This window comes from Hetaerina americana, unplaced genomic scaffold (genome assembly GCF_022747635.1).
Source record: "Hetaerina americana unplaced genomic scaffold, ioHetAmer1.1.p SCAF_2, whole genome shotgun sequence".
Taxonomy (NCBI): domain Eukaryota; kingdom Metazoa; phylum Arthropoda; class Insecta; order Odonata; family Calopterygidae; genus Hetaerina; species Hetaerina americana.
In genome coordinates, this window is record NW_027286763.1 from 13,858,359 (window position 1) to 13,930,447 (window position 72,089).

The window sequence follows — 72,089 nt, forward strand, 5'->3', positions numbered from 1 at the left end:
TAAGGATTTCCTGAGATGAGGTGAGGTAAAACCTCTCCACCTTACCAGAAATTCTTTCGCCAAACCTAAATTCTTTCCTGGGCAAATTGGGCGTCCTCGGAAAATTACGGCGTCAATGATTACGTAATAAGTCAGTAGGGGATTCAACATCCCTGAAAAAAGAGGGGTGAAAAAGGTCGAAAATAATCTCATCTTGGAATTTTAGGGTGCCCCCCTAAAAATAACGGGAGCATATTCTCTTTCGAAGGTGATCAAGGCATGTACGTGTATAGATAAAAAGAAATTTCTCGGATTTTGCCCATCCAATATTAGCAGTGGGCACAATTATTTGATAATGCTCTCCGAGCAAGCTGCAATTACGAGGTGGCGTGAAGCACGCAGTCCCCGTAGGAGTGGAATATGAGCGGCCGTCCGGATGGGGGCGTGCGGGCCAATCACGGCCTCGACAGGCCACTCACGCAGGTTCATATCACTTAATTTAATTTTTCTCCATGGACACCTCTCCCATCAAAACGTATCTCTCTGCTCGGTTATGATAAGACGAATGGAGCGTATTAAACCATTCGGGCGAATGAGGGCATAAGGGTAAACCAAGGTTAGAGCTATGTCTTACTGTGATTATTTTGTATCCATTTCCAGAAATATCTTTTCGTTTCACAACAGGGTTTCACCAAAACAATGTCATTGTCAGAATATCATGCAGATGTGCACCTGACGATAGGACTATTTTGTTGAAACCGAATTCAGAAACGAAAAGATATTAATGGAATTAGATATGAAGTCATTTTTATCCAATGCACGTAATTTACACCAAGTGATGGCTAATTCTGTTGCGGAAAAGTTGCCTATCCATCCAATTTACTTCTAGTTTCGGTAATAAATTCATTAGTTTTACGCATTTTCCTCTATCGGACGTTTTATTAATATCCACTAAAAAAACAAAATCATCCTAATTGTTATCTCGGTCTATTCAACTAAGTTAACATTGGTCATTAACATGGCAACACGAGTGACTCTCACCTTTCTGAATACCTTGACCCAAGGATTGATCTTGGACATTTGGTTTGGTGCCTTTTGGACGGCATAAATCATAGGTTGCGTCATTTCTGCAGGGATATCGGTGCCTCCTTTGTTGACCTTCAGCTGGCGATCCAATCATGTAGAAACCCTCTGAACCGTTCTTGTATTCACAACGCATCTGAGGTCGCCAGGTGTGTAGCGGGTAGGATATTCGATCGCTGCAGGGCTTTTTAGGTTAAAGTGTAGGTCAAAAAGTAGGTCTCTAAAGCCCTCATTGCCAAACAATATAGATGCAAACGAAGGGAGGGTTAGTGCAAGAGGTGAATGCAATAGGTAAATGGACATGACAAGGAAAGTATCGGGGAAAATTTTATAAGGAATTCGATAACAATGAGGGAACTATGTAATAGTTGTTCAATATTCAAGCAACGGAAATATCATGGAAAACTATCTGTATCAGTGGTACATTGTGGAAGCTCAAAATATAAAGTCGCTGAATATCATCACCTTAATCAAAGCACAGGTGCAGATATAATTATTTGAACAGAAAGCTGGTTATCCACTGACATTCCCAAAAGTGAAATTTACCAAATTCCTTAGCAGTTTTCAGGAAAAGAATTGGGGTCAGTGTCTTCATTTCATTTAATGATTCTTTTTCCAGCAGGACTGAGGTAATTCTAGCTGGCAGCGTAGAGGAACTAGCTTTGTTAAACGTTGTTTTGACTAACTAGTTAGCGCATCAAAATTTTAGAAGAGCTAGGCTGGGGATCACTTAATAAAGCGAAGGTTAAATTACAGATTAAATCTATTGCATGAAGAATGCATCTTTAGCAATGATGTTGCAAATGTATTATTAGCCCCATAGTACTATGATATGAGAGAGATTTAAAAACGTTGTTATAAACTTAAAAGCTTATCCAAAATATTAGAGCAGCCAGGCTGAGAATCACTCACGGAGCGTAGGTTAAATTGCAGATTGAAGCTCTTGCATATATTGAAAGGACTCTTACTTAGTGATGTTGAAAATGTATTATTAACCCCATCGTACTACGGAAAGAGATATCATGCTAGTAAAATTAGAGAGATTAAGTGTAGAACAGATAGATTAAAGATGTCAATTATCCCACGATCGATAAGGGATCATAATAACATTGTCCGACCGCGCTAGAGGGGGAAGTGTTTTCTGTCAAAAGTAGTCTGGTATATATTCATCCCCTGCCACACGCCCTAGCGATGGCTTATAGGTCACTATATAATGTATCTCAGAGAAATAAAATCAGGTTGTGGAAATGTTGAATTATTAATCCCTCGAAGCAATGATAGGCACATATTTGGTCATGATTCCTAGCCCTGCGGGCCGAGTGACGATTCCGGCAGCTGGCAAGGAGAGGCTTCCGCGGCCGACTGGACACGAAATCCTTGCAGATAGGAAATGACAGTACCATCAGGGGAGGATACAAACTAGGACTGCAACAGCAAATAATTGAAATCTCAGGACGATGTTGAGGACAGTAAAATTAGAAAATATCAAACTGGATATGGAAAGAGGTAGTTCAGATAATTTAGGGTTGTGCAAGTTAAGAGATAAGGATATCGATGATTACTGGAACGATTATTAAAGAGTAATAAATGTATATTGGAGAGGAAGAGCGCCAGCAAGAGGTGACAATAATGCTGAATGAAGAAATAGGAAGAATCAAAATAAACATAATGTAGGTGAGTGATAAAGAGCTATCAGATGAGATAAAGGTTCAGCCACAAACAGTTACCACTGTAGTCTACATGCTTAAATGTAACTATAAACTGTACATAAGATCAACTAGAGGAAGTAATTGACTGGAAGTAAACACTTAACTATGACGAGGCATTGGAACGCGGTGGTTGTAGAAGCGAGAGATAAGAGAGAGGTAAAGAATACGATTGAGGAACAAAGAATAACCACGGGGATAAAGTTTAAATTGAGTAGCTTCAGGTTTGATGTGGTAGAAGTCGAACATAATGAATAACTGATCGTAGCACTTTTCCACTTGATAAAAATATTTTTATTTACGACCGGGTTTCGATGTATTACATCATCATCGGGTAACCAACTGAAGTTTCGCAACGCAACTTCAGTTGGTTTGCATCTGGTTTACTTTGACAACGCCAAGAGATTCAGAGGGATAATCGTTTGACTATATTACTACATTTAGAAACAGTGAAACCAAGTGGATGCAATTTCGGATGACTATTTAGACTAATTAAGTGTAACGCGGAGTCCAAGAGATTAAAATAGGGAAGATGGATGAGTGAATGATGAGCCTCCACCGGACCGAAAACAGGGTGCGGCGAGACAGCCGAAAAACTTTGGGAAAGAACAAGAGGACAGATATAGTAGAAGAAAGATGGGAATATTTAAATAAAGGATATTGAAATTCGCCGAAAGTACAATAGGAAAAGAAGGAAGCCATAGATTTCAGAGATAGCCAGGGAAATGACGAGAGAAGAAAATTGATGAATGCAAACACAATAAAGAAAAAAGAAATTACAGTGATGAAAACAATAGATAAAGGCAAAAATCTAACAGGGCGAAAGAAAAGTGTTAGGAAATATAGTGATGGTGTAATAACAATTAACAGAGGAGAAAAGGATGAAATTATGTACTGTTTAGGAAAAGGAAAGGTCCTATCAGGAAGAAAAGAGAGAAATCCGTAGAGATTCTACTATCAATGATAAAGCAGGAAAAATATTAAATGACCCAAAAAATATGGTAAGAATACATAAATGATCTGTAAGGTAAAGCATATAAGGATAAGCTACTATATAGCCAGCAAGTTTAGGCATTAAAAAAACGACTTAGATGAGGATAACTTGGTTCAGGCATACTTGTACTTAATTGCAAGACAGGGGAAATTAATAGAATCAAAATCAAATGAAGTGCAATTTATATCCTCGCAAAACACCTTAAAGATTAGGAAAATTATTTAGTGAAGGGTTTTTACCTATTAATTTCCATTACCAATTCATTAGGGAATCATTTGACCGGAAGATATCGTTCGATCAGTGTTAGTACATATCCCAAAAAAAGGAAAGCCAGCAGTGTGCGAGGACTTTATTGCATGAAGTTTGATTTCTTAGGCGGCTAAATTAGTACTTAATACTCAATTCGATACAAAATACCGCATGGCAAATTACATACAAAGCTAGACATAGCCTGTGGCATAAAAAATAATTTTCTAGGCTGTATGAAAAGCTATATTAATGGTCGCGTACAAAGGGTAGTCATAGGTATTGTTAGTTCTAATGCAGTGAAAGTCACTTCAGGTGTTCCCCAGGGAAGTATTATTGAACATTTTTTATTCCTTCTTTACGTTAACTTAATTAACTCCGTGCTTAATAGTAAGATACACTTATTTGCCGCTGATGGAGCGGCGAACAAGGGTATCCACCATTACAGAAACTAGAGTAGGTGGAACAGTTTACCTATCTTGGAAATGCTTTGGATCAAGATGGTCGAAGTGGCAGCGATACAGGGAGAATAATTGCATAGGGTAAAGAAGCTTTCACAAGAATGAGGGAATTGATACCGGGGACGTTGAGAAAGCTAATTAAGAAAAGGCTCGTTAAAACTTTGATATGGAATGTTGTTTTGTTCGGGGCGGAAATATGGTCATTGAAGCATGATAATAGGCGTTAATCGGAGGTTTTTAAAATGTGGTAGGGGAGATGGAAGAGATGAAGTGGGCTGAAAGGAAAACAAACAAGGAAATGCTAGGTATGGTGGGTGAGGAGAGAAGATTGTTGGGAGAGATTAAAAAGATGCAGGGGAGATAGATTCAGAGCATATTGATTGGAAATGGAGAGTTGAAGACTGTGATATAGGGGAGGACTTCAGGCCAACGAGGAAGGAGCAGAACTAGGAATAGGTTGGACGAAATAGAGGCAAGAACTCTGCGGCTTTGAAGAGGAGTTTACTCTAGTGCCTGATTTCAGGTTGTACTTTTTGTTATGAGAGACAAGTAAATGTACTTTTGTGCAGTTGTATAGGCTGTGTCCATCCAAAGCCTACCCTAAACGGTAGAATACGAATTCCAATAATAATAATTAATAACTCTGGTTCAAAAGTTAACGATACATAGAAAAAGAGGATGCTCTCGACTTCGTTTGACGTTTCAACGAAACGCTAACTTCAGATGCTGAAGATGACGGCCTATCCGTGAAACGTATTTGTGATTATCCTTACTTTGTGTTTCTATGTTTAGTTAAGTTTTGAACCGAAGTTTATACGGATATTTGTATCGTCGATAGATGGAGTTAGTTCGTTGTCGAAGATATAATCTTATATATGTATAAATTATTCAAATAATACGTATCATGACTGCTACTACAGCTGCAAACTCCACGGCATCTAAGTGAGCTGAGCAATTCTACAGATATAACAGGAGATGAAGGGTGACAAGGAGAGTAATAACAAAAGCCGGTTAAGATAGACGTCCTTATCCCTTCGGCAAAGCCGGGCCATTTGGCGTGTGCACATCTGCACTCTCGTGTGAAGTGTGAGGGCAGCCGGGGGTTCGTCGTGGCCGTGACCCATTTCTGCTCGGGGCGGGCCTCCCTTCTTCCTCCCAGTGGAGCGCGACCAGGTGCTCGAGAAAGCCCCGTCTTCACTGCCTCTCGGGGTAAATGTAAACTAGTGTCGTGCGCATGCGCCGCTGACAAGTGTAAACGCACCGGCGCCGACGCTTTCATCGGACGCAGTGCAGCGTGGGCGTACCAGGGGTGGGAGAGAGGGATTGGAAGCGAGGCTAGCCAGCACACCCTATCTAGAGGCCTCCCTAACTACTGTGTTCAGAAAATGTACCTTGACCTTCCTAGCTCTCTTTTTAAATGTCATCTAATTGGGCGTCTTCCCACCGTTTTGATCTGCAATAAAAACCTCAAAGGAATAGAAAGTTTCCAGGATGTTTGTTTGCAATGTGGGCTACTTTAATAAAAATTTCGTGAAAAAGCATTGCAAACCTTCTGAGCCCGATCAAATACCAGTTTGTCAGAGGCTATGTCTCTCTAAGGTGAAAATTTTAAGGGACGATGTCTCTAGCGATAAATGGAATGAGAACACTAGCGATAATGTGAGTTCTAATATAACTAGGACGAACGACTTGAAGGAATCACGTTGAGGGTTAAACGAATTAAGCTGACAATTTTAAAGACAATTCTACAAAAATCTGGTCATGTGAGAGAGGGTCACGCAAACAACCTTCACTATCATAGGTTATCTGCCGTGGTTGGCAGGACCATGGAGGCCTCTCCTCCGCCTGCTTCCCTTCCCTGTGCCCTTCTTTTCAATTCACTCACATCCATTACCTTCTTCCGTTAGAGAGGAATGTGTATTCAGCAGGATAAAGTAGCTTTAGCAGATTACATTAATGCGATACAACGCCTGTGCGACACTTAGAAATTAGAATTAAACTTGAAAAAATTTGGAAGGGGAAGGTATTTTTATTTGTTTATTCCTAGTAATCTTTGTGTTGTGTTATCTCATATAGCTTTAGTTACTGTACTTCTTGTAACCTTTGGCTCCTCTCATGTCCGAAGAGAAATATATCTCACTCAGATGGTGTGGTGTATTTGCCTGTGGTATCATGATCTTCCTTATTTGAAATTTTTTCCTGGAATATATTCTAACTAAAAATTAAAAAAAAATAATTTTTTAACATTTTACATCTGGTGTGGATAACTCCCTGGCAGCAACCCTAGCGATCGCATGTAGGGTACTATGTAGGAATTGAAATACAAAAAAATAGAAATCTACCTGAGTGGGATCGCAATATATTTATTATCTCTTCAATTAAATTCATAATATGTTATTTCTAACAAAAGTTCTATTGATTTTCGAACTCGGAATTCATTTTGTAGTGATAAAGGGGCACAATTCAGTCGTAGCCAATCGCTTCATCCTGGGAAAATTATATCATCAATCTTGAAATGAAGAATTCTCAAAATTAAACATATTTTGCTAACAAGTTGGAAGTAACTCTATTTCAAAATTTGGCCAAGATAATGGACTTTGACAGTCGTGCACAAGAATGAGCAATGGATGACGTAGGGGCTAGAGGATTAGTATTATTGTAATAACCATTGAATTTTAGTTCCCTAGCGGTATGGAAATATTTTACTCAATAACACTATAAAGTTACTGCAATTTCATTTTTGACTGAAGTTAAGGAGGAGGAATGCCGAGGTAAAAAGAATGTTGATAAAAAACACTTGTGAATGTTGAGCTTAAAATTAAACCACTTGGCTTTTCCACATAAAAATATTGATGTGGAAAAGCCAAGTGGTTTAATTTTAAATTCAATGTGAAGAATTTCCGCCAAGTGACGCCAGAAACTGTTTTATTTAACTTGTGAATGTGTTTATTCTAGTTTTTATTCATTTCAAAATACATATAGCATTTGACAAGGTTCCTTCGTGTGCTAATTTGAAATCTGGAAGAGGAAGACTCGTTTCTCTATCTCCCAAGATCGATTTGGAGGGGGCGCAGCTATGCCCAATGGTTTGGACTCTCGTCAGCCAATTAAGAAGTGCCAGATGCCACAATACAACAGTGGCTCATCTGCTGGAATTGACGTAATTATCGACTCAGGGGTTGCTTTTGAGGGTAGATGAGTGCACAGAGCCCTCCTCAAGCATTATGCCCTGGGCGTCGTGTACACGTCAGCCGGGTCTTAATACCGGAGACCGGTTGGTGCCTTTGGGAATCCACATGCGATTAGGGTAGGAACAGGCTTGCACCACCCAACGTTCTTGATAGGTTTTTTAACCGCACCTTGTGGAAAAACTTCGCAAGTATTGGATATGCACTCAGTTTAGTACTTACAATAAATAGAAATATAAAAGGTACATCTACACAATAACCAGAATACCGGCGCAAAGGCGTATGTGGGGGGATGCCAGGGAACCAGTCATATATGCCCAAACATTGGCTCAGAGATGCATTTCATTTTATATTTGCTGATGTAATGAAACAATCGTACGCACGCATTACTGTTTAAGTCATAAAAATTGACATCTTTGAATTAATTGTTAAATTTTGGCCTCTAAGTAAATATATTCGCGTCCTTGGGTTCCATTTTGTTATGAATGCGTCCCCTTGGTGGGAAGAAGAGTACGAGAATCTTTCGGTAACGATGTCTCTCTCTCATGTTTTATCTCGGATTTTGACTCAACTTACTCAGTTTGGGGCCATATTTCATTCCCCACGGTGTCCAATGAAAATTCAGTTCCAGTTCTTTTGGTCTTAGGAGATTGATGACATCACAGTTGCTGACTTTTTTTTTCAAATAATTCACAGACAGATTTATCCTGATGGATATCAAACATCTCAAATATTCATCTGTTGCCATTGGTGACGTGAATGAGGACTATTTATATTTAATGCCTATTTAAATCATATGAAAAAATGAAAAAACGGATTACACCTCATTTATGGAACTTATTGGACGCGAGATAGCTCGCGATACAAGGAGGATGAAGACTGAGCAATTACTACCCAACAAATTCAGCATCGGATCGATGCTGATATCGCTCGAAGGAAGCGCGGACGGAGTTCGGACGTCCTTGAGTCTACCTTAAAGCTTGTGGCGATCGCAAGCTGTTGAAGGAGATGAAATCACTGAGAATGTTCCACGAACGATCTTTGTTTTCATTGTGAAATACGTAGTTCGAAATTGCTCTCACAAGGCAAGTTTCTCCTCAAGGGACTGCATTTAGATACACGATCGTATAATGCAGTCAAACCTAAGGGTACAAATATGCACATGTCAGGCATGATAATTAGGAACGGTCAGTTCAGAACGCTTTCAGTTTGTGTCTTTGACAAAAGTAAAAAAATGCTTCACGGATAAACAACACAGTTTCGGGCGTAACATGGTGGACATATTTCATGATGGAAGAAGACACTTCGCTTTTCCACTCTTTGTGGGAAAGCAAATTGTCTTATTTCGTCATGCTTCACAGAGTAATTTTAGTTCTATAGTCTTTTATATTGTTAGAATTTTCCTTGCTGTATGTGCTTTTATCAGGATAGGTAGATAATTTTATGTGCCATACGTGCGTGTGTGCAGTTGTTCTTCCAGAAATTGTATTTTTTTAAACAACAATAAGAGGAAATTCCACGAAAGAAAGTGTGTGTAACTTCTTTGCTTCTCTTTTAAGCAGAAAACGCACGGATAAATAGGAACCAATTTTTTCCATTTGTTTCTTAAATTCAGTAAAAACTGCCATGATATCACCCACGCTAGTTTAAAAAGGGCAAAAATGAATTTGTGATGAATGGAATGTAGCTATATCGCTAATAACTTAATAATCGGGAGACAAAATGAAATGCAGCGAGGGGAAGTCAAAGTTGGTCTGATATTTCTTTTTGATCTGGCGCATTATTGAAATTAAATCAGAAGGCTTAATATGAAATTGTGCTAAGGAAAATGCGAAGTAAATTTCAATTATAGGAAATTTCTAAAGAATCACGGCCCGTTTATTTTATTAATTTACAAATATGGTAGGAGTTAAAAAACACTTGTAATCTTGGATTTTTATTGCGGTTCATAATGTTTGTAATTCATTTTTTAATACAACTGAATTTGTCATGCAGTTTTTCGGCGCGACGCGTATTTCTGTCTTTTCTGCATCCCCACATAGAAATCCAGGGCATTTGGAAGTGTCCTTACACTGATGGGATGGATGTTGAAACGTTTATGTAAAATTAAATAAATGGTGTGAAATGAAAACATTTGATTTGGCATTCATATATAATGACCATAGAGGAGATAGCTTCAGGCGTCACTTTGTGGAAACGATACATATTGCAAAGGAAACACTTGGTTTTTCCACATAAAATATTTATTCACGACCTAGGTTTCGACGCTCAGCGTCATCTTTTACGAAGAGTCGTATATTTTTTAAATACGAATATTTTATTATCTATTAATGTATAAATATGAATTAAATGTCGGTTAATCAGATTCCTAAGCTTTGATGTCTTAGCTTTCGTGATATTGGCCTTGCGCAGTATTAGTTATCCTTAGCGGTACAAAAAGTTATACGAGTGCTCTGCTCCATTGCGTATAGCGTTCGGCGGCGACTGACCGGAGGACGTGGGTTCATACCCGAGGGATTCCTGCAGACACCGCCGACTAAAGTAAAGATAGTTAGTTTCTGGGGTGTCAGAAATTGTGCACGCAGCACATTTTGAAGGAAGTTGCCTCCAACCCTGATGTTTGAATTTTACTCTTTTTACGTATCTAATGAATACCTGGACTGCAGTCGTTTCGGGTGCTGGCGACACCGCTAAACATTGAGATTTCAATGCATTTAACTTGCTGCACTAAATACACCATAGCTCCTACTATTTTTAAAGATCCAAAGCAATACGTTCACAGGATTAGTTAATAAGATTAAGTCTTTTGCATTCAGGAAAATGGACCTCATTTCTAAAAATAAAAAATCATCAAAGTTCACATTTAAAAAATAATTATTTGGGACTTTGTGAGGGGTTGAATAACTGAATGCTCATAACGCAACTTTTCTGTAGGCGGAAATAGTGCGACACCGCGTCCGTTGCTGTAGCATTCAGCCGTAAACGATGTAATGCTCTTCGATTAGGGGGCAAAAATCTGAAAACAAAGACCAATGTGTCACTCTCCCGGGAAGCTTTGATAGGGACTAGGAACCTATCCCAGGGTTGTCATCATAATATGAGGATTATTAGGGTCCAATGTAGTTGTCACATCATGCATATTTGACACGCTTTAAGAGTTTCTTTTGGTCAAGAGCAACTTATGGAATCATTTATGGGCCTCCTTTACTGCTGTGCTAAATAAAATATGTATTTCAAATCCAAAAGAAAATCTAAAGTTACATGCATATATGCTAGACTTACAGTAATGCACTCATAGCTATTCAACTACGAGCTGTGCCGAGTGACTGCCATCACATTCACAAAACTACGTCTTAGCTAGTGGAAACAAACTACTTCTTGGGTATAAATGTTGTTAACAAGGTCCGTTCTTTCCTCGAGGCACAATCAGTCACTAAATTTAATGCTGAATTTTAAATATACTATTCCTCAAGCAGTATTGCTTTCAACTACATTGCCTTAGGATCAGAGATGAGTTTTAAATTTTTTTAGCCTTTTGTTTAATACCTATTTCAATTTTATGATATTTCTACAGTATATTTGTGATATTTTTGATAAAAACCTATTCTGTTATTATGCATCAATTGAGGAGTAAGTATATATTCGTTTGGGAAACGGCTGGCCTCGTATGTTGAGGCCATATTTTTAATTCACTCCAATTCTGCAAAAAGCCACAAGCACTCAGTGAGCATTCAACCGCGAGAGGTGAAACCAATGCGAAATAACACCTCTCCTCAATTTTTCATTTGATAACTCTTCGTGCGACGAGCCAAAATTTCTTGTACATGCAGCTTTGCAGATTTTTCCCAGCACTACTCTTCCCATGATGTGTGTTGACGGTGCTAAACTGTCATCACAGCCGACAATTGAGTTGCGAGACGCGGGGAGGCCGACTGAATGTACAGTGTCCTCGGCTCTCAGTTCTCCCAGAGTGCGGGCAATGCCGGAGGGTGCAGTGTGTTCGCATTGCGCAGCGATAAAACTTCACGGTCGGTTGAAATGGGTTAGTAAGGTAATGGGCGAATCTTTTGTAAGGACGCTGGCTATAGAGAGAGAGAGAGAGAGCTAACAATGGCTGACTCGCATCGGGAGTAGGAGAAATTAAACGGTTACTACACGAGTGTTGAATCATCATTACGCGTGCGCGTGTGAATGGAGGGTAATGAGCACTCATTATTTTATTTGAGAAAAGTTAAACCCTTGAGAAAGATCTGAACAAATTCCTTTGAAAGGAGTTCTCACGTTTCCAGGCCATATAATTCCAATATTGCGGTTCTGAGCAATTCGTAGAGGTTAGTGCGGCTCAATTGGGTATGATTTTTTTTAAGATACACGTATGTATTCGGTTCATTGTGATTGAAGTACGACAATATCATATCACTATCACTCAAGCATAACTTAACTTACATGTTACCAAGAAAATACACCGCTATTCATTATTGTGATGAAATTGAATATAAGCTGAAAAATTTGTGAAAAAATATTTGAAACATTTTCTCTCTATTTTTTTCGATTTAAGTGAGTATTTACTGAAATGGAGAGATACTTTGGCATGATAAACTGAATTTGATTTGGAGGGCATCCAGTGCAATGAAACATTACTCTTTTTCACGCTGATTATGCATTGATGTATCGTAAATTATGTATCATATAGCTACATACAATCACCGTAATCTTGAATGAGTATTTTATTCCGTCGAGATTCGCACAGAAATAGCGGGGAAAACCCTAGGTGGAAGGACTATTTTATTAGGTAATGAGTGAATCCTCTTCTGAGGATGCTGGCTAGGGAAAGGTATAACAAGGGCCAATTGACATCAGGAGTCGAAGGCATTAAACCAAAGCTGCAGGTGGATGTGAAACTCGCGAAAAATTCCGATTATATTGATACGAATTATTGTCGGAAGCTTCTTTTGAGTAAAAAATATATGCATTTTATTACTTTGCATTTCACGACCACCATTTCTTTTCGTGCATCTATTAGGAGCAAGAATTTAGTAGGTTAATATTGTGACGCCATCACCTTACCAATATTGAGCTCAAAGCATAGTTTTATTTGTGATAAGAGATAGTGTCAGCGTCCTTAACTGTTGTGCCAAAAATACAGTGGCAGTCCCCTTTTGGCAGTGCCGCCGCAAGTCACCAGCAATACACACTTAGAAAAAATCATTTTCAGTTTTTTCCAGTAATCTTTCGGGCTTTGATCTGTGATAATCAATACGCTGCCGTCATATCGAAAGAAGCTTTATCTTCCCGCATTCCGAATTATGACTATGTTATTAATACCGGTGACTTCAATGCCAACTTTCTTTCCTCAACTTATTACTCAAAAGCTGCATCTGTCCGAGGAAAAATATATGTACGACGAAATTCTGTCAAAACCGTAATTATACCGAATTAGATAATACATGATTTAATCTCAAGTAAGTACCTGTCTCTATAAGTCGTAACTTTCAAAATGCGAAACCCATGCCTTTGCATTTTAACCCGATAGCAATGTAAATAAAGTGTCGGACAACTTGATCTGTGAATTGAGTTTTTAACGTTTTCACACGAGCTGTGGTCGTAAACCTTTTTTCCTTTGTACAATACTCCTTGTTATGCCCTGCTATCCAAATTTTTAAATTGAATTTTGAAGTTAACATAGATTTAGCTATATCTTTAATGTTCTTAATTTTCGCAAGTAAGTTAATGTCCATTTCGTTAATCCTGCACATGAAACGAAGCCCGCACAACCCCGATGTACCACGTCATCCCCTCGGATTCTGCGTTTGTTAGACTTTATTTGTATTTAACATGGAATGACAGGGTTTTAAATCAACATTTACCGCTCTGCGTTGAAACAAAACCCCTTCTTTTTTGGCCAAGTGTAATATCTTTCATAAGTTACGCCTAGGAGTGTGTGTAAATTATCAAAAGGAGTTATGGATCCCAAGTATCCCACTTTTAGTTTTGGCGCGGTGGAAGAAATTTATGTTGGAGAATTATATACATAGCTTTTTTGCACAAAATTCTTCCGATTTAACTACGATCTAAACTGTGGATGGTATCATGGGGTGAGGATTACGTGAAATGGAGAAAATCAGGATCGGATTGGTGCGAAGCCAGGAGTCAGTATATTTACTTCTAATTTAGAGGATATAAACACAAATAGTTGTAGAATGTTTCTATGGCAATTTTTCAGCCACAGGGGAGACGAGGTGTGGCAGATGTTGCATCCATACCAGGTTTAATGACTGTGGGAATATTTGTATTCGCATACCATATATGAAAGATAGGTAGTTGCAAACATTTCTATCATGTAGGGAAATTAAATACTGCGCCACATGAATGAAGAATATACCATCATCGTTGGTGGAAAAGTCATCTAAGCTAAGAAAGGAACCAGCAATACTACCAATATAATGTTACTAGTAAGAGGGCGAATCCTTGAAAGTGCGCAAAAATTTCAAGATGGTATCTCATTGTCCTGTCAGTTGGCAATAGTGAGGGCCATGGTTTGTTTAGTTTTCCACAATTATAAGCATGATGCCAGAAAGCAACAATATGGTGGAGCAATAGAGTAAACATCGAAGCAGAATTTTCAGAATCTGCCACAGAGGAGCAGCATACTCTCATTCGTTTGCTGAGTAGTTAAAAGGAGAAACATTGAAATTCATGAATGAATGAAAGTTGGCGATTCATCTCTGTCTCTCAAACAGTTTTTATGTAAGAACTAGGCAGTTCCTAAGCAGCGTTATTTCTCTAAGAGATTCCCCTTGACCAGGACAGTCACACCTAGTATTGACACCATTGGCCTCGGCAGCAGTTAAAGCCATGATAATTTTAGAGTTATGGTAAATTTTCTAAATGCTGGAATATTTCTATGGTACACGATGAAGAGTAAATGTGAAAATAATATAACTGAGAATTTTTTGTATTCAAGAAAAGCCGAGGTTAAAAGTATATGAGTTTCAAGGCTTTCATTTGACTATCTCTTGTATTCTAAGGAACGAAAGAAAAGCATGCACTGCTCGCGGAAAAACAATCCGTCGACTCAACTCGGGAACAGATGGTCAAGTGCAGCACTTACTGCGTAGGATAATCTGCGAGCGACCGCTCGGTGCCTTTTGGTGTTCGAGTGTGTAAGTACAAGCAAGCTCCGGGTCCTCCCCCCAAATTCCACCTCCACCAAATTACGCGCATCCGTCCTCCTCTCCCAATGGCGATAATAACTCCAGCAGTTGGTCACCATTGCCCCACTCCACCCTTCAGCCCCTCTATCCCCTACCCTTTTCCCTACTTCGTAACCTGGCGACGTCATTCGCTGGTCGCGTGCGGCGGTTGAACGGAGAGGGCGGAGGTGGATGGTGGCGGAGAGGGAGGGGACCCTGGGGATCACCACGGGAGGGGGCGGCGGTGGCGGCGGATGGGGGTGGGAGGGGTTAACCCAGTGCGGGAGACGACGACCTTGCAAGGTTGGTGACTCGCGGACGTGGATTTCGGGAAGAGCGGGGGTGTCCGCACTCCGTAGTGCCGACCTGTCGCGCCTCTCCCCCTGGTGCCTCCCCCCTGCTCCCCCTGCAGACACAAAACCGGATAAGAAGCCGAGTCTCTCGCTCGTGGTGGGGGCAGGGGGCTCGCAAGCACGAAAGTGAGGCAGTGGCGGGAGGGAGATTTTAGTGGGGCCAGTTGTGGCATTCCGATCGAAAGGAAACCAAGGAGGAGGGCACTCTGCGACGGGAGGGGGGGGGGAGAGGAAGTGGTCTGTCCTGCCCCCCCCTCCCACCCGGGGACTCTCGGGGAAAAAGAGCATCGGGCCGGGTAATTTGAAGAAGAAGGAATTCGGACGATTAAGATTACTGTTGCGGCATTTGAGAAATGCCTCGTGAGTAAATACACGGAGTGATGGCGGGCCTTATGCCGCTCTCCCGCGCGTCTTTGGTTTCCGCCGTGGTGCGGGGTGAAGCCGGGGCGCCATGAGCTAAAGTTGCGGAGCCCAATGTGCAAACGAGTGGAGCTCACCCAATACTAATGCCAACGGTGCCCAAATCCGAATCCCAAATTCACATCTCAAGGTATTTAGGACGTGGGCAGTTGCTTTCCCTATGCCGCCTGTTTTCACCGGAAGACCTGGTACCCGAAAAATCACACAGCTAGGAGGGTGACTGAGGGTGCCCAAGAGGTATTCCCAGGAATCGAATCCGGGCCCTCTTGCCAGTATGTCCAGCGCTATACCCACTGGACTTTTGCACCTAACAAATTTGATCTCATCTTGCGAAAAAACAAGTTTGCTTAGGCGCATGCTATGTTGTAGGCGCCGTATCCTTCAAGAGTTGAGTGTTAAATGTGCTGGTGGTGTCTTTGTGACTGGCAAATCTAATGTGTTGAGTCCGGCGTTCGGGTGCCCCGACGAGTTTGTCTCTTCAATTGACCCCGATATTTTCCCTTCCCCGCGCGAATTCCGAAACTTTTCGCGGTCCACCGGCGTATCAGAATCCGGGGTATTGAATACACGACCCTACTTTTCTCCCGAGCATAGAAAATCTCAGATATCGCTCGTCCACCTCAAAATTTCATTAAAACTCCAATTAAAAATTAAATAATCCTGAAAACATTATTTCGCCGAGGTATATCAATTAAACCTTGCTTCAAAAATGCGTGAATTCTGTATAACAGTTTATATGCTGCGACTGTGCCGTCACGGATGTAAAAATAACTTGAATGGGTGAGCGTAGTGCGTGCATTGTGGGATACGAACGACCGTCCTCTCCAAGTAGACATTAAAACTCCCTTTAATGGATCACACTAATAGCCGTTTAAGAGTCCTGATTTTATTTGTGTGAGGTTAACAAGCTAATCCGTGCCTTTGATCAAAACCCGCAGTCACTCGTTCACCCCCAGATTGATTTTTAATTGAAGTAATTATTGTAAGTAAAATCATGATCACACATATAAATAATATCACGACGGATGCTAAGAGGTTCATCAATGATAAAGTCGTCCATGTGGGAGAAAAATACAAACCAACATAAACAAAGGATTTTGTCAGGGATGCAAACTCTCGCCAACATTGTTCAATGTATTACCAGAGGAGGGGATAAAATAAGCGCTCAAATTGAGTATCAATAGATTCAGGATTAATGGCGAAAAAAGTAACATGCTCCAGTTTGCAGATGACATCACAGTAGTTGCAGATACGTGGGATGGCCTTCAAGCAGCACTGAATGCTATGGACGAGGTAGACCAAGGGATAAATAAATGTAACTAATTACGGACTTTAAACACAAAAGACATCAGGGGGTGGGGGTACTAACACTGACATTTTGATAAAAATATAGGGATATAGTAAATCAATCGTCTATCTGCCGATTTGCTTCAAACTAGAGATATTTTCCCTGAGATAATCATTTTTTACGTAAAGGTCAATAGCTGCAGGATGAAATGCGCTAATCAACACGTTCGCCCTCTAAGTATCGATCCACGCATGTTGTACATTAGTCGTCGATATTATTGGCTATATATATATATATATATATATATATATATATATATATATATATAAATAATATTATTGGCTTGTCTATATACAAAAATGTCTTATGATATTTGAGACGTGATGGTTATCAAACTAAGATCACTATATTTTCAATTAACAGTGGGCTGCCTTTTGCATTTAAGAGAATATCTTGTGATGAATTAAGCATGTTCTTGGGAAAGTGGAATTGAGGTGCTTAACAGGGGTGGATACCACCAAGAGTGACTGATCGGCACAAATGCTTGCCGGAAACTTTCTAATCTCACAGGAATACAAAGAACCTGCCTGAAATGTCCCTTGCTTGTCCCCTTCAGTTCGACATTTGCGGATCAGCAAAGTGGTGAACATAAGTTTTCATTTCACAGACTTCGGCTCACGTGGAGTTCAATTTGTAATGGATTGATAGACTTTGCATTTACATGCATGTGCTGTGATGATTCTGATGATGTGCAGCGTTCTTTGCAGCGACATTCCATCGCCACGCGTCCTTTGACATTCGGCGAAATGAGCAAAGAATGCTCTCAGCTCGCTAAAATTGCTAACTATTGCCCGTCTGCTGGAGCGGTGAGACTGCTCGGGAGCAAGAGAGACAAAAAGACGTCGCCAAGGAGGGCAAAGTAAATAATGGGGGGGTGGGGGGAAGGTGGTCGTGACTGGCAGAGGGAGGTCGCTGGGCGGATTTGAAAGAATGTATTTGGAGGAATTCGGAGAGGAATGTGGAAGTGAGAGGGAGGGTGGTTGGGGAGAGGGATGGTGAGGAGAGGGTGGCGGATAAAAATTCCTCCGCGGAGAAATTGGAATAAACACCTTCCCCTCGCGGGAAAGTTCCGAGACGAGGAATCATCACGGCCGCCGATCCAAACGAAGCGAATGTTTTGCAATCTCCAAAGTGGCACGAGCAGAAAATACGGGCCTTGACGCGATCCTCCGCGCAATCTCCCTCGTATCATCATCGGCTTCCTACTACACCCCTATTGACTCGATTATTACTCTGAACGTGTTTCATTTAAAAGCCACTTTTCATGAAATTAACTTAACCAATACTTTATCAGCTACAGAAGGCGAAGTTCATTTAGGATCATGTCAGTTGTCAATCTGTCAAACTTAAAGAAAATATCGGTAGGATTTCGTTAGTAAATTTTTATTCCATGCAATTTTAGGAATTTAAGTATTTGCTGTTTATCAAGGTGAAGATATTTCTACAGGAAGGTGTAATTTGATTGCAGGGGCGTTGCACAAGGATGTTAAGAATTGATTTGTGTAAATCTTGTTGTGGAACGTATTAAATAATGACGATGACACATGGTTGTCAAAGCAAGATGATAGACGCTGTTTGGAAGCTTTTGAGATATGATTGTGGTGAAGGGGACGGAAACAACAAACACAAAGATACTTGGCACTGCGAGAGAGGAAAGGGTTGTTGGGATTGATCCAAAGGAGGTAGAAAAGATAAATGGAGAGTATTATGAAAGACGTCGTAGTAATAAAGACTTCGATGGAGGGTAAGGCGAACGAGGAAGGGGAGGAAGAAGCTGTTGGACGGAATAAACGTAGGTAGCATTTTTTTGGAGTTAATGACGGGTTATTGTAGGATCGGTGGTCAGGTTGAATCACGTTAGACAACGCTCATGAAGTGGTGTCAATTTGAGTCCATTCAAAATCTGCCCAAATGATAGACTACCAAAATGAAAACCATGATAAAGAAGGCTAAAAAAATATCTGATTTTGGCCAAATGGAAGTGTTATTTTTGGGGAGATTTCAATGGCCAATGATACGAAAATTGAAAGTAGGCATTCATTATTATCTCCAACTTATCAGTAGTGATCCTCAGGGACATTCGGATAAATATACCAAAGATTGGACGTCTCATTGCTGTAACTGGCTATTCTCATGCTTTAGGACACACTCGCGATTTACTGGACTTAATTTTAATCAAGATAGGCCATATCCTGCAATAATATATATATATATATATATAATAAATGACCTAAGCAGAAAAGGAATATGTCTCATGAAAGCACGTATCCTAAGTATTTGAATTTCATATGTTTTTGAAAGGGCAATCAATGAAAATGAGTCACAGTAATGTCAATATGACCTTAGCCCATCCCAAGATATTCTAAACCATTGCACACCTCTGAGTCCATGGAGAACCAAACAATGAGCACAAAAAGTGAAAGGAGATGGAGTTTGTGTCGATATGTGAGAATGACTTTGGCCTTGAAATGTAGGAATTTGCTTTCCAAGCAAAGAACTCGAGTGATTGGCATAATCCTGAAATGTAGGAATGAATGTTTTGAATCATGAATGCGCATGTCGAGGAGTCCACGTGAATGGGGAAAAGCGCGGCGACCAATCGCCCTTTGTCGGGGTGGGCGGAAGATGCGCGGGACTACGTATGCGAGAATTCGTCACCGCAAGTGATTCGCTTGCGCCGAGGCACAATGGACGTCTTGTTGTTCCTCCAGTAATCCCTCTCCTGCATTTACTATCTTCACCTCCTTCCGTACGCTTCTCTCTATTCGTCAAGCTACGTTTTATTTTCTCCCTTCTCTTTCTCTTCACTCTTCCTTCTACAGTATCTTGTTTTGCATTCTCTCGCATTTCGGCAGTTACTTCTCTGTGTATAAGGAATCCATTTCCCTTCAATTTTATTTATTAGGCTGATCACTCCTCGACTAATCTCCTCAATCCCTCTCTATTCCTCACTTTTTACATCAACTCCACGTTTGGCATTCACCTCCACACACACCACTTCCAAGGATTATATTATCTATCTTTCTTTCTCGCCAAGCAGGATCTACGCTTAAAAACCCAGTAAAGGTTGAAGCAAACTTTTCAGGTTGATTTTGATGCTGCTACTTATTACTCGTAAAAAATTTCCCTCCTCCTTCAATGCTCCCCTATCTATCCCCGCTTTTACTCACGCTTGGCTTTTGTTACCCCATTTAGTTCTTTGTAACCCCCGTATCTAGATACGTGTATACGTGATCCGTGACCTCCTGTCTACTCTTCTCTCATATTTTTCACGAACACCACTATCATTCTAGTCTCTCCAACTCTCATAATTTTTTCCTATTTTTACTTGTTCTGAAACCTCACCTTTTTTGATACTCTCAGGTTTTCCAACGTTTCATGGCAAATTAGGGCGTCATCACTGGAGACATTTTTTTAAATGTCGGAAACCCAGATGAAAAAATAAATGCGTAATTATCAGGTTACCGGAACCAATCGGACTGATCGATTTTATCCGAAATTAATTCATTGAAAAATATTGCCTTGTAATTTAGTGATTTTTAACCAGATAAAATATAAACTAATTCCTAAATCTTCATTACCGGCTGACTTTATTGACAGTTTTTTAGCTGTAATATATGTACATAAGTAAATGTCACTATCTCCGTCGGATTCATTATCCGAAGAGAACTGGAGAAGGTGTTCTGAGCTCAGGAATAAATTTTAAATCCAAAAATATCTCTTGACATAAACTTATGTGTAGGTACCACAGAGTTGATCTTCCACTGCCTCAATGCCTCTCTCCTAAAGTTAAAATTTCCGTTTTCAGGGCTTACAGAATAAATGTTAAAAAGGTAAAGTAAACTAGAGACAAAATGAAAGGTAAGAATAAACATATATTCAGGAAAGAAATGATTATACTCGACTACATCTATTCATTGATGCTACGTATAGTCAATGATTACTTAAATGTGAATACTGTGATTTCATGGTAAAGGGGGACTGGTGAAAAGATTTTAAGAGCGAGTTTTTATCATATTGATAAAAATATGGTTTCCCAATTCCATGCAAGTGTTCATAGGGTCATGGTCAGAACTCCCCAAGGGAGGGCCATGCTCTTCATGGGCTCTCCCTTTGCCGAAGAAGAAGTCACTCCACGAAAAAATGAGAGGAAGATATAAATCGTGTTAGATAACCAAAAAATGGCTTGGAGCCAGTAGCGCATTTCCTTATGAGCAGTTCTCTTTGCTACATATCCAGGTGTTATGCGGTGGAACCGTTCCATAATTACGGAAACATACACATTCCATAATTAGTTTACATTTTAATCGCAACTAGTTTCGATGTACTGTATTATTTTCTAGCAAAGCTTTCACATTGCAAATAAGAATGTATATATGTTGAAAATAGGAGGGTATGGGAAAGGAAAGGGACCACTCCGGGCGGATCAGGTAATTTTAGAAACCCTTCCTGGGGGTTTCTCCGATCCTTAATGCTTCGGTTTTCCCATTGACGAGTTTCTCCCGCATCCCGACCCGTCCGGATCGGTCCGTTTCCTTTCCCCAACCCTCCTATATTTAACATACACACTCGTATTTGTAACTTTAATATCAAAGATTCCCTTTAAAATGATGTGGTTCATCGGCACTAGTCGTGGTTAAAATGTAAATGTACGGGAAAATACATATGTTTCTGCCTCTATTATTGTGTAATACGCATTTCCTTTTCTCCCTGATAGAGTTAAAATTGGTAGCTTCACCATGGAATTTCGAACAATTTCCACTACATTCATCTACATTGTTGAATAATGTCTTTCCAATTTCTCTGTACCTCTCGAATCGTTTAGGATGAAATTTACAGAAAAGACACTCAGGAAAAACTGAGATTTTTGATTAAATATGGAAAGCAAGGTCTTTTCAAGCAATAAAGGAGAGTTTTTATATCTTATTATATGCCTCAACAGTTTATACGTTATAGTTTTAATTTCCTTATATAAAAAATTAGAAAATTAGCTCCCCAATGAAATATTGATCCTGTAGGAGAGTGAGGATGAATTTTCGAGTAATTCCGATTACTTTGAACCTCGAGAGACAATACCAAAACGTGGTGCCGTTGGTTTTGTGCAAGCCGTCGGAATCGTTAGCCGCTGAAATAATCTTCGGCCGAGTCGACCCTAGTTCACGATCACCTCACATCATATGACAAATCGAAACGAGTTTGTTGGAGAGGAGAATAGAGGGATAGAGAGGGAAAGATTTCTCTTAAGGTGGGTGGGGATGGTGGAGAGAGTGAGCTCGGGGAGGCCGTGGGTGCCGTGGGGAGGAAGAGGGTTTCGAGGAGGAGGGGAAAGACATGTGAAGAGTTTAAGGCGTCGGTTATGTAGGTCGTGAAAGTGGGCTGTTTCCAGCTGGAGAGGAGGAATGGGGGGCGGGCTGCTAAGGACAGACTGGTGGGTCGGAGGGGTACGGAGAAGCTCCTCCCTCTTCCCCAGCACTCCCCTTCGTGCGGCGGTGGAAAAGAACGCTCTCCCCCTCCGTCCCAACAGACCTCCCTTTCCCTCTTTCCTCCTCCCTTCTTCCTCTTCCCCCACCCCATCCCTCGAAACGCATGCCGCCCCACACCAGACTGCCACCACTGGCGCTCATTGAGAGTCGAGAGGTGCGGCGGCGAGAGTGGCCGCGCTCCCAGTGCTCACGACGACACCGACGAGCATCGAAGTCTCTGCGTTACGGGCGTTGAAGTTTCCCTCGTGCTTCCACGCACCCTCCGCCGCCCCATCAAAGGAACGGTGAAAGCAAGGTTGCCCGCGCGACGAGCTGCTGCTCCTCCTCTCGCCGAAGAACGTCAGTCTGCATTCAGTCGCAAGCAAGCGAATCACACGCCTCTCCACTGATCATCGGCTGTTTTACGTCCCACTGGATACGACATTGGGCTTTTAGTTGACGCGGAGGTTAGTATTTTAGCTACATCCAATTATTTCCAATTCATTAAATTTTTATGGCGGACCTGGTGATCTAAGCAAGTAATTTTCAAATACTGGTCACAAAATCGTAGCGGAAACCGATTCTGAGCGGAGTAACGTGACCGCATGCCTACGATATTTCATTTATAGTGGTCATTAATGATCGACCATAATCTTGCATTATATTCTGACGTCGTAAATGGAACACCTAACTATTGATATTTATTTTTTAATTGTTAAAAAATATATACAAGTTACTGTGTATTATGATGAACTAGTTGCATTGATTACAATTAAGTAGCGATCATAATTTTGTATCTTTATTGATGACCATTAACGTTATTTTTTAATTGGTTAATAAATATACGGGTCATTCCGGAGATATATGTTCTTTTATACTCTCTCATATTTTTAAGAATGCAGGATATCATTTTTGGCTTTTGTCGAAAAGAATATTAATACCGTGTGAAAAATTGCGAGCAAACATTTTTGTTTGAGTTCCTTTATCCTTCATTTATCATTTATTGTTTATTATTGGCTTTCTTATTTCCAAAATGTACTATTTTTTCTGGTAAGTCATTTACTTACTCATGTTTTGCACTTATATACGATTGACTAAAAACTAAGACAAATATTCATTTGCCATTGGCATTACAAGCATTGAGCAGTAATTCAAATAAATGTGGAATATGCCAAGGCAGGAACTTCAACGGAATCATCCGCTAACATGCATTAAAATGCAACGATTTCCGAGCGTTAAAATCATTCGCCAAGGTCCCGGTCATTCCGGTCAAGGCGAATAATTGTTACACTCTGACTGTCACATTTTTAAGCAGCAATGTATTTCATATAGTAGCTGTGGAAATTATATTTTCACATCTAAATTTCGGCTGTTACTCCCCAAATTCTGTGCCCAGAAAATATAATTTTATTCTTTTATGCTCCTTAATGCCGTACCTCGGTTTTCATTTAAATGCTGTGTGGTGATTGTAATTGCAGAATTTTTCTACCTTTTTAAAATATTTTTTTAGTCTTCAAATAAAACTATCTATTTAGCTTTAGACAAATGGCCAACGGCTGAAGCTCAATAACTTATTTGAAAGTACTCTACTTTCATTTGGCCAAAAATATGCGTCAAATGGGATAAGTAACAGGAAGAAACCTCTCACGATAAAATGTATTCCAGTTAAAGAGTAATTAATCACTACTTTAATAACAGTTAAAAATGGTTCTAATGAAATATTTTTCCAAAAATTTGTAATGAATATTCTCTATGAATTTTCAATGAATAAATGAATAGAAAAAAGTCATTAGCCAAGGTAAAGGTGTGGCATGAGGCAGACCAAGGGCCGTTGACTCGCGGAACTGATAGCTCTGACTAGCGGGGTAACAGTGTGCTGGTTGCCACGGAGCGTGCAACCGACTTCTCGTAACCACTCCCGAGACCACGTGGAAAGAGATCGAGGCGATTCCTAGGGAGCTGAGTTTGTGGGTTTGCCCCCGCACCGTATGACTCCATCCGCATTTGTCCGATATCGAGATCATTGCGGTCATGCCTTCCGGTATCTACTTGAGTCACTCACGTTTTATTGGAGCGTAGAAGCAGCAAATTTGGAACAGCGACTATTATGCATGCCAGTATAACCTAAAAGAAGGTTAAATATCTTTCAATTTTTCACTTGTACTACAAAAACAAATCATAGCTCGTTTTTTGTTTAATAGCTAAATATTTTTAGGAAATCCGAATATTTTACGAATACATTCCCATTGGTTGTTTTTTTAGCGTTCATATAATATTTGAAATTCATTCCCTTCTGTTTACTAAATTTGCAACTATTATCTTGGTCTGTCGACTGTCCGGTTTTACATGAATATATTTACTCTTCAGTTTTGAAAAACTGCCGGTTTCTTTACGATGCTCGTGACCAAAATTTGTCATCTGCAGCATCCGCTATTTTAACTAGAATCCGCAAATTAGAATTTCTACATGATGATTTAATGGATACACGTAAATATACCATGGATCAGTTTTTTCTGAGTTTGAGTACTCCCCGGTACTTGAATGTGCGTTTACTTAATTATTTCTGTGCTGTTACGAATAAACTAAAAATGTACGGTTTGACCCAAAGAGTTGTTTTCCATTATTCATAAGCATATTTCATATTAAGCAAATTAATTCTTATTTGATGACCACTTTAAAAAAATGGAGTGCGATCAGACAGCAATCAAATGAATGGCTCGGCGCACTCTCACGAATCATGTAGGAGGTAATAAAATATTTTCATGCTCTCATTGACAAATCCTAACTTTTGACTTACTTCATTTTGACGAAAATGCACTCATCCTTTTTTTCATGTTGATATAATTATAAAGTCGTCACGTCCTTAAGATACATAGCCAAAATACAAAAGATAATAATTCAAACAGTCATATTAATGATACTCATGTACATTGAATTTTTGCGAAAGTTTGGTGAACTCAATTTTTATGTGATAGATTTAGATATGACTCAATGTTTCTATTTCAATGTAAGTTTTTAATAAGAGGAACAATATCTTATTTGAAATCACCCTTAGGTCAATGTATGTTGAGTAAACGGATCAATTTTATTTATTAAAGATATAATTAATGCAAATAACGGCGGTGAAAGTGGAGGTCATTTTTGGCAAAGCATTTTTTTCAAAAAAGCATATTTCTGTGAAAATACTACTCCATGAAGAATCCTTGCGGTATTAACCGAAGAGAAGTGCGCCGCACTGAGGTGGGTGGAGGTAGAGCGAAGGCGAACGGAAGTGCGCACACACTTCGAAGAACATTCGCTCACTCGATAGTTTCGAAAAGTGTGCCTCCCGAGATCGCGGATGATGACACTATCTATCCGACCCATCGTTGGTGGCGAGACCAATCCTTCCGCCCCCCGTTGCTCTCTCCCTCCCTCTCTCGGAGTGCCGCTTCTTCCGTCGAGGTCTGGCGCGAAAACAGGAAACTGATAGAAATCTCCACTTTGGAGGAAACGGGTGGACTCAGATCAAAATTTCAAGGAGACTCGTATTCTAAAATTCTATCCGAAGGCCCTATTTCGCAATATATTTTTAATCGATCGCCCTGATTCAGGAGTACGGATGTATGCACAAAGCCTCAGAATAGGCAAACCGCAGTGGTCAGTGAGATCATTCAATGAGGAACTCTCACCGGATTCAAAGGAGCTGCAGGGCATATCGGCAAGCAACATCTTTAGAAAATTCACACATTTCCGTGCAGACAAATGTTAAATTTTATTTATGCACTTCGTAAATCGTCCGAACATCCTCTGTCATGAAAGCCCTTAGAAATTTGGTGTAAGAGGGCACTTCTGTAACTATTGTAACTGACTCAGACACTTGGAAGGAAATTGAGTGATCCAGGCTTGAATCCCAGTCTAAGCGGATGATTTCTGCTCTCTACGTTCTTCATATCTCTTCGCTTGTTTTCCGTTATTCAGCTTTGACCGAGAATCATAGTATTCAGGCTATTTCCGTGTTTAGATTTGAGTAAACCACTGTAGTTCGCGTCATTCATGGCCGTGCAACATCAAAATGAGGGTTGAGGCTTTGAGATCACCTTTATCCGTAGTAACTCTGAGAACAATTGAAATGCAAGATATATTACGCACAATGACGTGTAATTTAAACTGGATTGAATTGACATAAGCATTTAGAAAGCAAAATTTTTGTGGAAGAGTAAAAAAAATCGGTCATTTTCGTCTCCAGACTGCTTTTAGACACGTTATTAGAATTGGAGACGTATTTTTTACAACTTAAACTGTTGCCCTGATGTACTGAGGATGGTCGACTACATTTTTGAATAATGTGTATCCACATACCTACACGTAATTGTACCAACAGTGGGGTAACACAATGCAGCCGAAAGTTATCATCATCGTCCATATTCCAGGTCCATATCCATCGTCCGGCTATCCAGAATTTCGATCAACAGCCGCAGTGTATTTTTCCCACTCTCAACGCACTCCGAATCGAAAGAATGACGCACGACTTTGAATTATTGGACGCGCACGGAAGCGTTCCCTTGACTTCATTCATCGCGGTTGTTCCTCACACGTGTACTCATCCATGACGCCACATTTTTCATGCTTGAAAATTTCTCGGTAACCACTCATTAAATAAAGTGATGCTCTTTTTAAAGGTTATGAAGCAAATATATTTTTCAATCTGTAGATTTTATAAAATTCGGTGATCATATATCAGTATTTGGTGGTGAAATTATTTGTCAAAAACGATCTAACTGATTTAGGAATGGTATTGGTCTCATAAATTTTACGTAGTTTGGGCAAAAAACTGTTTTTGATAGCAAAATTTATCATCTACGAAAATGGTCCAAAAAGTTCTCAGCCTTGTCCATAGAAGGTTCACTACCAACATTAATTTTTTCTCTCATTTCGGTACAACTGTGAGCAGACGCCGTGTGAAACTCCAAGCCATTCCATCAAGTACTTCGCTGTAACCAGTTGTTCGAATTAGTTGCGATGCATGTGTTGTTAAACATAGCAAAAATCGAGTATCCTGCGGTCATAAAATTCTTTGTGAAAGAAGTTTTGATATTGACTGATATTCATTCGAGGATTTTACACGTGTAGAGGAGCTCTCCTATGCTTTATTCATACGGTTTCTTTTGCACGTCAGCAGAAATGTGGTACCGCATCTTAACTATGTATAAAGAGGACTTAAGTGGAATTATTACATAAAATGAATAAAATTTGCGAAGATGAATGCTGCGATAAACATTTGATGTTACATAAAATAGTAACTGTTTGTATATATTTTTAATTGATTTTTGGACGGCTAAAATTTATTACAAAAAGCAATAACAGTTAACATGAAGTGAATTCCAAATATAGGTAATGTTTTCTACGATAAATAATAATTTATGACATTGAAAGACGAGGTTAAACGGCAATAGAATGAAGATTGGAAAACGTGACTAAGATGCCGTCCCGCGCGCGTCTCCCCTACTGGCGAAAAGAAAGTCGAAAGGAAGAAAGTGCGGCGGTCAGCGGAGAGGAGTGCCAATTAAGGGATTCGTGCGGTGGAAAGAGGAATGATGAACGGCAATAAAAGGAAACTTCAGAAGGAAATTAACGGTGTCCATTCGAGTGCTGTAAACGTGAGGGTGTCGTGTGGAATGAGAATATGATGATTTTTACGTATCATAGAAAAGGTCGACACGAAGTCTTTTTTTCCCAAAGAGAATGAAATAAGAGCAATAAGAGTCATCGGGATCTCTCCCTAAAAGTCTTACTTACGGTCTCTATAATCTGCAAGGAGCCATGATCGCATAAGGGATGTGAGGTATGTTACGCAGCAGCTGGTATGAGCGCGGATCACCTAACGGAATCTTTGCGTGGGAAAAATGCATCTCGAGGACTCACTTTTCAGCGGTGACGTTTGTGGAAATTTCACGTGCCGCCACGACTCTCTTTGTGCCCGTTACCTGCAGTAAACCTGTATCGGCGTCATCTCGAATACGTCCCGGCTACCAATGACCGTCTTGCCTTTTATTTTTCACAAAAATCCGTTTTCTTCCCACAGTAATTTAACAGTGCCGAAGCTGTGGATCTTTGGTATGTATATATGTCACAACCAGTAAGAAATGGTTACTCTTCTAAAACGAGTATTTGCTTCTAAATTGAGTATTTGCTTCATCAGTGAAATACGAAATATGATCTATTGATCCCCTGCAGTAAGTAATACGGAGAGGGAAGCGTGGACTGCACCCTTTTGGTCGAGATCCCGACTCCTCGCGCGCGAACGCACTTCCTCACTTCGCCCGAATTCCGTTGTTCTCAGTGCCGAAATATTTTCCCTCCGGACATCCATCCACGGGGCCCCAATGACGAACACCCTCTCGGCAATCAGACCAGAAAGCAACCTCCTTCGGCGGGCGCCACGCGGAGATGTGTGGGAAGGAGGGGTGGGGGGAATGAGAGCGCAGCGAGGCGACTTGGAAGGGGGCGCGGAAGAACTCCTTCCCCTGGTCAACGCAACCTCTTGCCCCTCACATTCCCATACCCCGGCGTGTGTTGACAAGAGCAAGTTCGGCGCTCGACATTTGGTTCTGGGTGTATCGTGCTTCTGAGCTTAAAGGCACTACACCGAGAGAAAAAAACTATGTCAACTCAACAGTTTAATATTGCTGATTTTTATTGATATATTACTCTCATATCATCGAGTGCAATTAAAAACTCTTAATGTTCTTCATACACAACATTTTTTTACATTTTCTTGTGATTGCTCCTTGCTCCCTGCCTGGGGACCCATGGTTGATGATTAGGTTCTTTTTGCCATTCCTGGGTTGTGATGAATTTTGAAGAGAGGTTATATGGGAACCGAGTGTGTAAACCGTACTCATCTACATCGCAGTCTATTTCACAGTAACTTGAAAGAGATTTTAAAAGGTTCAAAATATAACAAATTCATTCAAAATCTCATTAAGTGGTTATTTTTGCGAAATGTTAAAATGACGGAATCTATAAATGAAGAATTAAATTACCAAACTTGATCATTGTAGTATTATCATAAACCAAAAGAATGTATAGGATCCAAAATTATGTTGGTGGAATCAATGAAAAATTATGTTCATGTCTGAAATATGAATGTAACTTATTTTTAAACAGTAAATTTAACAATTTATTATAGTAACGTCAAGTATTCAATTTTATGGGAGCTGTTCTGAAGTCTGCTTTCAGTTAATGTGACTAAACATTTTGTTGCCTCAACTAGCGTAGTTTTTTCTACAGTGGTAACTCCATCGTTAATTTAATGAGCTCTTAAACGGCCATTTATTATTCGACAATCTATTATGAAACTGAGTTGTGGCTTAAAATTAAGACTTAAGTTAAACTTCAGAATATTGACATTTTAACTAACTTAAAAAGGTGGAACTAAGGATTGAAACATGAGTTCTTATAATGAAAATATTTTTGTCTGATTTCTGAAGTTTTATCATTCTTTCTTTATGATCATGCGTTTGCCGAATATGATAAATGAACAATGCCGAAAAATAAAATAATAAATACCAAATACAGGAATAGTGCTCTTAGAGTATCCTGGGTGGCTTCACGAGAATTAAAGAGGACATATAGCTTCTTGGGAAGTGTATTAACAATTGACACCAAGTTTTCCGATTAACATTAAGCAAAGCAAAGATCATAAATCTTGAGAATAAGTATTGCCATTTTTCTATAAGCGTGAAGAAATCAGATAAAATTTCTGAGTATTCATAATGCAAGGCACGAATTTTACGGGGAAGGGGACACTTTTCAAGGACTGATATTCCATTCACACTGGGAAGATATTAGATATAAAATTATATAAGTTTGAAGAAGGCAAAGAGGGTTGTAAGGGGATTCTGCCAAGATGAATAATCCATCATTAAGAATTGAGGATAAAATCTAGCATTGAGATGATAGAAAGAACGTTTTTCTTTGTTGCATATTAACCAGTGGCATATTAACTCCAATGCTTTATTTTTAATGCAATATATTTCCAGTGATAAGTAGCTCGCAATATGTTACCCTAAAAGAAATTCATTGGATACTGAATTAGAAATCGCATGAGTTCGAGGATAAAAATTCAAACAGAGGAAATAAATGTTGGAGGAGTTTCTGTAAACTAATACACAATCAGCCAGAAACGATGATGAAGAGGAGTTGGAAATAATATCATTACCATAAAGATGAGAATGGCTAAAGAAATTCCACAACTTCTACATTAAAAAAGTCTTTCAATGAAGCCGAACGACGTGTAATCTTGACGTAGAGCCAAATGACACGTTTTGGAAAATATTTCAGAGACATTTGTCCCGGCCCTAACACCGTCGGCCGGATGCATTTTGAAGAGAAGCTGTGGCGAGCGCGGGAAGGGTGTGTGGGGGACTGCGGTTGGGCCCACGGGTGGGGGGGAAGGGATCGTCGCATCGGGGGCATGGGTGCCAAGCAAAAGCGGTGGGAATCGTTGCCGACTTGCGACACTTCCCTCTCAAACGTTTCGACGCCCTCTCCTTCTTCTTCGGAGGTGACCACTTTGTGGATGGTTGTTTACTTGAATTCAAAGTGAAAGGCCATGAGAATGGATTCGTTGTTTTCCATGGCACCTTTTCAGAGTTTATTATTAAGATCCAATCGGGAGGAATAAGAGTATAACCAATCGTGAAGATTCAGGTGTCAGATGGTGGAATTGGGACGCAACGAATTTCCAAATTGTTTCAATTTTACAATGTAGAAATTAATTTGATACGACCCACTTTTCGATGATGAATATTTTGGTGATGCAAACATTATTTTCTACAATGGAAACGAGTGGAAATTTGCAAACATTTCTGCAGTGGCAAATTGAATATACAATGGCTGTCCAGTAAGTAACTTAAGTTTTGAAATAAAATATGATCCTAGTGATAAGGCAAAGTTTTTTATTATATGTATTTGAAAGGCACATTCTTAAACTAATTTTGCTTTTTTTGCCATTCACATTGAGTCATTTTTCATTACGATATACAAGGTTTTCAATTCTGTCTCTGAAGAAATATAGCGTCTTACATTCACGAGAGAACTTGTGTGTTCTCATTTCATAGACTGCCTTTTTGTCTCACAATTGACATGCTTTATCCATGTCTCATCCCCAGTTACGACACAATCTAAGAGTGCGTTACCATCTTTGTAATGGGCTTCGAAGAAAGTCAGCGATGCAGCAAGACGATGTTTTTTGTGATTCTCCGTCAAGATTTTCGGTACCAATCTGGCACAAAACTTGTGATAGCCAAGCTTTCCGGCAACAATTTTATGCAGCAAACTTTATGAAATTAGGGTAAAATGAAGCGAGAAATTCGTAGTCGTAAATCGGCGGTTTTTACGAATTTTTTCGTTGATTTTACGATCAGTTCATCTGTCACAAGGCAAGGCCAACCCCTGTGGTCCTTGTCGTGAGCATTATTGCGGCCATTTTTAAATTGAATGTACCACTGCTTCACTCCGCCTTCACTCATTATTCCGTCTCCGCACACTTACAAAGCTATGAATTACACTTGGTTATTTGCCCGTAAAAACCTAATCATAGATCGCACTTCACAACTCGCCGGATTTGCTATTGCAGCGTGAATTTCAACAGGTTACAGTGATGAAAGTAGAAGAAACATAGTCCGCACACTACTACAGCAGTATGCGTTAAGAGTGTAGCGACCCTGAGAGCCCAAGATGGTGGCTCTAGCCCTACCCCTCACCTCGCTAGGCCGAACCGTAAGTTACCTTCTGGACAGAACTCGTATTTAGCCTTTCAACTTGACCAAAGCTCTTGATAAGCATATTGATCTTTTATTATTATGGAAAGAATTGACATTAGACTTACTGTCACACCCTTTCAAATTGTATAATCTTCATGTCTTACATTACAAGTATTTCAACGATATTAATATCCACTTCCAAATAAAATGACAGGTTTTTATCGCATAGCAAACGGCAAAAATAATTGATTTCTGGTATAATGTATAGCAGACATAAGATAATATAACAGACAACTACCCCCACGTTTGTACGTGAGGAATAAGAGCATTGAAGTAATGTAATTCTAGAGGAAATTCATCTGTAAGATTATAATTATCTGACGTCTCCATGAAATAGACACAATTTTAACATTTCAACACATATTTATTATACATTTATGGCTACTTAATTAAGGTATCAATTATCTTCGTCACTGGTATTTTCAAGTCGTTGCAACCGTATAAATTAATTTATTTTGGTACTTCATGTGTAATCATTCTTGTAACTACATCAATTTACTTTTTAATAGGCTCATAGTTTGGTGCTTATCATAATTGTCTAGGATAATATTCAGTAAGTAGTTTGTTCAGTCGTAGGTAAATACCTGTTTCGAATACTCACATGTTTTTTTATTCGTAAAAATAATTTTATATTATATTGGGGATTAGACATATTGCACGCTTTCAGTGTAGGCTAATATTTCTGGAAAGAGCTTCATTTTTATTCCCCTCATGCACCGATTTCAGTGTCATAAGTGAGTTTCTTTTACCGTCCTCCACCGTTTCCTTATTGCTATCGAGATGTATAGTCGGTCAAAATTAAATGAATGTACATAAGCTTTGGAAAACTAATTTAGCGAACAGCTAAAAGATCATCACCTCTCATCTTTTCGTTGGCAAATTTCCACGACTCTGCACGGCGTCCCTATCTACATGTAAACTTCGTGGAACCCTACGCATTCCAGATTGATGAGATGGCTCTTTTGTCTTTGTTAGCGGCGGGGGGAAGGGCTTTAGGGGTGCCGGTAGAAAGGAGAAGGGGACTTCCCATTATTGTCACCATATGTCTCCGTGAGGGAAGAAGGGGGAAGGGGTAGGTGGGCTGTGAATCGCTGTCCCTCCTCTCCTAAGAATATTTCGTGCACGCAAGTGACCCCGACTGGAGTGGGTACGCGTGTCGACGGCGGCAATGAACGAGCCGCAATATCTGGATCTGTAATTCCGATTTGCGCATGGGGCACATCTGTGAAATTCTTACGTAGTGCATTTTTATCAATTTTAACTTGTGATACGATTTAACATCAGCAGAAATGGACAGAGGAACTGTTAGCGTAGAAAATAAAGAATCACTAAAGGCTGCACCTCCTCACCTCAGCAATGCTCATCATATGTATTTGAAGGACATTGGAACAAACAAGTAATGGTGATAGTAAAGGAAATAGAATCAAATGCGTGAAAGGCGAATAGATATGCTCTGAAATTAATGTAATCCGGATGTTATTTCGTGAAGAACTTTGATATTCATAATTTAGAAAAGACTAAATTTTCCATGCTATTAGTTATGAGAGGGTCTTGGTAGTCCAGGGGACGACCTTTGGGCCACAGACCGTGGAGTCTGGGTTCGATTCCCAGTCATACAGGTATCTGTATCTCTTCGGACAACCTCAGCTACACCCGAGCTGTGTGATTTTTTCGGGTATCAGAACTTCCTGGGAAACCACAGGCGGCACAGGGAAAGGATGTGAATAAAAATGAATAAATTCTACCAAAGCCTACACCTACCAAAGCGAGCTTTGGGTTGATTACTGACTTTATAGCTTTCTTTTAAGTTTTGCCGGGTTCAAGTGAGTTAGAATTAGCTGTAATTAATCTTAGCATAGAAGTATCCGTGTGGATTATGGCACTCTATAGATTGGAAACATGGACCATTGAAGAAACAAAGGAGATAGAAGAGTAGCATGCGTGGTGTGAAGCCTATTTCTCAAGGAAAATTTCGTCAAGATAGACGAAAACGAGACAGGAGGGTAAAGAACAAATAAGAATAAAGCAAATTTCAAGAAGATAATATCTTACTCTGCGGAGAAAAAAACTAAATGGACAATATATGAGGGACCATGAATTTGTAAAGAGTTGGGAAGGCATCAATTAAATGAATCTCTTCTATGATAATTATATTGATAAAAAACTAATGGGAAATATTATAAATAAAATAATTATTATTTTTAAGTATTCAAAAGTACTCTTAATGTTTTAACTACATTTTTATCGCTATTATTTTAGTTAGCTAATTTCCAAATATTTTCCGTTGTATCATATTTCAATGTGTTCGAAATTTTTTTGGCAGCTCTGGCCCCAATGTCGAACGCACTTAATTCCGAGGTTGCCCTTCGACCGGATTGCAGGATTTGGCGGGAGGAGAGCAGTAGAAGGGGGGAGGGTGGAAATTAGCGCAGGGAAGTGATCGGAGGAAGTGGAATGGTCGGGGGGAGGGGTGGCACGCCACAGGTAGTTGTGGCGCCACACGATGCGCCCTCGGGCCCCCTCCCCAGGATATGTATCAAGAGTAGGCCATCTCCCTACTTCCCAACTGGAGCGCCCCCTTCGAGAGGAGGGATGGGGGCACGCGCTCTTCCCCCACCCGGTGGGGGGCTGGGGAAGGTAGGAGGGGTTGGCTCATTTCCATGCACGGGCGGAGATGGAGGCCGCGGGTGCATTTGGGGGTGGGCGACAGAGATTCGGCGCCCGAGTGTCCCAGGTCAGGACGCGCATGTCTAATGCAATCCGCCGGGCGTATTGGATAAGTGGTGCGGAGCGGACCCGAATCGACTGTGCTCTCATTTTGTTATTATGCGGGCCACTTGTTATTTCATCCTCCAATAAAATTTTGAGCAGGAAGAAATAAAAAGAGAAAATTCATTGGCCGAATAAGCGAGTGAATCTTAAATACTTTCGTTCTTTCCAAATTACAAAATCAAGAGAATGATTTAATTTTTCACAGGTTTGTACCCGGAAAGATTAATCACCTTTGGGAAAGACACTTACCGGATATTCTTACGTGAAGAGATAAATTGCATCAATGGAAGGGACCAAACTTAAGTCATTACTTAGCGGTATAATAATGTTTTTAATGATTAATCCGTATATTCTGACAAATTTAACTCAGCACTCCCTGGAATTCGTTCATATTGTTGCTGTCTACCACTAAAGTGTAGTTTTAACTCCACTACTGACGTTATACAGTAAAATTTGAATAGCTCTCCGAGTCGCCCGATACTTGCCGGGCACCAGCCGGAGTGCTTCAATCCCTCAGGAAGGTAATAGCGCCTTGGCGTGGATCGGTAGGCTGACGCTACCGTGACGACATAGATATATTACGCGGGAAAATTTTAATTGAAAATTGCACCATTTCAGCATTTGTTAAGCTAATTAGTCAAACTCATATCGGGGATGTGTTAGTGCCATGAGTGGAATCACCTTTAATTGTGAAACAATGGGCAGTAATGAAAAACTGGGAAAATAAATCCTTACACCCTCATGCCGACGGAGATAGGGGGATGGACAGGTAAAGGGCGGACTAATCAAAATTTCTAGTAGTCACTCTGGCATCACTAAAAACTACGGGATAATCCGTGGGTAAACCATTGACGGAGCTGCTTTAGAGTTATATTTAACTGAACATGTTAAGGAAAACGATATTATTTCGTGTTTGTTAGACCTTGAAATGAGTGTCGAGCGTTTGGGACACTTAGCGAAAGGACCTTATATTGGTACTTAAATAGGGTACCTATTAGGGAAAAAAACTGCCAATGCCATGTATAACGACATGATCGAACTACTTATTGAAACTATGCATAATTGTTGAAAATTCTAGATTGGAAGTCAATAAAAATACGAAGATTACGTGCACCACTTAAACTAATAATGAGAATGACGTAGATTCAAACATTCTATTGGTTAGACAAACCACAAAGAGTTCGACTCAAAATCTGTAAATATAAAGATTCCTTTTTCCTTCACTCAATTTGTGTCAGAAGCCCTAGAAAAGGCTTGGTCGACCATCTGAACTTTCCAGAAACAAGGAAATTATAGAAATCACAATTTGATCATGTGCTTGATGACTTAACCTCCTCCCCGGTCACGAGTTCGTTATGTTTCGCTTGGATGAAGTGAACCTCGTTGTTAGAATAAGCGATTAAGCAATTATTCCTGTGATTGGAAACACTTAGACCAAAGTAAATGAATTACACAGTATTTAATTCAGGCTTCTGAAGTGTTTTATGTGTTTTGATCATTTTTCTTCAACAAAATCCTTACAACTGGAAAATACCCGTCAACAAGAGACTGACTTTCCACTTTTGAGGAATTTTTTATGGATGAGCAAGTGTCCAAAATAATTTTTTGATGCATTGCTCAGTTCTTTGGAATGATATCTTGGCGTCCAGGTATCACCACCAAACTTATTTTCCCTACCATGTACGAGAGCACGTACCTTTTTGCGACATTCGTCTGCGAATCGAGTGTAAATATTATGCACAGATGTCCTTTAAAGAAGAAATCAGAGCAATAAGTGACTCAATACAATATGCGTGATCCTCAACGGAAAATAACTAGAGAAAGAATATTAAGCAAATTGGAATGCTAAATCGCGAAATAAGATTATAAGTAGACAAGTATGAAGAACTGTCACACATGTAAATGTATAATAGATTTTCCACACTTCGCTGGTAGTTTTTTTGGCAGTAATTTAATCCTATCCCGATTTATAAAGATATAAGCGTAAGATGAGGCACGATGACCTCACACTTTGCGTTATTCACTTTATCACGTGTTTCTAAAAGGTAAACTTAAATGAATTAAACGTTATGGCATGCGTGGAAATTATAAAATAGAAATTAAAAAAACAATGTAAGCGCTACAGTGATGAGATTCATGCGAATGATCCCGAATCGTGTTTAACAACATGTTCACAATGGGCTGAATAAAAATTTAAGGAGTGTTATAATCCTCATTAAAAAGAAATGAAGCAGCAGAAAATACTCTGCGTATTGCCCAGTGGCCTTAATGCGATGAGGAAGTTGAGTTGGGAGCCTGTTTTTGATTGGAGATAGAGAGAGAATTGCATGTGGGAATCAGGAACGAAAGCGCGAAGGCGCTTCATTCCTGAAGGATTGAAATCCATATTTAATTAAATTTCTTCACAGTATTGAAATATATTTTTCGTTTCCAATTAATAGTCGTATAACTGATTAAATAAAATTTCTATTAAAAGTGCTAACATGTGGGTTGTGAAAACTGAAGGAATTTAAATAAAGAAAAATTCACTCAAATTTTAGAGAGTAATAACGGAATTCTAAAAAAGACTTTAGAAGATAAGCTCATACGCTGTAAAGCAAAAACAAAAAAGAACAATTTCACACAAAGTCTTACGTACCTTTAAAAAGAAAAATGCTATGCGAATATTTAGAGGATAGCCATAACTTTATTTGGTCTCACGTCAGAGAAATGCAATTAAAAACGTCCAACGGTTTAATCATTAAAGGCATGAAATTACGACATTGCTACAGACATTGTAAAATATGCCAATGTTTTACCTATGTTTTAACTATGTATGTCCATTGTGCAGTCGTAATATTAATGCATGAAAAGAAATCCCTTGTGCAACTGAAGTGCTTATGATTGACGATATTGTTCGAGAGAGGAATAGAAAACAGCTCTAACATATATGAATTAATCAAGTCCCATTTCCGTAATAAATCCTCGCTAGAATATAAGAGAATCTAGTGAAAGACATTACTTTAAACAATTATCATGTCAAAAGAAGAATTTTCAGTAACTCGCGAATGGAAGCTAGCTCGCAAAACTACCCATCAACAACCATTCCTACAGCAGAGAAAATCTGGAAAATCCTAGCTATTATAGATCGATTTCATTAGCATCAATATCTTAGAACATGTAAGTTTTAAAAATAATACGACCTTTCTCGACAATATGAGCTTACTCTGGCGTAACCAGCACGCTATTAGGAGGAGCAGATCATGCGAAGCACATTTGAGTATTTCTATTTATAGTAGCCTTAAATTGGAAAGTAGAATGTAGACAAGAGGATGACGATGAAGACTAGATTTCAAGAACACATTCGACAAGACCTCTCACCACGATTTGATCCACTAACTGTGGTTTGACTGATTAGAGACTTCTTCTCTAACAATAAACAAAACGTAATCGTTGATTAGTTTATTAGAGGCAGACGTGACACTAGGAGTGCCACAGGTAAGTGTTATAGGACCCGTACTCTTCTTGATATACATAAACAGCCTAGGTTCCCACGGCAGAAGCCCCCTTAGATAATTTGCAACGAGTGTTTTAGAGAGAAATAAGGACAGTTTGTCCGAAACTCTCTCGCGATTTAGGCCAGATATCAGATTGTTAAGATTGCGCTTAGAGTTAAGCGTAAGAATAGCGCTGAAGTTTTGGAATAAAACAATAGAAAAACAAAACGTGAATTATAAAAAAAGATACGATCTTGTTCAGAAAATCAGAACTAATTTCATATTTGAATGTAATTCATCAGGCCTTTTATGGGGCACATACATCAGAAGAATATACGGGTCAGCATTAAAGAAGCTAGATTGATTAAAGAAGCTAGACTGGTTATAGGAAAATGCAATACAAAATAAGAGCGAGACATTACTTCGATATAGTTAGGCCGTACCTGGAATGCGTGGAAAATATTCAGGATCCAAGTGAGAAAACAATTTGGATTGGAAAAGGTTCAGAGAAAATTAGCTGAGTTAGATAAAAATTGTTGCAAGAAAAAATGAAACGTGACCGGCATGTCGAATGGTGGATTAGGTTGTAAACCGCTTAATTCACGAAGAGAGCAGGCAAATATGAGACTTAAAGAAATATACAAGGTACTCTTGTTTGCTTGCGATACAGAGAGAATCGCCATGGCCCCAAATGATATTGGTGGACTCATGCGCAGGAATAAAATAAGAGGGACAAAAACCATCAGCGACCGATTTAAGTACTCGTTCTCCTCTCACATGATACGAAGTAATAACAAGGTTGAAACCAATTACAGGAATATTTTAATTTAAAAAACCAACATTTTAAAATCTAATCAAGCATCCTAATTATTTTATAATATATTTTTTTCGCATGCATGCGCACATGTGTACGAATGTTTGTTTGCTGAGCAAATATATACATTAAACCGCACTTATGAATTAATATTTGTGCATTTACGGCTGTTAATCTTAATATCCCATGTCACTTACCCCTGCAGGGGTTTGTATGGATATGCCAGTAATCAACCAGGAGGTTAACTTGATCGGAACTCATTTAATACTTGTCCCAAATGGCATTGAAATTTACACATCAAGGTTATTAGGCGGGTCACTTCTTTCCCTTTGGCGCCTGTGGTTTTGACACAGGCACCACAACTTAAATGAAACTTGAAGGGTGCCGTGAAGATATCCCGAAAATCAAACCCGCCGCAAATAGGTTGGGCGCCGGTTAATAGCCTAGCTCTTTACCCGCTCGAATTTGCTAGAATAGCTCTGATAGGTTCCGCCGAGAATAGAAGTATACGGTAGAAGAAAATTAATTGAATTTGAAAAGGAAGAAGATTGACAAGAAGAGCTCTCTCCGATTCTCTCCTTTGCTGATCAATCTATTGAGGAACAGCACCCCGTGCGTGCAATTCCTAATGTTTTCTTCAGCCGATGCTGGAGGAGGGGACGCGGATTCAGGCGATGCGGATCGAGGCGGGGAGGTGGAGAAATGATAGCCGTCGATATGCTTCGTGAGGATAAAAGTGGCGCGAGGTGGTCCAAGCGAGGAAAATTGGAAGCAGTATTGCTTTAACCTTCTTACCTAAAAATAACCCCTTTGTTGCCTTCTTATGAAAAGGAGACGAACAGCTGGCGGACAGTTTTTCTAAGTCCACGGAAAATGGAGCAGGCAAAATGCGATACGTACACTTTCAAATCTATCTTCTGACATAGATGCCAATAGCGTTCTCATTTCATCAGTACTCGAAATGTGCTCCAGTAATGTAGAATTGCTGGTTATCTCAATTTCCGCTCCCTGCCACGAAGTCCTCGTGCGACTCTCCCTCTCTCGCACGACGTTTAAAGGGTGACTCGAGAGAGTGCAAACGCCAGCAGCCGATAGATAGAGGTCTTTATTAGGGCGAAATTGAGACCAAATGGTCCCTTCTTCCATTTGACCCATCATCATGTACGTTATATTATGCCATAAAGTTTATAATTACATCAATACAAAATGCCTATACACGTGCATACACTTAAATACATATATACAGACAGACATACATTACGAACAGATTTGCATATCTTAACAAACATATGCATCCATATATACGTACATAAATAAATTACAATGCTCCTACACATTCACACAAAGTAAATTACAGAGGAGAAAGATAAGGATGAAATAGGAGAAGTCTAAAAAAAGAATGAGGTTTGTGGGAATGGCTAGGGAGAGCCTGAGCCCTGAGGTCGATGCAAACAACACACATATGGTGGAGGGGAGTATTTATCCGCCATCATACCACCTTTTGCTCCCTATGAAACTATGGCACTCAAAAAATCACGCGGATTGGGTGTTTCTTTGGTTTCCAGATGAATGATTGTGATCTGGAGGCTGCAATCGCCTCGATTCCTCTCGGGGTGCAGCATCATCCTTGGACCCAGGTCGGCAATCACGACACCACCAGCGGTTGGTCGGTTCCTGTTGACGCTTATCATGGATTCCGTATAACGCAAGGCCTGCATTGGAAAAAGAAATATTTTCTCTTCTATAAAAATATTGTAATTAATAAATTAAGGAATAGGAAGAGAGAGAGAGAAAATGAAAAAATAATGAGTTCTATATGGCGTTTACTTGGGACTTAAAGCCCTTGAAAAATGAAGAGAAAACGGATCGCGACAGCTTCATTTTCTCACTGTTTGTGACTGTCCCCGAAGATGCCCTCCTTAGTCAACAAATGGATCCCGTTTCAACCATTGGTTTACAAGTGAATGCAAGATCATCTTAGTTACATTATCCTTTGGTAGATTATTTCCGTTAAGGAATGGTAGTCGGAACTGTGCGTTTATATATTAGTTTGGTCAAGACAGTTTTCTAACTCAATCAATCACTTTATTTTCTTTACTCTCGTCTGATAATGTAAAAGCTTTTTACGGTTCTATAATTTATTGGCGTAAAACCAAGAATAATTCGAGAATACTTGCTACTAGAAAAAAAGTGTACTGGAGAGCATCACAACTTCTGTCAGTCAAAAGAACTCACAGACAAAATTATGGGAATCATCACGTGGCGATAAAAATGAAGACAAAAATCTCAACACCTTTCGTTCCATCCAAGGGGATCCATGGATACAGAAATTGTTTATTTGAGTGAAATTCTCTCGGGTCTTCCACCGGGTTAGTGGCATTGCTGCCGACGTTTCGAAAACCGACTCGGTCATCGTCCTCAGAGCTTCTGAAAGCCCCGAGGGCGACGTCAGCAGAAATGGAGACGCGAAGCCAGTGGAAGACCCGAGAGGATTTCACCCAATAGATACGACGGGAAAGGACAAGATCTTACATAATCTATATTTATTCTTATTCGATCCGTACGATTGAATCCCCTGCAATTTACTTTAAATATTTTTGTGCCACAGATATGAAGTGCAATGCACATGGAAATCACATTTAATCCACAATTAATGTTCCTTAAATGTCCCTCTAATTGATGAAGAAAACAATTTTCCTGCAATTCCAACAGAATAACCAACGTTATTGTTGCTATCAGTATCACAAAACTTTCATGGACGCTCCAAGGTGTATAACCGATAATTACTCTCCTAATGGATAGTCGGCCAATGGGATGTAAATAGGAGTGACCACTTCCGAGTCACACCTGAATCCCACCGAGGTTGGATTGCAATTGTCGTTGCGTGGACTAAAATTTACCTTGCTGCTAGGATAATTAACATTTTTCGCATAAAATGTTGTATATAAATATCGAAAACTCAACTATTTTGCATGAATGTTTGTACGCGAAATCAAGCCTCAAAGACATTCCTTATAAATTGATACAGATGCTTTTAATCTTAAACCCTTGATTGTTAAATTTAATACCTATTTGAATGAGACGATACGATGACAGATTTTCCTTAAGGCACTCAAGAGACGCTTTCAAAAGTACCTTATTTACAGTGAGTACGGTCCTCTTCCAGGTGTGGAAGGGGACCACGCAAAGAGGAGTCTTTCAGAAAAATAATTTATACGATAATGATTCGTATGAATTGAACACCCTGCACTGCAGCAGATGGCTCATGCTTCAGGTATTGGGGGGTTGGAGTAGGGGCGGGGAAGGAGGGGAAGGAGAGGGGAAAGGGGAGTGTGAGGGGGGCGGGAGAGTCCGCTGGCCACTCTCTCGGGGTAGAAGCGGCACACGAGGACGAGATCTCATCCACCCCCGGCGCGGTTCCTCAAGAGGTGTAGGTGCGTGAGCGGGAGGAATGGGGGTAGGTGTGAGTGAGAGAGGGAAGAAGGAGGGTGCGCGGGCAGGTGGCGACGCCGGAATGCACCCCGGGCGAAATTTCACATCCTCTCCCCTCCGCCGCTTTCGACCTTCCCCCGATGCTCTTGAACGCGGATTACCTTGAGGAGCGCTCTCGACTCTCTCAGATCGAGTTCCTGACTAATTTAATATAGGTAGGTACGTTGATGTAGGTTATTGGCAAGGAATCTCTCGCGTGGCCACTCTGTGGGTGACGCGGGATGTTTTCAACGAGATGGGGGTGCGAAGGAGGAGGGCTTTTCCCCCGCGGCCCTCGTTTCACCGAGGCCAACCGCTGGCCACCGATGAAAGTGCAACCCCGCGACCGAAGTCTTCCTCCTGCTCTGCGGGAGAAGCCGTAACGTGCTGCCGGGCGATGAATAAATTCGTCCTGGATTTCCAAAATGATGTGGCATACAGCGTTGTGCATAACCTATTGTACAGTTTAACATTTTGTGACTGACTTCTTCCGCTAATAGCAGAATAAATTAATACCAGTCAAATAATCATTCGGACTCTACGTGATGCTGTCAAATTGCGAGTTAAGAGTATAAGTAGACTTTAAATGATACTGAGCATTGGGCGGGCGATATAATATTTCATTTAATTTAAATGAGATGGAAAATGTAATTAATAATTTATCATAGGCGTGGATCACTTTAGAACCCAGTTACTTTCATCAATCCAGTAATTATATTTAGCACGAGTGAAAGCCAATAGTCTGGTAACCTATAGGGTGGAGTATTTAGCGAATAACCAAAAGGGTTGCAGTTTCGGAATCCGGGTATGATGCTTTAAGCAGCCCAATCTAAAATCCAAGTAGAGTCAACTTTCGGTGAATACCAGAACTTTAAGGGACACGTAATTGTTATAATGACGATAAGGAACGTGTTCATTGCCATTCCAGTCCTTACTTTCGATTAGGATTGGCGAAATATTTTAGATTTATTTATTTTGCCTAAATTTCCATTGGTCTTAGTCAATATTTTCAGTTTTCGGACGCGGTGCCGTTAAGACTTCAGCCTCTTATGCTTATCATATTCTTTGCAGAGATTATCGAACTAAAGTCAAGCATGGGGACATTCAGAGCGGTGCTATTCCTGGCACTGCTGGCCCTTTCGTCTGGCCGTCCTGATGGGGCCCAGGCGCCGAGGGCTCCCGGTCGGCAGCTGGTCACCTCTCTCCGCATTGAGGAGCCGCCGCCCGGGTCGCTGCTGACGGAAGTGGTGCGGGTGCCCTCACACAGTAAGGAGGGCCCGCAGTCCACGCTCATCGTCCGAAAGGCGAAGCAGACCCCAGCCGCCTCATCTCCCGTCGGGATCGCTGTCCCCCCGCCCGTCTTCGTCTCTTCAGAACCCCTGCGCATGCGGGAGGCGGACGCCCCCGTCAGGGCCGGCCGCAAACTGACCGCCGGGCAGCGCACCCATGTGGACGCCGACGGCATAGTCGTGATTGAGGGTGTCCGCGTCCCCGACGACGAGGACGACAAGCGGGGCCGGGTATGGAGGAACGCCCGGGTGATCAACAACCGCCTGGTGGCGGGAGAGGGGCCCACCCCGGGCCCGGCGACCCCTCCTGGGGACCGCGAGGGGCGGATGCTCCACTTCGGTGGCGGCAGCGACGATCCGCCCGGCAACCAGGTGGTGGGCGCCGCGCTGCTGTACGGGGGCACCGCCCGACGGGAACCGGGGGTCCGGACCCCAGTGCTGCAGTACGCCCATCCCGAACTGGGGGTGCAGGAGGCACGACCGGCGCCGCTGGAGGACGAGTTCCCTGCGCCGCGCGCCTCCCACCGGGGCCGCGACGCCGTGGAGGGCGGCGTGCATGACGACCACAGTCCATTTGCCTTCGAACCGGCGGTGGAGCGGCCGTACGACGCGGAGGGCCGCAGGGGTCCGAGTGGCGGCCCCCTCCGCCCCAAGACCCTCTCCTACTTCCTCTCCCCGCAGGACAACCTGGCCGAGACGGAGGACGAGAACGACGATTTCTACAAGTACAAGAGTCACTACCAGGGGTACGGACCCTACACCGCCGGAGGGAAGAACCACTACAGGTATGCATCCGCTATCACTTGCAAAGCACATTAAATAATTATTTGTCATTTGCTACAAATCTGAAAACATCCAAATTGGGTTATTCAAATCGGATTTAGAGCGAGAATTAACTGAAAGGTCGACCACAAATATGCAAACCCCAAGTGAGACCAGGAAAATCAACCCCCTTGGGAATGGGATCCACCACCTCTTGTTTAGCATGGTGAGACTTCACCCACTGCAATCCCACGGGGCACTGGTTGATTAGTTGTGTATGCCGTTGAACATTATCGCAGTGAGGAGGAAGTAAAAATAAATAGTAAAATAGTTCACAAATTATATTGAAATATCGTTTTGTGAAATTTATTGGTGATATCCGTAGCTGTTTTCATACTTACATACTTTAATACGTTACAATAAGTACGTTGATTTAGCTATCCATTTTTAATAATACCTTCATTTTGAATTATTTCATTTTGTTCTTCCATCTTTAATTTAGGGGAAAATGACATGTATGCATCCTGAATGATCCCTTAAACGTAGTACGTTATTACAGAGTGAAAGTTAGCCTCGCTAAAATAAAGCATAAACCTTACAGGGATCAACTCAGAGGTAATTACGAGTTAAGGTAAAAAACAGGAACGGTTTACCAATCATAAGCGGTTTCAATATTATGAAGACGAACAAATCAATTTAACACAAAGTTCGCTGCGGCTTCATAAAGTTATGGCTTTCCCTTTCAAGGCAAACATTAATGAACCGCAGCCCTATATGAGTATTCTTCCCGATACTGCTAACTCCATCACACCCGTGCTGACAAGTCCTCCGTCTCAAATCCCTCTGTTTATGGTCCACATATCCCTTAGCCTCTATCGTCCCCGACTGTTGCTCTTCTCTTCTCTCTCATATGTTCGTAACTGTTCCATTGTCTTAGGTTGTGCCCAATCCTATTGATACTCTTCCGAATGGCGTTCTACTCTGGCTTTTTCCTCCTCTTCTCTGCATTCTTCCTCGTTTATTACTGGAGACGTACGTTTGACCATCCGAACAGACCGTCAGGATCGTGTTTAGAAATGTCTAAAATGATTGGTCTTCTTTTCTAATGACCATTATTCGAATCAGTAAGTTTCATTCTTCAAGCTTGCTTTTAGGTATTTTTCTTTCCAAAAAACCAAGCACTTTAACTCTACATAGTCACGTCAAACACGACACAAAAGACCGCAACATTTCCAGCAGAACAGTTAACCTAATTCCACCAGCACATCTCTCTTCATTCCCTGAAACTTTTCAAATATTTTCTTCCATTTTACTCCCTTTATTCTCCCCTCTGTCAGCCTTTAACATCCAACTGCCACTCAACATGCCCTCCATCCACTTTTGCTACCTTCTTAGAATTCTCCCTTAAATCCTCTCTCTTCCCTTTCCTTCTCACCTCGACTTATTGGCGTTTTATAAAATACTTCCACGTCTATTTTGCTGAGATCTTCAGTTCGAAGGGGCATGAAGACGCCTTTAAAACGAAGGGAAAGGTACTCTCTAGGAAAGTCCGTAAGTGTGACGATAACTCTGAAATATGAATAGTCGGTTTAATCAAAGATACTCGTATATCCTTCCTGTTTCCCCCTCCGAGAAATCGCTTTCCAGCATTTATCGATCCTCCGTTAATTCCTTCACGCCAACTGTCGCCGATTATGGGTTGACCTCGTTTCCTTTTTCTTATAGATTTCCAGTGTAGAACTCGTTTTGGCAGTCGTACATCTTTGGTGCACTGCATGTGGCCCTTATGGTGGTAATTCTGTTTTGTCCTCCACCCAAAAATGAATATTAGACTTGATATATTTCATTTAGAACCTTTTCTATTCCAGAGATACTGATCGTCTCCCATAATCCGTCTCTGAAGCATTTACTATCTAAATAATTTTCCTTCAATACCTAGACTCCTATATTTTGTATTAATTTTAAATGTGCTATATTTTCAAAGAAACTGCGGGAGATGCCGCAACAGTAACCTTTAACGGAGTCATCCGCTAATGTGCATTTTAATGCAACAATTTCAGAGCGTAAAAATCATTCGCCTTGACTGGGACTCGAACCCAGATCCCTCAATATCCGGTCGAGTGCTTTAGCCTTATAACCTCGTGGACAGTGGCGCCTCGCGCACGACTACGAATGCATGTGACATTGTATGTACGGTATTTCGTCATAACATCTAGTTCCTTTAAAAGCCCCAAAATTTCAGAGTTTAAGAGGACGCCTCGGTAGCTTAAGTGGCTAAAGCACTCGACCGGATATTGAGGGATCTGGGTTCGAGTCCCAGTCAAGGCGAATGATTTTTACGCTCTGAAATTGTTGTGCTATATTTTCTTTTTTTCTTTTTGATGTGTTATATGCTTACGGTAAATACGATAAATATATGATATTTACGCCATTTTTCACTCCTGTCCGCAGGTATAAGTACGCTCCCCCGCAGCCGCCCCCACTTAACCGGCCTCACCTCTCTCAACCGCTGAGATATGCCTCCTATGAGTCGTCCGACTACGGTGGGCATCGCGTCCCCGGAAAGGGCCACGGAGGCGGCGGTGGCTATTACTCCCCGCGACCGGTTCAACCGCAGCCGGCCTTCCCCGACCTCAGCCTCCCGGCCGGGATCTTCGAGGGGTTGGTGTTCGACGGAAGCAGCGGCGGCACGGGCAAGTCCCTCTGGCAGCGCATCACCGAACACATCCGCACCCACCTACAGACGGGGGTCGAGAAGGTGTCCGACTTGACGCGCCCCGTGATGCAGCCCATCGTGGAGGCGACGCGGAAGATCTCGCACAACCTAGGCCTCTCCGGGGAACCCTCGGAGGCGAGCGAGAAGGTGGGCGTGGTCGCTGCGGGTGGCACGGCGGGCGGCCTCGCGCAGGCGTTGACATCTCCGGCCATCCTGTTACCGGCCCTAGGGATAATGGCTGGTGGGGCGGCCCTGGGGCTGGGTGCCGTGGCCGTGGGTCGATTCGTGGACCACACGTCCAAGTCCTCGGTGGTGTACGCGGACGTCAACGACGACATCGGTGCACCCTTGACAGACGACGCCAGAAACGCGAGGATTTCGCGGAGTAAGCGATCCCTTAAGGGCTTCGGTGACGGTGGGATGTCGGACGAGAACTTCCTCGAGAGGATGGAGGTGAAGCACGAGGAAGTTATGAACAAGCTACAGCAGTACGGGGTTGGTGCGTGGAAGGAAACGCCGTGCGCCAAGAGAATCTTCTGCGATGTGATGACCCACCAGCCGGAGGACACTGTGACGCTCATGGAGAAGAGGATGTCCACTTTCCTATCCTTGTGAGTGAAAACGTTTTGACCTTCATTCTCGAGTGGGATTTAGACGCCACCACTACTGGGGCGCTTGGTATGGGGTAAGTCACAAGCATCACGCACTTTCTACAATGATTCTTATCAACGGTTGGCAAATTTTGGTAAAGGTGGGCACTGTTTGCAAACGATGTGAGTCATTGGGGTTACGGAAAGTGTTACGGGTAACATAACAGTACACATACGGATAACATATGAGTAAGCATTTAATGCTTCATCAATGCGATGCTAGCTATCAGTAATGGTCATACTAAATTATACTTACAGACTAAAATCGCCGCAAAATAATCCGCCTGCTCGTAACTAATGACTCCTCTGGATGAGCTCGGCACCAAATTTTATCATTTACGAATGAGATTACATTTTAATCCTGTCCTTTCAGCAATTATTGCATTTGATATAACGTTATATATGACAGATTCTGTCATAATGTGCTTAATTTTTAACTGATTTGACCAACTTCAAGAACAATTTCATCCTTGTATCTACCATGACAACAATTGCCTTGATTAACGATATCTGCTCTACGAATGATTGCCAACTTAATTATTTGAACGTGATCGTTCCACTAACAAGCGTATCTCAAGATATTTTATAATCTAGCTCCTATTTTTTGCCGTCCTCTTTCGACTCAGATGTCACACTTGTCTCGTTAGGATCCTATATTCCGGGATCCTAATTCGAACTAAGTCTTGAAAGTTGGCAGGAAAAAATATATTGTTTTCCTCATCACCATCACCCTTTACCCATTTAAAAATGTACCTATTTGTATTTCTTCTCGTACGATGGAATAGTCAGTTTAATCTGCATTTTAACGCTGCTTTCAATCGGAACGAAATGTCGCTTGTATTTTGAGTGAGTAATTATTGAAGATTAGTGGAAAAAATTAAAATAATAAAATAAACCCCGTAAAATAATTCCAAAGATATCATAAGCCAACCATCAATAACATCGATTAATTTTCTCTAAATGTCTTTGTCAAAAACACCATAAATTAAACTTGTGCTGTTTAATAAGAAATTATCAATATTATTTGTTATCATATACTTAGTTGAACGTGATTTTACTGGTAACGGCTGCCTCAGACCCAATTCTGAAATCAATGCAATGAAATTTGTACCACATATACATTACACAGTATTCTAATGAAATGATATAACATAAGATAAAATCTTTGTCCCCATATTATGCTACTAAAACATTTATGATCACTCCTAGTTTAACAGTATACGTACTTTGATAATATCTTCCAGGCATCGTGGCATTAATATTTCCCTTGATCTTTTTCATGGTCTTTTCTCTCCTCCCCATACGTGGCACATGGAAAGATTGCTTAATACTAGAGGTGTCTGTGGGGAATTTAACGTTCAGAGAAAAAAATACGTCCATTCTAAGCATTTGAGTTTATTTTTTATTCCTAGGATGAAATAGAGAAGCTAATAATTCTGGGTGTGAAAACTTTAGTTACCTAAGAGCTATAATAATGAAGATATTCCACATATGTAAAAGACAGGAATTACTTGAATTAGCTAAAGCTTTAAAGGTGTGGATTTGTGGTCTAAACGAAATGATATATTTTATTTACGGCTGAAGTTAACCACGTCACCAAGTAAATTACCATGTTGGCTGCTTTATTTATTTTAAAATTACTGCCAGTTTTACTTATCCATTTTATGAAATCTCTACATAAATTTGCCGAACATAAGGGCTATATATTAAATTCTTCAGAGCCACCAGCGAACACCCATATTATTTTTTATTTAAAGTATATGTTTTCAGTATTTTTCAGGACATTTTGAAAAGGATTGGGAACCTCTTTGTCTAAGTAAAACTGCAAAAAAGAGCAACCACTACATTTTTCAAGATTTTTATAAAATTTCCATGAACTAAGTTAAATATTGGGATAAAGATATTTAAGTACTGACAGCAGTTTAAATTGATCAATGAGCCATACAGTTCGTTTGAATGCTGTTATATTTAAAGAGAGAATATTGCCTTGTGCCCAATACTTTTCAATAAAATCTCAAACATTTCCGATGATTCCCTACGATTATTTCTAAAAAATTTATTTTTCTGCCAATAGTTCTAAAGCACTGTCATTAGTATGCAATTGGATGCCACTTTTTTGACACTTTCTGCCAATTTAGGTAAACCTATTTGATAGAGTATAACACGAGATACGAAAAATGTGCCTTCATTTAACCGTCATGCGACTAAATAGTAGATTCCCAAAGACATCGACAATATAGGGCCCTCGATTTGAGTCTCTATTACGAAAGACAGGAAAATATTATTTCCGCAGGAAACAGCTATTTCCATCGCTAAGTTTTGGTGTCAAAAAAACAGTCGTAAGGCTCTTAAAGCGGCTTTAATCCAGAATAAAGGTTCAGCATGTGGAAATCATGTCAAATATCCAAATTATATAGATTCAAAATGTACACAATACATTATTATTGTTCATTTTTTAATGCAACATACCGTGAAAGAAGAATTTTATGACTTAGAAAAGAATTCATTCGAAAAACGATTCTGGTAGTCGGTAACAACTTGTAAATCAGCACTCATCACGAGGATTCGACGACGCTATCGAGAATCATTTTAAGGCATTGCATTTATAGGACAAAGGACTCTAGGAATGCAGTAGTTGCAAGAGAAAAACACGCCGATATATCTGTTAGGGCCACTCGTATTACGTGGGCCACAGGTTGAAGGTGAATGATTGTTTTTACAACTACTTATTAGGGAAGAAAAATATTTGTCGGAGAATATAAATTTTGGTTTCATTTTGTTATAATTACAGCGATGATTATGCCCTAAGTTATCAAAAAAACGAATGGTGGGGCCATTGTAATTGATCATCAATCGAGTAATAAAAATACCATTTAATTATTGAAATGTAATAAAAACAAAATTTCCAGGTTTAAACATTTTTAACGTATCATATTTGCAATTTTATGCTATGGTCATTCTCATTTTTAACCCCAGTTTGCTCTTTCTTTTAATTTTTAAATAGACAAGGTCTACCCCATAATACATGCATATGGTGATCAATTTCGGCAGTCATTAAATTGGCAGGTAATTATTTAAAAAATAACAGTACGAATTCAATTATTTCGTCACCATTCTCTTCCTCATTGAAAACACGTTTTCGTAAAATAATAAAAACAAATGAAATTTGAAATAAAAATTTACTGACCATATAATTATGCCCAAATGCAACGAAAAATTTGGCAAAAAATGGTTGATAAATAACGTGAATACCAAAGAAAAAATACCTTAAATAATCCAAAAAAAGGCTCCGAGGAAAAGGCTTCGAGAGAGGCAATCGGGCAATATTTGGCGGAGATGTACCCCTCTTCCTCCAGCACCAATATCCCTCCAGCCAGTTATGCGGGGGAGGGGGGGTGGTAATGACGCGCGGCCGTCATTTGCAGAAATGGCGATCAATTTCGGCGAAGGCACTAGCCGCGTTTCGGGTGCAATAATCTCGGTATGCGCCCGTATGGGGCCCGAGCTCTTAGGGTGCGAGGTCGGGGTGAGTCCAAGGGGGAGAAAGTCGAGTGAGGAGCATGGTGCTCCCTTAATTAGCATACGACCTTCAAAATTCACTTTTAGGACCATGATAAATGTAGGACTCCGAGCTTGAGAGGTTAATTGAACACCCAAAGCATTTAATACTTGAAGCACATTTCCTATAGGTGTTCCAGAGTAATATCAGATTGTTTTATCCATAGGGATCAATGTAATATTATCTTGCGCGAAATCGTTCGTGTATATTTGAGTTAAATACATGTGACGCACACTGGTTTCCCTTGTAACTCCACCGCCTAGGATTTTTACCAAATTAGATAAGGGGAAACCAGTAATTGCCATTTTCATTGTTAATAATGGCTTATACAATATGGCCTATTATATGGGTTATTATATGGCTTGTCAATACACAAAATATGACTACATAAATTTTTCTTTTTACATCAGTCATAAATTAGACCTTTTTCAATATATATTCTTCAAAATATGGCATGATATCGGCATGAGTGTCTAGAGTGGATGAAAAGAGGGCCAGATGTGTTAAATGGCGTGAGTGAAATCTTACCAGCCTAATAGGTCAAATGAAAAAAAATAATTGGTTTTTAGCTGGCGGTCAATCGAAAAGTGACTTAAAGATTTCTAATTCTGTGCTACTTACTTGATTTATTACCGAAATCGATAGTAATTTGACGCGGGACAGCGCAGTATATTATTCAAATTTAAGAACCTACCTAATTAGCAATAACTAGGAGTTATAACATTAACTTTACTGACTTGAACGAATAACGAGTCTAGCACCATTAAGTCTCGGCAAATCTCATTCAGGTTTTCAAAATAGGCAACAAAGCAATGTTATTGAAAATGAAATGCTCCTACAGGTATTGGATCAATTTCGGCTAAACTTCCTCGCTCAACACTTGCGTACAATGGATGCGTAATTAAGGGCGGCGGTAAGGCATTCAATCGATATGGAGAGTTGGTGGAAGCCAAGAAGCTTTCTATGCGACCCTGGTAGAGGAAAATTCCGTGACGCTACTGGACTATGGCTCTATGGCTTTCATTCGCTATTGATCTGATCCGCAGGACTCCACGCGAATTGGCCCAGATAGCATCGAGTGGCCCATGGCTTCCCTTGCGAGTGAGAGCGTCTCAGGAGAGGAGTTCGCGGCGGAAAAATTAGATTCCCTTCCCGCGTAGGCGGACGGGTTTGATGATTTTGAAATATTTGACGCTCTTCTGGGCAACAGTATTGATTAAATTACCTCATTTTGAAGTTTGTTAACTAAATTAGTAATTTATTTCTTTGAACAAATCAATATATTTCGTTGTTATTACAGTTTTTAGGGCTTATTTGAACATCTAGCATTACTCATTTACTAAATATTTGCTATTATATTAAAACCATTTATAGGGAAAATTTTTTAAAAAATTGTCTTTTATATTAATGCTGCTATAAAAATATTTCTGTATTTTTATGACATCCTGGACATTTTGATTGGAGTTTAATTTATACATATTAAAAAAGTGAACCAACCAGGAAGCCACGGCTTCTAGTTTTTAAATGTTTTCTCATTAATAAGCTAGCATCTTTTAAAGTTTAAAATCAATTTTTGCGCCAAAAGTACAATATCCCAAGTTAGTTGTAATGTATTTACTCTAAGAAATTAATGGTAGTGTAGAAAAAAACATTGTATTTAACATGAAATTACTTATATTATTATTGGATGAAATAGGTTTATTGGGCGTCAAGAAGCAAGTTCAAAGCACAGTCACAAGGATTTCTTTATATGTAATATTCTTTTTGCAATACATTCAAATAATTACTTTTCCTAAGATCCTTTAAGGTTATACAGAACACGATATTGCAAAGAACAAATTATTAGGTTAGAACACTAAAGGTTAGAACCATTGCATATTCCTAAACTATTCTTTGAAGTTACGGTGCACTAGTGCAGTTTGTGAAGAACTTAGAAGAATAGTTAATTTTGGCAACTCTTTCTTGGCACTTTCTCCAATGAAAACAGGAATCCATTTATTAACTTTTCAATATTGACCACTGGAATCTAATCTCTTTAGCAACACTAGCCACCACCAGCTCATTTATTTTTAAACTTAACAATCTGTACATATATATGTAAGTTGAAAATTCATCAATGTATTGCTCAATGTTGCATTCCTACGCTTCTGTCGCAGGGACTAGGTCTTGGTGCTTGCGGCAGATATGCGATAGTATTTGAATTTTTTTGGCAATTTCACTTAGTGCTTGCCAGTCGTAATAAAATCTGTTCTGTTCAGCATATTTCATAGTCCCATGTGTTCAAAATTACGGTTAATTGACGACGGAATAGGATTGTGATCCTAGGAAAGGAAGTGAAGTTGGGGGCCAAATGTGTGACGAGAGTCTTTGTACGATCGTGCGCGAAAGTAAAATAAATAAATGAAGAATTCCAAAAGGCGGACGTTGAAACCATTATCATAAAAACTAGTTCCAGTCGAGAATTCCACCGAGAAAGAGAGACTCCGTCCGCTTGCGTGCGCGGATGTATGTGTGTCGGCCAATCAGCAAAACCAGTAATTCGCGCTAGTTTCTCTTGCGCCATAAAAAGAGGGCTGGGAGCGATCGTCCACAGCTGGGAGGAGAAAGAAAAGAATTCCCTCTTGATTGTTCATTGGGTGACCTAGAGTAAAAGGAGTGCAGTCGCGAGATCTCACGCCATTTCAAAATCCTCCGCCTTTCTCATCTCTCCTTTGCCCATTGAGGCTTTTCGCATTCACATACCGATCCACCACGAAATTTCTCAGTTGTTTCAATCGGGCTGCATAAATTTGGTATTGGCTTTATCCAGTTCATCATGAGGGATGATTTTTGGCTGCAAGTGAATCCTAGGTCACTTTTGAAATGGATTGCTCAATGCGAGTTACCATGACCACCACCAGAGAAGGTTTATATTGACCATTTATAGAAATATTCAGCCTTTATGTAATTATTATTCATTACTGTTCTATTCTAATTGCTGAGCTTTTAGCCATTCAGGTTGCGGATGGTATTTTGACCTCTAGGCATAGATTTTACCTGCAAAATAAGCTAGAAACCGGACGAATAAGCAGTCGCGGACAGTGAGAAGCGCAATAAAGAGGCCGTCAGAAGCCATCCTCTGGGAAGATGGCCTAAAACATTCTACGAAAACCTAGTTGGGTGCCGTGACTTGTCGAGTGACTGCTGGGAAGCCATAAGCCGGTAAATAATCAAAGGAGAGGGTAGCAGTCCTCCTTTCTATGAATGAATGCAGGCGTGGTAAAAATTACATCAACGGCTCAAACACTACGATGTGAATGGAAACAGGAAACCACCACGTTACCATCCCAAGGAGTAGAAGCGCGTCAATTTCCTCTTTATATTTGCATGAATTGAATAACTGAAATGATGAAAACCTCTCGAGTACTGTACTCAGGAGGTAAACTAATCTCTCATTTGGATCTCTGGGTGGAGACCACTCCAATGAGCACTAAGATTTTAATCAATTTAGGATCGGAGCTTGGAATGCCCGGTCACGAGTGGGAGGTTGTAAAATGCTAAAATAGAAATGCGTAGAATTTAGTCAAGCAATTCTAGCGTGATTGAAGTAAAAATAGCTACAGAAAGAGAACTTTGGAGCCGTGGCTACATAATCATTCACTCAGGCTCCATGAATAAAAACGCTGGAGTAAACATAACGGAGACATACTGCAATTGAAGTGCAGAGCTTCCTGCAATAAACTGACAAGATTACTCCAGCTAAGACAGTGACGAAAAACCCAGAAAATCATATTGCTACTAGTTAACATGTAAACTAGGTAACAAATAACAAAAATAAATTAGTAATTGAACGAAGAAGAACTTTGCAGATTCCTCTGGACTTGAACAAACCTCTGAAGTCATGTTTCAGTGTCATAGTTGAAAAAACTCAGAAAGATCAACCATCAGTATTGGTTGATCTGGAGAAATTCTTAAACGACTTACTTTGGAATATGATGACATACTTTGATAAAAACGGGCATGATTACAAAAAGCACACATTAACTTTCGCTGTGAGAAATTGGCATCAGCGTATTTACTCAGGAAATTTGAGAAAAATATTGTTTTACGAACATTCTGGAACTCCATTACATTATTTATGAGCAATTGAGAAGTTTAATGTTTTCCTGGGATGTTCCCTGGTGGCCTTAGCGGAGGTTGCTTGGGTAGCGACCATTAATTTAGGCGGAAAGTAAAAGTATTTTATCCTACAGCAAAGACGAAACGGAGGAAAGAGGAATAATTTTTCCATTTAATATACATAAATATTTCCCTTTTAATAACACTTTCCAAGCACATTTTGCGCTTGCACCGAGTCACTGGCCAAGGGTCCACACGATCTAACCTGAACGAACGCTCGCAGGCGATTGGCGCATGTTGAAAGACAGACCCATCACCACCGAGCCTGCGCGGTGCGAGCGAGTTGCGACGCACAGTTGCGTCAAACAAAATTTTCCCGATACTTTTTATCCAAACCAAGTAATTGGAATGGTTGTGTCCTCATCATCAGGTCTAATGGCTATAAAGTACCTGAATATGAAATTTTGGCCCTCGATCTAAATTGAACTGCTGTTTAAATTTCACCAGTGTGTAACAGCGAAACTATGTGCTGATTAATATGCATTGTGACCATGCGCCATTCTTTTCTGCTCCCCCCTTTCTCGCCAAAGTTTTCGTCTCCAGAGTGTAATAATTTTGTGGGCTTCTGAATTAAAAAAATGCAAATATTAGAAAGTAGGAGTGCGGTTTCCTTCATTCAGACTCTAAAAGGCAATGCTACCCTGTGAAAGTGGGTCCCGACGATTCAAAACATGATATGTCATGACGTTCATACTCTAGTAGTCATAGCCTATAGCCATACTCTCTGACATTATTAGTTTGGTACATTCTTAGAGTGAGCAACAATAAGCAATAACCTGGCATTATCAGAAATTCCACCAATTAAACAACTTTCACATTCATGATCGGAAGACCGACATCGTCAATCGTCGTCGTATGACGTAGTCCGCATTTAGCACGTGTAATCCAGAGCTTCAGGACTGAGCGGATCTCTCTAGTAGACCAACGAATCAACTAGAACCAAGTACTTCAAAGTTCGCAGGCGGACATATAGTATAGAGCCCGGGAGAGAGAGAGAGAGAGAGAGAGAGAAATAGAGAGAATCGGTGAGTGAAGCACTCCGTCCGCCAGATGGGACGTAAATTGTGAACCCCTTACGCCATTTGTTGAAAGTACACCAACTACCGGATTTCGCTATGCCCATTCTTGCCCTATTTACTCACAACCTTATCACCAACACCAGATACCCACCCCCTCCCGCTGCTCAAGCCCAGCCCTACACCTACCCCTTCAAATGCCCCCCACGATCACTAATGGCCTCAGTTGTCGGATAACTGCTGCTCTGTCAAAGAGAGTAGGGGTGATTGCCTGCTCACAAGCGGGAGACGTGCGCATTGGAGAAACAATGGAAGGAGAGGATGAGTCCGCGGCCGTCGCGAGGCAACACAAGCACCACTCGTCTGCTCCGTCGTATGGTACGTCCGTCCGGCAAGTGGCAAATAAGGGGCGCACATCCGACTGCTGTGCCAGTCCGTCAGGCACCGGTGCTCTCCCTCCGCTTCCCCCGGTCCCCCTTCCATTGAGGACGGATGGGGGAAGAGGCGGGAGAAAGCGCTCTTACCTCCGCCACGGTCCGCGCCCCTCTCTGCCCACTCTCTCCCCGAGGGGCGACGACTCCCCCCACCCCAGACCTGCCCTCCCTCCCCGGCCGGTGGCAGTGGAGCGACGATTTGTTCGCGCACGAGATCTGCATCTATCTCGCGGGATCTTTGCTGCTCCTTGCGTGCCTCTGTCTGGCTGACATTGCTCACTAATGTTTTCGCTGATATCAATTTTGATGGATTACCTCGCTTTCCAGCCGCATCACATATTCAGTTTCCCTCGCGCCTGATATGGAGCGTTATCGTCAGAGGGCTATCTTGCACGGAGGAGAGAGTAAGAGCGACATGAAGAGGAGTAGACGTGGGAGCGAAAGTAGTTGGTGGGTGACCGATCAAGTGAGTTCGATTTACAAGATGGTTGCGCGACATTTAGCCAGTGTAGTAAAGGGTTGCGATCATTACTAAGCGTCTTACAGAATCAGTGTAATACGTATGCATGAATTTGTATGCATGGGATGAGCATCAAGGAGGAACTATGAAAGTGAAGAGACTTTTAGGAAATGTGAAGGTTAAGACGAACATCAGACTAAGGGGGGATAAAATAGAGAAGGAATAACGGTTCACTTATTTGCGACGAGTGGGGAAATTATTACGGGCATTAAAAGAAGAATACAGTCAGGCAAAGAGGCTTGTATGTACGAAGAAATGGAAACTTATAACTGGGGCCTTTTGGGGGAATCGAGATGGTGCGGGGGCTAGCGTACTGGCTTCCCACCCAGAGGGCCCGGGTTCAAATCCCGGCGGTGTTGAATATTTTTCAGAGGTATCTCGATCCCTGCTTGAGGTGCTTTGTGGAGGGCACTTTGAGTGAGTACGCCGTCCGTCGGATGGGACGTTAAACTGTGGACCCCTTGGCGCCTTTCGTAAAGAGTAGGCTAATGCCGACGCCGGGTTTCTCTCCACCCTTCATCCTTTCCTATCCATCCCCTATGGCGCAAATGACCTCAGCTGTCGGTCGCCTCCCCTCAAAACTACTACTACTAACTGGGGCCTTAAGTACAGATGTAATTAAAAACGAAAGTAAACTCACGTGGAGTGTAATATAGGTATTTTATTCCTCAGAAGCTTGGTCGTTGAGACAAGAGGATAAGCACTGATCAAAGGATTACGTATGAGATTTGGGTTTACAGAAGAATCGGGAAAATAAAAGTGGACAGAGAGGAAGTCAAACATGATTTGGTTAGAGGGAATGGGTAATGGTTAATGGGTCACATTCGATGGGTTAGGGGAGGGAGGATTTATGCGCGTTAGATGGCATGAATGGGGATAGAAAGTATACGGAGTCACGCCAATAAACTCTGCTGGACATTGATATGTATTTCCGAAAAAGTATGAGATAAGTACAAGGGTTCCATAGCGCCCGCGAATGCGGTCCGCCCAGTATAAAACGTATATTATTATTATTATTAAAGATACATGTGCTGATAGTGTCAGGTGGCATACACAATCCCTATTGTCACAGTCACTTTTGAAACAATACCATGAATATCAATTTTTTAAATCAAAACTATGCCGCTGCACACTATCATCAAAACAAATACGTAGTCACTACCATCATCTCACATGGTCCGGCGTCACATCATACAAATAACGCACCGCCCAACATGATACCCCGTCATAAATCACGCACCGACAAGCACCACACTCTTTCACACTCCAACTCCCCACCGTTAACATCACTTGCGAGTGCAATCCATTATAGCACACTTTCATTGTATTTGTTGACTCTTCCACCAGTTATTTTTCTGTAGTCTTAACTTTTATGCTGTTAGGTACTAACATCTAATTGATCCATGGAATTTGCCATGTTTTTCGTTTTATTTTGAAGAATTTAAATATCTTCCCTCTATACCTGGGGACCTAGAGACAGCGATTACAGTGGAGGTCTACCGCCACGTAGTTGTCAATAAGTATGTAAGGAGACTATGTTAAATGTAGGTACATAAAATATAGTATCTTAATGTGAAACACTTAGTGAAAACACAGTGCGCATGCGAGTTGAGCCGCTGGTAGCACGAAAAACAGTAAAATAAAGCTTTGAAGAGATAAAGAGGATGATCGTAGTTGGAGGCTTTTGTGTGATCATGATGGAGAACATGATTTGTGAGTTGAAGAGGACCAAATACGAAGGTCAAAGTTCGGTGAGAGAAGAGAGGAAGTTGCTGGATGTAATCCTTAGAAGGTATAAAATATGGGTAGAGGAAACGTTGAAAGACCTTGATAGAAGATTGCAAGAAGACGTGCCCAGGAAGCATGAGCAACTGATGGATGCAATGAACAGAACAAAATAGAGGAAGTAGAAGGAAAATGTTACGTACGTGTAACTATTGCGAGGGAGTTTCAAAATCCTTGCTTCAATTGATGTGATGATGGTGATCCAATTATGATGATCTGGGTGCAATTTTAATGAAACCGAAGGAGAACAAAATTGCTCGGAAAAGCGAATCCGTGTAGGAGAGGGCGTGAATGTCGTTGGGGGCCAGCAACGATGGTCATCCCATTGGTGTCGATGCGTCCCACGGCGCGGAGGGGGAGGGTGAGAGTGAAGCTCCAAACGGGAGTCTCCCAGTTCGGCCCCCGAAAGTGATCGGCCTACAGCCGGGCTCCATTCGTTTGGGGGGCGGGGATCCTCCAGGGTGTTGACCCCCTTCCTTCCCGCTCACTCATCACCTCGAGGGGAGTGAGTACCCATGACATTGCCCCTGTACGGATTGCGCCCCCCCCCTACCCCCGCTCTCCCACCACCTCATAACAACCCAGCAATGAATTCCCGCCTCACTCTCGCTGCCCACGGCCGCCGCCCCTCCTTACGACTCTTACCGTTAAGGGAGGCGGGCGGTGAGTGTTTGCGCGACTGGTGTTGATTCCTGTAGCAAGTGGGTCAGCGGAGGAGGGGGATGGTGTTGTGGAGGCGGGGGGAGAGGAGGGGGTGACCTCCCTCTTCAGGAGAGAGAGTTGGGCGGGAGGAGAAGTAGGGAGAGTGAGAGGGAGGGAGGTGGGTTGGAGGGACAGCGTCCCGCCGCCGCCGTTCGATACTTCCTCCACGTCTTACCCTTTCCCTCACCCACATTCGTGCGTGCTTGTCCTGCGGTGGGTGGGATTCTTCGTTCGGATGAGAATATCGGCATAAGACCCATACGTTTTCCTCACGATTGCATCTTTTTTCTGCTGACTAATCGGATTTAGCGCTCTTCTATTTTAGCTAATGTTTAATAACGCAATTTTTCAATAATTTCTTATTTAATTACGGATAAATTATTAATGTAAATTAATAAATCAATTATTTCTGTACCTACTTATATTATTTTTTTATAAGATCACTTTTAAAATGGCATTACCCATTACATGGAACATTGACTACGGATTAGGTGGAAGAGGGAAATGCTTAGTCTATCTACCTCACCCTAATTGAGAAGTTTCATTAATATTACCCAGAAAGCCGTCAAGAGGCGTGTAGATGGGTAACGTCAGATTAATAGCCATTATCGTTACCGATAATTGTGAGCATTCGATATTATTTTCTGGAAATTCGAATTTTCTCACGTGATTTTTCCAATTGTTTGTATTTCGAATTATGTTAACGAAAAATGATTTGCAATGCATCGCTGTGTTTGACAGTCGATTTCTCTCAACATTTCACGGTAATCTCGCCTACCAATGTAATGCGGAGCATAGATTTTATCCTCTCTGTGTCAGTGTTAGGCTTTGTATTCATTTCATTGTTTATGCCGTGCTCCGTGTTTCCAATGGTTCCCAACGTAGGCCTATTAATGAAAATAATGCCACGCATTCTCTTCGCTCATTATGATTCTTTGGTTTCAGCATTTCTGTGCATCATTTTTGATTCCGTCCTTCTACACTCAGGGTTCTTGATGCTCGACGCGTATTCAACGTTTCATGGCTGACCAACGCACCTCTGTTACCTTTCCCTCCTTTTTTCTTTCGAATATTTGCCCAATACTCGTTTGATGAGCGCTAGTTTACTCACGCAGCTCCAAAGATCTCCTAGCGTGCTTTCCCAGGTCAAAAAGCTCCTAGCGTGCTTTCCCCAGGTTAGGCCCGATATTAGTATGCCTTCTCTTGTTCGGGTATTCTTATGCCTACGCACGACTCGGAAGACTGCAGGAGTCTCCAGCTTCGTGATATAAGCATTGATACGTCGGGAAATTTTCATGAAATTCCTGTCACGTTAACCCTCGAAAGGGCAAATTGTATGCAAGTCTATTTGTCAGTGTAAAAGAAATCTCCCAATGCGTAACCTGGTGATTCCACAACTTGCAGAACATCTGGCACGTTTCGGAATATCTTAGTCGGCATTCGGGATATTTTTACACAACATCACATCAGATGGATCTTCCGGACCGTACGAAATATATGAATTGCGAATTATAATGTTTCTGAAGGACTATTGAAACATTTTGTCCTTCAACGGTCTTCAAGCGGCAGTAAAACTCTAAAAGTCACAGGTCACGGGATGTGGGAAAAATTAAAATTGATTTTCACTTCTTCTTGTAAAAATTAGGAAATGATTAATATAGTATTCCAAACGAACGGTTTCATCGGCGACCAAAGGAAAAAAAGGTCGGCGAAACTTGGTAACCAGTTTTCCACAAATCAACCTCTTCCCACCTCTTTTCCCGACCTCTAGCGGAGATATTTGAAGGCTCGGGTGCACAATCAGGATTACTTTCCTTGATCAAGTCGTATGTAAGTAGTGGTCATTGTAGGAACAAGAACCTGATTCAACCATTGTGTAATTTTAGCTAGCTAATATTTACCCTCGGAAATGACTGTTTACTGATACCTGGCAGCATCAATGAGTAGCTACAGACAATAGGGCTTAAAAACTAAATAAGTTGTTTTGTAGCATGTGCAAAGTGACTAAAATGTTTAACTGACTAACAAAGTTTTAACTGACGTTAAAACACGGCGTCATTTTTAATATCATTTAAAGACTGCTCAACTATACGTCGACGAGATGGTATTTCTGTCCGAGAACACGCAAGATCTCAGGGCATCCATAGATACCTGGAGATGGCCGTAAACATCCACCTTGTCCAATGCATTGACAAAGAGGATGGAATTGAAGTAAAACGCGTCGAGATCGAATTTAAAGAAAATCGTGTACAAACAATCTCGAACATGTGGACGATTTGTATATCTGCCAGATTTTTTATGAAGACGGTGGGATAGATGGACATGTTACGGAACATGAGAATGCCGGCAGAAAGTTTAATGGTGGTATGTTGACTGTGTCAAACAATGACAGTTTATTTAAGGCAGCAAAATTGGTCGTGCATACAACTTTATTACTGTCCACGTAATTGTGTGGAAGCCAAACTTGGATAGATTGTACGCATGCTTACACGTATATTCGGGAGTGTGCTACACACTGGTTTGGCCATGTTAATTGAATGTGTGAGATTCGAACTACCCTTTAGACAAAAACATGAGAGAGAATAAATGGGTTAATGGGTTGAGAGAGAGAAGGAAAGGGGTAATGGCAGAGAAATTCATGAGTAAATGTGCCTGAAGAGAGACAGAGATAAGTCACTCGAGTAAAATTAGAATTCTTATGAATAGTGGAGCATGAATGAAAAAATATATACCAAAATATGAAAAGTGAGAAGAAGTATGCCTAGATAATGCGGTACGGAGGGAATTAATGAAAGAGATTATATTTTCCTGATAAAATGTTAAATAAAAATTTTTACTTTGCGAAACTTCAACAGAGAACTCCATCAAGCGATATGTACGGTTTAATTACTAGCAGGAAGGAAACTTTCAACTAATCAAGCAGAATTTCAATGGTATATCGTAAATTCTTACTAATTCTCTCGCATCCATTGTGAATCCTTTCTCCAAAGAAATTAAAGAAGTGAAAAGGAAGTGCTAAGATATTTCAAGAATAGGAAACGGATATTCGCTTAGTCATTTCGTCTTTTCCATTTGAATTTTCTCTGTTATGATAAAAGCGGGGAATGGCTTGTCTTTGCTTCAACATGAGAACCCAGTTTTTAACCCATACTTTTAATTTCATCTTACAATAAAGGGCCTCCGGTCTAAAACTATACAATTTGAAATGATTTAAAGATATGTGGATAGTACGAGCTCAATATGTGTACGAGTATGTCGACGCAAGAATTTTGAAGGAATCAAGAAGTCGAAGGTTTTTAGATAATGTATGTATTCTCTGTACATGACTATTGACTATAGCACAAATTAAGCTGCAGTGATTTAAGCGTATTTCCCATTTGAATCTTTGGGCACCTTTAGTTGGTAACCTGCTTGAAATTTCCATTTAAGTGCTAAGGCAATCTTTAATTCGCTGACATCGACGGTATCGATAAGGGTTGTCGATTGTATTTTCCATATTTGTAGGTTTATCATCGATATTTTCCGATTTATCCTAAGCGTATCGTTACGTCTGTACTCCTTCGATTTTTCGATGATTTTTTATTCATTGTTATTTTTCTATTATTTTAGAACACATAATAGCACACGAAAATGTGGTATAGCAAACGACCTCAGCACTATACCGGGAGCTCTATTAATTACTTCTCACCAGAGGGTGGAATAAGCCACGACAGCAAACCTCGGGTGAAAAATAGAAGGGCGACTAATTAAAAACACTTGGGCTAATGACAGAGTCACAGCACACACCTGAGTACCCAGTGAATGTGTAGCCCTCTATTTTATGCCATATTCACGCGAGTGCTCCTGAGGATGTTCGCGAAAGAAATGGGGTGCTCGTTGCAGCAGTGTTACGATTACATCAGGTGCTATTCTGGACTGAGTTCGTAAGGAAATGAAATTAATAAATCTAATGATGAAATCTAAAAACGTACTTACTGACGTAACTACGGGTACTTCAGTTATTAACGGGGGTACATGAAGTACAGATGCACCAGGCTCGGGTTTTTGCTCGGAGGGCAGTGTGGTCATTCGTGCGTTGATGTCTCCATTTAAAAAAGGAGACGGATTTTTTCGACCAACCGCTGAACAAAAAATTTAGATATATTCAAAGCCCCAGTTATGCCAAGCAGCAATCTTCTGAATTAAGGTTATAAAATGGTTGCTTCGACCTGATGAGTGCCCATAAATTAACAAATTAATGCGACGATGGAGTGATCAGTGGCGGCATTTGCTCAGCGTTTCAACTCCACTGCCATGTGGGGGGGGGATGCTAGCGCCGCTGTGACATGCCGCGTGCCGGTGGAGATGGTCTTCATAAGGATGAATTCGGTATTGCTCATGCGTCAGAGAGGAGGGGACAAAACGCCGGGTTTCACAAGAGCGCATACTTTCTCCCGGGTGACACGGCGGTGGGATGCCCACGACGGGACTGACAATCGCTCCTGGACGATCCCGAGTATTTCACAAGAAGAGGCGTGAGATTGGCGGGAAGGTAATGCTCGTACAAGTGGAAACCCTCCTCCTTCCATTCTCGCGACGAACTAGTGGCAAAGGCTCACCGCCGCCGCGTTTGACTAAAAGTCTACGAAGACCGTTTTTCATAAGTTCCAATCGGGGAGTGAAAATTTCAAGTCTTTGGTCGAGCTTCCATAAACGAAACTATTTTTCCATTAGTATCTCCTTACTATTTGTGATACGATGATTATTTATCGAACAGAAATATTATGAAAATTTACCTCCTCTGAATTGAGTCTTAATTGTTTTAAAGTAGAACACTTTGAAATATATTTTTTATCAGTATGCCGGGCGATTCTCAACGAGGAAGCGCCAGCTCCATCGGTCAGAGGTCTGGCTGACGGAGCTTGGCCGCACATGGGCTGTCTTGGTCTGGAGCAGAGGTATTACCAAAGATGCAGCTTATTTCCTTGAGTGTATTCAGATGTATTAAAGCAAAATCTACAGTCAACTTGTGAGAAATATACATTTTTTAATTGCAATATATATATTGGAGTGTGCAGATGGCATGTGTACACAAAATTATTGGAAATAACAATACATGAGGACCAAGGGAACTACCTGTGTTCTAAAGGCCATAGTATGGTGTCAAACCGTGAGTTGATTGACCAAAGATCACGCCAGAAAATTGTGTTTACTTCGTAGAAGAGGCCATGGAGCAGTTTTCACCGTGAATGAGCAATCGGCCAAACGAGGCTCGACATAGGGCCAGGCCAAGCGGTCATTCCCTCGCTGACTGTGCGCATTTCCTCGAATTGATAGTGTCAGCAGCGGCGGCGCGAGTGGGCCGGCTGGCCCATGTGCCCGGCCCATCCACGGATTACCATTAGATATTCGAAGAGAAAGCTTCCCTAGGAAGTCAAAATGAACCGCCTTGGGTGATTGCTTGGGAGTTCTAAATTCTTAAAAGGATGATATTTTCTCTTCTTCCTATTTCTCAAGAGATAGGCAAAAAATATGAATATATACGCGGTCCTCTGGAGAAAGTTGATAATTGCATAATGTCAGTAAGAAAAATGCGGGAACTCTGTCGTGGGCGCACCTGGTATCATTTGAAAACAGGACGTATACACCGTAAAGGCCTCCGGAGGCATATCTCGTAAAAAGTTGGCAAAAAATATTTTGAGGGTAAAGTAAATTTGTTCCTTTAGTAGTGGCAGTAGGGGATCATTATTTCAGGGAATCTTCCTGAAGTCTCTTGCCTGTAAGGAAATTTAAATGTTCGTCTTTTATAGTAAATTAATTTTGAGGTCCGAAGAGTAAACGAAGTTATGATTTGAGTATTAAGGAAAATTATTATTTTTATTTTATAAAATATTCCTCTTTCTTCTTGTTTTTGGCCTAAAATGTATGCACGTGAGGTCCAGCATCGAACTGTACTTTTTATTTTGAATCATTTGAAGTTGGTTCTAGTGTATATTTTTCCCTCATATCAAAAAGGCCATATTTGATCTTTCCTCGCTAAGCGGATCGAATACATGAGTTTTTGTCTGTGTCACGAGGTATTAGGTGCCAATAAGCGTCTTTGGGTGTAGTGTCTAACGTTTTCCAAATTATTCCTCCACATGTTGAATTTCCTGCCGACTGGGAAATTATGTTCCCTCAATTCATCTCAACCACACGTGTATTCAATCACATGAAGAGAGATAATATATGTAAGCTATTTCGATGCTAGATTTGTTTCATTCTCCCATAAATCTAAAACATTTGAAGGTATTCTTCGAATCAAAAAGCTTGGCCCATAAAGCTTTGTAGTCTGTCATTCATACACGAATAATTAATCGAAATCCAATATTTCTACCTAATAATCTTATTCCATATTGCTTCTGCTCTAATATTTGCCACAATGCCAAAAGTATGTTGTGTATTAAGCCAACTGGCAGAAGTTAGTTTTCATATTTGTTGTAGCATTAGTAGTGACGAAGTACATGAATGCTTGATCTATATTATCTTGAGCAGATTTTAGTTAGGAAATTATAATTACTAGAGGACAATGGGGACACCAGCTTTCAAGGCGAGGTTAGAGTAGCAAACGACTAGAGTAGACTAACGGCTGAGAGGACGAACAATTGGGTTTTCTAGGACACGAAGAATCTCATCCAAAGTCCTTAGAGCCGTGTATGAGAAAATAAGGCCAGATCTCTCTGTATTTCCAAGAGAAGATGTATTTTTTTATAACTTTAAATACTTATAGCAACTTGATTTTGTGTAGTAAATTATTAATAGCTTTTTCTGCATTTCACTTATCAACAATTGACACTTGTGTGAGCGTCAAGATTCATCTTCCATGGTCGTTGCTTAGTAACTGCTTTCCAAGGAATCCATGGATGCTTAGGACTATTTGGTGCCAAAGGTTTTACCACCTATAGCTCGAGAAAAGAGGCTTTAATGTGGATTTCCTTTCACTTTACTGAGACTAATTGCTATTTTAAACAGTATATTCCTTGAAATGTACGATGTGTCAGATATTTCAGGCAATAGAGAATCTCCAATGCTTAATAATAACAATATAATTTCAAATACAAATATTTAAATGAAATTGATATCACTGGTGGAATTGTAAGGACGTATGTCATCACTATTCTTCCTCACTGAATCGCTCTTTTCCCCCGCGCTGAATCTTATATAAAATATATTTCTTGTATATGCACTCACGCGCAAAGGCCAAGAATTCCGGGACCTTGAAACTAAGTAATTGCGTAAATCGTGCACTCTCATATTCGCTCGCACTTTCCCCACCGCTTGGCGAAGTGACTTTAAATACGGAACACGCCCATCTTGAATCCCTGTGACACTCATCTCACGATTCAATTGCGTGCACCTACGCGGAGAAATGAGGTCAAATATAGGCATTAAAAAAAGTGTTACGCATGAGAATAATTTGCAAATTTTTCCGACCAGCTAACGTATGAATGGCGTGGAATTTAGAGGTGTTGTCCACTAAATCTTTCCTTTGTCATGATTTTTACACGACTATCGATGATCATGCAACATTATTATTACGTTAATGTATGAGCGTCATTTCATATTGTGAATATGAATTAGCACTCGCAATACAAAAACCATCCCCTTTAAGAATACGAAAAAAAGGGATTCTGAATGCGAGGCTGTATTAGCCTCAGCATTTTGCACATTATATAAAGGGCGATTGCGGAGGGGATGTCATTATTTGTATTCTTTCTGGGAAAATATTTTCAGCATGCGCTGTGAGTGGACTTCAGTTCCTTGGGGTTTAATATTTCAAACGTTTTTTGTGAAATAGTTTTATTTAAAAACCGTCAAAATTCAAATGTTTCTTCAATCAGGAATTCGTATGTCACTAGATTCTTCTTCTCGAAGAGGTTTGAAACATTTTAGCAGTAGTAGTAGTAGTTTTGAGGGGAGGCGACCGACAGCTGAGGTCATTTGCGCTATAGGGGATGGATAGGAAAGGATGAAGGGTGGAGAGAAACCCGGCGTCGGCATTAGCCTACTCTTTACGAAAGGCGCCAAGGGGTCCGCAGTTTAACGTCCCATCTGACGGACGGCGTACTCACTCAAAGTGCCCTCCACAAAGCACCTCAAGTAGGGATCGAGATACCTCTGAAAAATATTCAACACCGCCGGGATTTGAACCCGGGCCCTCTGGGTGGGAAAAACATTTTAGGGGAAGACATATAGTTGTTGGGATGTATTTGGAGACGACAGAAGTACTTTCAAGAGATCGACAATCGGATACTGAAGACTTCGATGGAGAGGAGAATGTTAGGAAAGTGATGCAGAGGGACGATAAGAATTCACTTAAGATAGAATTGAAGGGGGTAAAAGTCTTCGAAGCTAAAATATGAGTTAGGTACATGTATTGATCGTGGCTTGGAAGCATAGTGGTGCGTAGTGCCTGGTTGGTCCCCTTGAAAGTCTACCCTAACTCGGTAAAATACTACAGCTACTAGTAATATCGGTTACTTCTTTTGAGAAAACGCCCTCGATTAGTAATGAAGTCACTCGATTATTAATGAGTAGTACTACGTGCCTGTGTCGAATATAAGAAAAAAATCTTTATTGAGAACGAAATATCTAAGGATTTTTAAGATTCTCAGTCTTCGTAACATTATTTCACGAGAATCGCCTTCTTTTCTCTTTTTTAATGTGAATGAGGAGCGTGATTGCGTGAGGCGGCTTTTATGTTTCAATCGATATAACTTCCGCGTTCCGATAAATGTTTGTGTTTTTTCTCGCCCTATGACTTATCTCGTTAAATACCTTGTTTCCGGTCAGATTTCACTCAAAGCGGTATCTCGATTAGTGGGGTGATTATCTGATTCCCATGGAATACAAGACCGCGCCACCTAAACCCTGCCTACATACGCTCTCTCCTCAGAGTTCGCTGACATCCGCAGCGCATTTTTTATCAGACATAGCTTTCTCCATTTGGTTATCCTATCGCGTTTTCGGTCTTAAAAAATGTTATAACGTTTTCCTTTGAATGGAGGGATTCTTAGACTCAGCCGTTCAATTCTAGCCGTGTCCACTAGAGGCCGCTACGATCCCTGTGCACTAAAACCAATGGTAAACTCCTCCTTCACATTTGGAGCAGGTTTTCCATGAAGTAACATATGAATATTTGATAATTTGTTCAGATTCATTGGAAGAATTTCAATTGGCTGGATATTTTTCAGCGGCAACTATAACTTTTAATGGAAACTCCTTCGCGAATTTATAAATGTCCCAAAATGTGAAATATGACATTTCGTCCCTGAACATATTTTTCTAAGAAATATTTTATGCTATAAAGTAACAGTTTTACCATGTTCAGCCAACCTAGTCCAGCCAATTGTCTTTTTTTAGCATTGGAGGTTGCGGTTTTACAAGCTTCTTGTAGTTACTTGCTTTTGCGCTATAACAGGAATACATATATGTATCGCAGAAATCAAAATATATATATTTGAAATGTTATGCATTGCGGATGTCTTCATGAAAATAAACATTAAAAAAGCATATTTCTATGTATTTTCTGCAAAGCTTTAGTGTTGGCCATAAAATCAAAACTAGATTCTATCTACGGAACGATTCGCTAAAGTTTATCAGTTTTTTTGACAAAAGCAATACTATTCACAAACGCTATTTCAAAAAAGTTTAAAAAAGTGTTTTAATAACATTGTTTGTTGCATTGTTAGTCCTGCATATGTTGGAGAGGATACATTGAGTTTGAAGTTTTGACCAAAAACACTAGAATATATTACTCCAGGTAGTTGAGGTAAATAAGGCTTAAGATTTAAAAATTTTTATAAATCCAAACCCATATACATGTATGATGATATGATAGGCATTTTTACATATATAATTACGTATTAAAGAGAAATGTCCATTAAAATTTTACGATGAGTTGTTATTTGAGTCGGCGTAAGGTCGAATAGTGCGATATGAGGTGGACTGACGACAGGATAATTTCAAGAGTTATGAAAACAGCCTTGGGCGCCAGGGCCTAGTTTCTCCGACGGTGCGTTGGTGCTTCTCTCCAGATGCGGAGCCGAGACGATTGACAATCGCTCTCATCACCGTCGTCAAGAGGCTGGCTGCCCTAAACGGTACTGTCGAGGTCTCGTTGCCACAATCACAAAGGGGATCGGGAGCATAGGGAGCAAACTCCTTGGCGACGGTCGGAGGCAGGCATAAAGGACCAGGACATTTCCACCGAAGATTCGGTGACTTTATAATTCCAATGCCTTCGCTCGCAGCTGATTGACTCTCAGTTGATGTTGATGGACAGCGAACGGGATGACGAAGGGCTGCAAGTCCATTTGGAGGCCCCCGCACCAGAATGGAAGAAATATTATCCGGAAACTTCCACAGTATCGAGTACAACCTACGAAATTTGGTCCCAACGGTATCCCATGTTCATTATTCATCGGTCATCCATCACAGTTTGCATTGGAATACGACTGAAAGCAACTCTCCCAAATGGATGAATAGAGTTGAGGAACGGTCAATCTGAAAACGTAGCTTATCTATTTGGGCTTATCGAAATCTACAATGACGAGAATTCTAGCATTATTTTGTTTCGGTAAAGTGGATATAAGAGATATTCAATGTGGGGCGAGAGAGCATTTAGCATGTTCGTGCTCGGTGTGTGTCGGGCAGTGATCACTCACCCTGGGACAACTTAAATTCCCCCTTGACAGGCCTATGAGTAATATTGCGGAACCTCCTTCGAATTTAAAGGTGCTTTATTGCGATTTTGGAGAGTGTATTCTGACAGAATTGTCATGTCATAAAACGAATCAGAATCATAAAACCATTCCCGTCTGGCTGACATCATGTAAGTTTTTAACCTCAAAAGAAAAAGAAAAAAAATCTCCATTTTTCAAGTGCTTCTATTCCATTTCTTCTGGTGCCGAGGAAGAAAAAAGAAAAGAGCAGAAGGGGGAATTTCTCATTTTAGTAGCCAAGTGTGGTCAATACTATTTTGATGATTCAATATATGCAAAAATGTCGTAAAAAGTAAAGGAAAAAAGCACTGGTAATATTTCACATCATTTCATAAATTAATTTGACCGGTTTTGATACTGGAATATTATCGCCACGGTTAAAATCTACCAACAATTTTATTCCATTGGCTGTCTAAAGTTTTAAAAGTTAACAATCATTTTTTAGCTGCTTAAAGTTTATATTTAGCACGTGGTGCTACCGGAGAGCTGGAGTGTGATCATGAACTTTCAAGTTGAGCATTATCTTCAGAAAAGAATTATAAGTTGACTCGGACATCACCTCACCTCTATAATAAGAAAATAAAGTCGTTTTAATGACTCTCAACAATCCATGAAGCGCAGTTCCCCCAAGTAAGTTGAAGTCTAGGGGGCGAGATGACCCAATTTGAGTCTCATATTTGGCCCGCGTAACAAGGCCACACGCCCCCACCCCTTCCTATCAAAGGAAGGATTTTGGCTCACTTCCAGGGGCCCGAATTACCAACGACTCAGACCTCTGCGATATTCCTCTCATAACTCTCCCAACCGCCGACGACACACTTTAAACTTCCAGAATGTGGCGAAGCATCAACGGCTTCATTCGTAGACTGGAGATTGATGTAATGGCTTCTAATTTTAGTGTCATATCGTAATAAGGGTTCACATTCGTCAGCAATGAGACCCTAGGGTATTTCAACCCATTGCGCGGCAGGGTGAGGCTAA